Source organism: Arabidopsis lyrata (assembly GCF_000004255.2).
Source record: "Arabidopsis lyrata subsp. lyrata unplaced genomic scaffold ARALYscaffold_1, whole genome shotgun sequence".
NCBI classification, from domain to species: Eukaryota; Viridiplantae; Streptophyta; class Magnoliopsida; order Brassicales; family Brassicaceae; genus Arabidopsis; species Arabidopsis lyrata.
Genome location: NW_003302555.1, coordinates 17,604,637 through 17,676,445, shown reverse-complemented (window position 1 = coordinate 17,676,445; position 71,809 = coordinate 17,604,637). Strand labels below are relative to the sequence as shown.

Below are 71,809 nucleotides of genomic sequence, written 5' to 3'. Positions count from 1 at the left end.
TAACACGGATACCAATATTAATGGTATAGACGAAGTCACTAGGGATGATGTTATCGACCGTGGTATTGGAATTTTCGCAAGTGGGACACTGAATGATAATCGGCTAGTTACCGCATCTGAGGCTTACGAAGTATATAATGGCTTTTCTTCATTACATGGTGGCGAGTTGGAGATTCTCGATAATTATGTTGCTCCAGTATTCGTTGATTTAGCCAATTTTCGAGCCGATGAGACAAAAGTTGAACTTAGTACGACAGGTGAGACTTTGTATGTGGGGAGTGTTTTTAAGAACAGAAAAGTCATACAACAAACAATGTCTTATCTCGCAATCAAACAATGCTTTTGCTACAAGTAACCTAGGTCATGTCCTACAAGATTGGGGATGGTTTGCGTTGATGATACTTGTCCATGGCCTTTGACAGCTCAAGTTGTCAAGAATTCAGAATGTTTCAAAATCATATCGTATGAATGGTAATTGTGTGCAATTTAGTATTGGAAGATCTGTTTTACCTAAATCAGAGTACGATTGTTGAAATAACCAATGTTGCAACTTAAGAATTTGTAAATATTACACGTACGTTGCCTCAACAATGGTACATACTCTGAAAGACGTACACGTCCATATACTCAAAGACATCATTTTAATTTTGTATTCATCTTTAACCTGGTTTCTTCTTCGGCAACTTTAATTTTGTGGCCATTGTTCACAATTTTCTTATAATATTTTGTTGTTTTACATTTAATTTATTTATTGATTTTGTAAATCTAGTTTATATTAGCGTATTTTGAAGTCGAAAAACTAAAATACAAACTCTATAAATATTACGTACACCGTCTCCACAATAGTACATAATCTAACAGAAGTACATATCCATTTTATAATCAATATTGTGTATACCGTAAACTACATACACGTAAATAGAAAAAAAAACTCAAATAAGAACATATTTCTACCAAAAATATCTTACCAATTTCATACAAGTTTCTTACGAACTCAATTAAAAAATATTAATAATTTGTTTTCAATAAATAAGTGAAACTAACTATGATCAACACACAAATTGACTCTAATGAGACTCACAAAACTCCTGCTCTGTTACGCAATTTACATAATCATATGTCAAATACGAGAAGCAGTAGAAACAAACCTCACAACTAAAGAAAAACATTGAGGAATACTACGTTTTAACGTCACACAGAGCCGTGTGTGGTTTGAAAATCTTAAACACTTGTCAGTAGATGATTCGCTTTTCCATTTTATAAATATTTATTATTTTATACTTTTAGTTAAAATTCCTTCTTTTCTATCGTTAAGACCCATTTTCATATTTTTATTTCTATTTTAAATAATATTTTATTTATTATCCTCGAAGACTATTCACAATTAGCAATATCATATACACATATGTGCGTAATGGTAATAATATATACGTACACGGTAGTAATGTGTACGTACACGGTAGTAATATGTGTGTATATATATATACGTAAATATCTAAATAATTTGTATATTTACGTTTCAAATATTTTTTGACCATAAAACAAAACATTCAAATCATGTATGAACAACACATGAAAAAATACAGTCATACAAATAACTGACATAATAACTTAATTTTGATGTCAAAAAATCAAATTAATGTTGTACCATGTACGTTCCAATAAATATTTTTGTGTACGTACGTAGTATAAGACATGTGATTTAGGCATTTTTAGGATGTAACTGTCTGGAGAGGTGGTACATGTGTACGTGTATCTCAATATTATCGTGTACGTCTACGGGTTTAGTTTAAAATCTTATCTATTCTCAACAAATAATATCGTATAACATAACGCTTACTAAAAAATTTCATAATAACAATTAAATAGAAATAACAACATCAAAACAAAAAACTATCATATATATCGTACTAAATACATAACATTTGGCTAACTCGCCGTATGCACCATCGTAGATACTAAACATTACAGAAATTCCTAAAAGGACCATAATTTCTCTTCAACAGAACCACATATAATTTTATTGTAATATATCAAGTACTTGATCCTCTTGTGTTGATAGGGTCTCATCTAAACAACACCAATGCGAAACATTTTTTTTTAATTCATAGTAGCGATCTAAGTGTAAACATTTTTGTGTCATTTTGTCCAATCCGATAAGCAAAGTGTGAATATTATGTACATGATGTGGGACCTTGTTGATGAAACTAACCTTGGGTTAGAGATGAAAACACAACAAAAACCACATTTGAGGTACCAAATGTAGATGAAAACAATGAGGAAGTAGATGAGGAAGAAGAAGTCGAGGACGATAAAGAGGATGAACAGAAAGAGATTGGGGATGACGAAGAGGGCGTTGAAAATGACGATTAAAAACGATAGTAAAGATAGTAGCAAAGATTACATTACAATAGATGGACTGAGTTTTTGTTGAGAAATATGGGATATGACATGTCAGAGATGTTGGTGACACTCTACTTACCGTGGAGCTAATATGAAAATTCAGTTAATTAAAAGAATCGTGTACATATACAAATGAATGTGTACGAGATTGTAAAATCATCGATAATTTTGGAGAGAATTATGACATTCAACCATTTGTGAGTCATAACCAAAAGGGAAGACATCATTTTTTGAAGAATTCGATGATATAGTCAATGTCCGACTTGATGAAACAGAAGTATAAATTAGTATGACATGAGAGACATTGTAAGGTATGAGTATGTTTAGAAACACTTATTTTTTTTGCAAATAACAATGTCTTCATCTCTAGTAGGACTGTCGTAGAATATTGGTTTATTATTATATCAATAAATATATCTCAACAATTTAAACTCATCAACAAAGATATACGTACATTATTATACATGTACGTACATAACATTTATAAAGTATGAGGAACAACTATACATTGACCATATACTTTTAGTTAATTATTATATATGCATAGATTTTATGGGGATAACCCCAAAAAATATCTCATCTAAACGAAATAATCAAAGATTTCTAATGTACAAACTCAATAAATAATTGTGTATGCCTCTTTTACAATAAAACATAATATAACATATTTACATGTTCACATGTACGTACACTGTAAATTATAAATACGTACACATAAGAAATTTAATGAAGTGTATAATTGTAATTTTGCAATCGTCTTCAACCTCTGTAACCCTAATTTTGCAGCCGCTTGTTAACAGTTATCTCAGAAATCTTAATTTTTTAGATTTACGTTTTGAATGCTTAATACATCTAAATATTATACATCTAGCATATTTTAAGTTCAAAAAGATAAAGAGTTTGAGTTTTGTTTAATTATCCAGTGGTTAAGTCAATTTCCGAACTCGTATTGAGACACAACCAGAAATTCCGCCACTTAAATACGAACTCGAACTCGAACAGAGACTCAATCAAAAATTCCGGCACTTAAACAACAACTCAAACTCGAACAGAGCCTCAATCGGAATTCTAATAAATGTTCAACACGATCTGGGTTTCAGTTTTTTCGTTTATTCTGTAATAATATTTTTGGCTTTATTTTATTTTTTAAAAACCAAAACGTAACCAGTAAAACAAACTCAACGAAACTGAACAGTCCCCTTACAATTGTCGTTAGGGGCATTTTGGTCCTAAAAACCCTTAACATTCAATCCATGAAAAAGAAATCTCACTTTACCAAACGGTGAGAGTAAATGTTTTTTTCAACATAAACGTGAAAATTTCTTTTTAATTTATATATTTGTCCAAATGTACATATATCCAATACCTAATAGAAATCATTAATAACCCTCAAATAACGTATCAAAATCACTGAACTCAAGTTTCAAAATTTTTTTATAACTTACATTTTTTAAGACCAAAAAAAAAAAGAAAAAAAACTTTCTTCATTTCTCAAAGCCTAACCTCCGGGAGCTTCCACTTTTCATGGGCCAGACAGACACCGACACTTGTTACTGCGGGCCGTCGCCTAATGAATCATAGTCCACACTCCACAGTCCAACATACTTTCTACATATATGGGTTCATTATCATTTATATTTGGCCCAAATTTTAATTGGATTTCAAACGCTTTTGGCCTCTCAACAATGAAAAATTGTGGAGCCGTATCGTGTTACTGCAAGGTGAACTGGAAAACGTAAATATAGAAAACGCTAACCATATTTTAGTTCAAGATGATTCTCACGTACTCATTATTTTTGGTCTCTAAGTAATTTTAAAACCGCAGTAAAAGATTACAAAAGCAGGAAAAAACAACTAGAGTCAAAGCATGCAAATCCCGACTAACATAGACCGGAATTTCAAGAGACATGCAATAATTTGGTACCATATATAGTGAACTTAATTTTGTTAATTTGATGCCAAATTTCTTACTCCTTCCGTTTCGTTTTAGTTGTCGTTTAAAATTTTCTCACACAACTTAAGAAAAGCATTAAATTTTCTGTTATACCCTTTATTAATATATTTTATAAAAAAATTCATTGGCCGAAACATTAAAACAGTAGAGATAAAACTGAAATTTTTACCAAACATTTGCATCGAAAACCTAAAACGACAACCATTATGAAACAAAATTTTAACTCTAAAACGAAAGTAAAACGAAACGGATGGAGTATTATAAATACAATATACAAAATTGTGGTATGATGTGTTGTAGGAAATTAGCAAATGTATTGTTTCAGAAATTCACGTAAACGATATAGACTAAACAAAGTGATTGTAATGGCATATTATATAATAAAATACAAATTAAATTTTTTTTTTCTTAAAAATTAGCCTTTTATTACCAAGTGACTTTTAGTCCAATGTCTTTTATGAAAGAGAACAAAAACACTACAAGGAGGTTATGAGTTCGAGTCCACTTGGAAGTAGCGGTATTTCCAAAGTAAATAGTTTAAAAACCGGCAGAAATCAGGAGGTCTTGATCTGAAGTTCGCGGTTATTTTTTAAAAAAGACTAGTTGCAATTATTATTATATAGCATACTCCCTCCGTTTCACAAAGAGTGTCGTTTTAAGGTTTTATTTTTGTTTCACAAAGAGTGTCGTTTTAGGTTTTCAATGCAAAATTTAATGATTTTTTATGTTTTATGACTATTAGTATTCTGCAGATTGTTTTACTATTGGGCAGATTGTTTTAAGTATATAGGTAATGATGTTTTTGTTTAGAAAAAACAAAAAATTTAATGTTTTCTTAATCTGTGTGTAAAACTCTAAAACAACACTCTTTGTGAAACAGAGGGAGTAATATGCGTGAATGCGATGAGTTGATGACCAAAATTATCTTTAATTACCCTTGCCGACAAATTAAATTGACCCAACAAATTTTCTTTATGGTGGAGTCTATTTGATTCTGATAATTAGCTATGATTTTGATGTTCTTCTTATAAAGTTTACCCACCAAAATATTTAATCATTTTCTAAACCCAAACGTGTTCGTTTCTTGTTTGCTTATGTCTCTATATCTTTTTGCCCCTCAAGTCTCAACTCTTCTGTCTTTCTTTTTCCCTCACCTTAATCTTTGATTTACCATCCAAAGTAATGGGGAGAGTAAAATCTAGGATTCTAACTTATTCTTAACGTCTCCGTTGAATATGTATTGATCATAATTAAGTACTTTTAAATGCTAAAGTTAAAATCTTATTGATTCGTATTAAAAGGGAAAGAAAAAAAAGTATTTATTTATGTTACCTTTTAGTTCTCCAATCGTATATATGTATGCATATGGATTAAAAAAAAAGAAATATATTATGGGAAAGTATCATCAAAGTAACCAGTTTAGCTAGTTGTGGCCATTCTAAAGCAACGTCAAAGACTCAAAGTAAATATGTAGTCATGTAGATATATTTCTTCATTTATATCTTTAGAAGGAATGACATTCTTACGATTTTAAATGCTACTCTCTCGGTTTCAAAATACGTGTCGTTTAAGGTTTTTGCACACATATTAAGAAAACAATTAAATTTTCTTTTTTACCGATTATCTATATATTTTATTAGTTTTTATTGGTCAATACATTAAATTAGTAGTGACAAAACTGGAAATTTTACCAAACAACTGCATTGAAAACACAAAACGACACTTCTTTTGAAATAAAATTCAAAGGCTAAAACGACAATTAATATGAAATGGAGAGAGTTATTAAGTTTGAGTTTATTGGTGAAGTAGCATAAATTAGACAAGTAGCACTATAATTTCATAATTAGAGGTATATGACCATATTGGAATTTGGAGTATGGGTGCCTTTGAGCAGATATTTTTGTTACTAACAGAGTGACAAAAAAATCTTTTTGGTATAAAGCAAATTAATTCGCTCTAATATAACTTTTTTCTACGTCAGCTTTTTTCTATTTAATAAGATAACTTCATTTTCTAAATATTTTTCACAAAAAAATCCCTAAATTAAAATTCATAACTAAGGTACCTTTGAAGTGACTTGTTAACTACGGACCAATTATGGAAATTCATGGTTGAGACCTTATTTTACTTTAAAAGGAAATGTGATGTTAAACATTATGACCTTATAGTAGTGTTTAGGAACACAAAATAAGGCCTTGATAATATTTGTATTGAACATTATGACCTTATAGTAGTGTTTAGGAACACAAATAACAAAACCGAGTGTTTCCCAATATTTGTAAAAAAGAGAACCAATCTTTCCTTAAGAAAAATATTGCAATTTTAGGGGAACCGTTGTTGTCACATGTTACAGGCCCGATTGATGCGTTGGATATGGAGGCACGAGTAGAGGAGTATTGGTCGGAGGGCTCGGGCTGGGACATGGCGCGGTTGGGGCAGGTATTACCGGTTAATGTGCTTTACCGTTTGAATGCAGTGGTTATCAAGGGAGTGCTGGGTTTGGAAGATAAGATTTCGTGGCAAGGAAACCCGAATGGGGAGTTTACTGTCAGTTCTGCTTACGAGTTGTTGAGGCGGGAGACAGAACCTACACCATGTATGGAGCGGTTTTTTAAGAGGATATGGGCAGTGGTGATTCCAGAGAGGATACGGGTCTTCCTTTGGCTGGTAAGTCACCAAGTGATAATGACAAATGTGGAGAGAGTGAGACGCCATATTGGAGATAGTGCGGTGTGTCAAGTATGTAAAGGTGACTTTGAGTCTATCATACATATTTTGAGAGACTGTCCGGCGATGGCAGGCATTTGGTCACGGTTAGTACCGCCGCGGGAGAGACAAGCCTTCTTTGAAAAATCTTTACTAGAATGGTTGTTCGATAATTTGGGGGATAGACCGGGCTCTAGCCCGGGGGATTGGTCGACTCTGTTTAGTATTGCGGTTTGGTGGGGATGGAAGTGGAGGTGCGGGTATGTGTTTGGAGAGGTTGGTAAGTGTCGTCATCGGGTGCGTTTTCTCAAGGACTTAGCTACGGAGGTCTTGGAAGCGCATAAGTTGGTGACGGTCTCTTCACAAGCCACAGGGAGAGTGGAGAGAATGATCTCATGGAAGAAGCCGGGGGAAGGTTGGGTTAAAGTGTCTACGGATGGTGCTAGTCGGGGTAATCCGGGACCGGCATCGGCTGGAGGAGTTATTAGAGACGAGGCAGGGCGCTGGTTAGGTGGATTTGCGCTCCACATTGGCATATGTTCAGCTCCGTTGGCGGAGTTGTGGGGAGTCAACTATGGCATGTTGATCGCTTGGGAGCGGGGTTTTAGGCGAGTGGAGTTGGAGGTGGATTCTGAGTTGGTGGTGGGATTTCTAAAGTCAGGGATAAGTGATGCTCATCCGCTGGCATTCCTGGTACGCTTGTGCCATGGCTCTTTCTCAAGGGACTGGATAGTCCGGGTTACTCATGTGTATAGGGAGGCTAATCGTCTTGCAGACGGATTAGCGAACTATGCGTTCTCGTTGCAGTTAGGTTTTCATTCATTTGATTCTTGTCCTAGTGTAGTTCATCCTATTATGCTAGTAGATTCGGTTGGGACAGAAAGTCCACGTCATGTTCGGTTGTAATTCTTTTTTAATTAGTTCATAATAAAATGTGGGAGACAATTGTCTCCCCCTCTCTTACCAAAAAAAAAAAGAAAAATATTGGAATTTCGAGTTAAATCCCATATTAATTTTTGTAGTTTTTTATAGCAAAAGACTCCGTATATTTGTTAATTCTGATTTTTTTTTTTCATCTGTTATCTTATCATTCGAAAATATTTTCATTTATTTTTATCTTCTTACAAAGAAAAAATTATTAAAATAGAGGTCAAGGTGGAAGTACACGTCAGCAGAGGACGATTTTTAGTGCGATTCCAGGGTTTTGAAGCAGCTCCTGCTCGCTAGGTTTTAGGCGGCGGCCACCACAGGTGGTTCCAATGTCTGACCCGGAAAACTCCGTGTCTCCTCTGGGAGATTCATCCTCTTCTCAAATCAAGCAACAGTCCTACGCAACAGTGGTAAACAAGCGTCCAGCCCTCAAGAAACATGATTTTGAAGTAAGCTTCGTTGATGGAGTTCCTACGATTGAAGTTCCGTCTGAAGTAATCAGTGATTCTGTTCCTCTATGGGAAGATTTCCTGGTTGGTCGATTCCCTTCTACTGCTCCACATGTTGCAAAAATCCATGTCATTGTTAATAAGATTTGGCCTCTAGGTGACAAAACAGTGAGAATTGATGTTTTCGAGCATAATTCTACATCGGTACGATTCCGTATCAGAGACTCCTCGACTAGGTTGAGGGTTCTGCGAAGAGGCATGTGGAATATTGCAGGTCTACAAATGATTCTTGCTAAGTGGTCTCCAATCCCGGAAGAAGCTCAGCCTGAAATCACATCCATGCCACTTTGGGTTACGTTGAGGAATGCCCTCATTCTTTGTATTCATGGGAGGGTCTTGGGTTCCTAACTATCCCAATAGGTCTTCCCATTCGGCTCCATCCAGAAACAGAGTTATGTAGTAATTTTGAAGAAGCTAAAGTATTTGTGGAAGTAAATCTGACAAAGTCTCTCCCAAGCACTTTCCGTTTTAAACTGAATCAAACAGAAGATGTCACTATGGAGTTTTCTTACCCGTGGTTACCTCCCCGTTGTTCTCGTTGTGAAAAATGGGGTCATTTGGAGGATGTTTGTGTTACAAAAAAGAGATTTCCAAGCAAAGTTAAAGTGGTGGAAATTGAAGAAGGTGAGGTTGTGGAGGAAAATGGTCTGGCAAGAGCAGAGTCCCCTGTTTCAGTTTCAGGGGCTGTACGGTTTGATTCTAATGGAAAATCTAAAGAAGTCCCGCAGGATAAAACTTCTGAAAAAACTACAGAACAAGAATCTCCTTTGAAAATAAATGATACCGAAGGTTGGTCCCTGGTTTCCCCAGAAAAGGGTCGTAAGAGCAGTGAGGAAAAAAAAAACTCACTTGAAGTTGGTCAAGTTACAATTCTTTCAGCATCTCGATTCTCTGTTCTCAATGATCAGTTGGATGAGTTACCTGCTAAGGAGGATGAATCAACGCTCATGACTAGCAAGGATCAGTCTGAACCAATTAGAAACAAAGCTGACATCACTGCAACTATCGAAACTGAGAAGAAGTCGATCCTAGTAGAGAAACAGAGCTCTTTAAGAGCAACAAGGAACACGAAAAAATCACAGAAAGCAACCTCGGAGTCTCTCCCTCAACAAGCTATGGTTCCCCCTAGCACCTCGAGTAGAAGAAACTCCAAGAAACAACATTAATGTCAAGTTTTTTCTGGAATGTGCGTGGCTTCAATAAAACAAAAAAACATTCCATCGTCCGAAATTGGTTACAATCAGATTCTTTAACATTGGGTTGCTTATTGGAAACTAGGGTTCAGGAAAGAAAGGCTTATAGAATCATTTCTTCGGTGTTTAGAGATTGGTCTTCAATGTCAAATTATGAATTTAATCCTTTGGGAAGAATTTGGGTGGTGTGGAGTAACAATGTTAGAGTCACTCCGGTTTTTTAAAGTGGACAGATTATAACATGTTCAGTTCTGGTGGATGGTGCAAGTCATTTGCCTATGCTTCAAATCTTGCAGAAGAGAGAACAGAGCTATGGGACGATTTGAAGCATCAATACAGCTCACCACTGATGAAAGATAAGCCTTGGTCAATTATTGGTGACTTTAACAAAATTCTGGATGGAGAAGAACACTCAAAGTATGTCAACTCCCCATCGACCCCAGGTGGTATGCGGGACTTCCAAGATGTGGTTAGATATTGCTCTCTAGTTGACATGAGTTCACATGGACCTTTGTTTACTTGGTGAAATAAACGTGACGAAGATGGACTGATATGCAAAAAGCTTGATCGGGTATTGGTAAATGAGGAATGGAATAGAAGGTTCCCGATTCTTATAGTGTCTTTGAATCGGGAGGATGCTCAGACCATCCTCAAATATACTCACAACTTTCCCAGAATTTTTACTCACAACTTTCCCAGAATTTTTACCATCTGTACAAAATTTCTGGGACACCACTCCGGTTCTGCACCATTCTACATCGGCAATGTTCAGGTTTGCAAAAAAACTTAAAGCACTTAAGCCTATTCTTCGCGAGTTAGGTCGTAGTAAGCTTCACACATTGTCGTTGAGAGTTGATGAAGCTTTCAAGTCCCTTTGTGAAAAGCAAAATGAAAATCTGAATGCTCCTTCCACGGTTGCAATGGAGGAGGAAGATCACGCTTACAAAATCTGGGATCATGTATCTGATTTGGAAGAGGGGTATTTGAAGCAGAAGTCTAAGTTACATTGGCTTGATGTGGGTGACAAAAACAACAAGTACTTTCACAATGCTGTGAAAACCAGACTAGCTTAAAATGCAATAAGGGAGATTCATTGTTCAGACGGCTCCATCGCAACGAAACAAGAAGACATTAAAACAGAGGCTGTGAGGTTTTTTGAAGATTTCTTAACGTATAAACCTGTTGATTATGAGGGCGTATCAGTTGAACATTTACAACAGCTCTTGGAGTTCCGTTGTTCAGAGTCAGACCGTAACGGCTTAACACAGGCTGTAACAGAGAATGAGATCCATGAGGTACTATTCAAAATACCGGGGAACAAAGCCCCAAGTCCGGACGGTTACACAGTTGAGTTTTTCAAACAGACTTGGGCTATTGTGGGCAGTGACTTTGTTACAGCCATTCAATCTTTTTTCTTGAAAGGTTTTCTACCAAAAGGAGTAAACACAACGATACTTACCCTCATACCAAAGAAGAATGAAGCTCAAGAAATGAAAGACTACAGGCCCATCTCTTGCTGCAATGTCTTGTATAAGGTTCTATCCAAAATACTCGCTAATAGGCTAAAGAGGATTCTACCATCGTCAATCACTCCGAACCAGTCTGCTTTCATTAAGGATAGGCTTATGTTGGAAAATCAATTACTAGCTTCTGAAATAGTCAAGGATTATCACAAAGATTCAATCTCGGCTCGTTGTGCTATTAAGATCGACGTTTCAAAAGCTTTTGACTCTGTTCAGTGGCCGTTTCTGGTTAACATTCTCAAGGCGATCAACCTTCCTGATACATTTATTCACTTGATTGAACTATGTATTGGAACTGCATCATTCTCTGTTCAGGTTAATGGAGAGCTTGCTGTTTTTTTCCGTAGTAATAGGGGACTCCGACAAGGTTGTTCTTTGTCTCCCTATCTCTTTGTAATTTGCATGAATGTCCTCTCTCGGATGCTTGACAAGGCGGTGGTTGATAGAAAAATAGGATATCACCCTCGATGTAAAAACATGAGTCTCACTCACTTGTGTTTTGCTGATGATATCCTTGTTTTCTCCAATGGGAGCTCTCGGTCTATAGCGGGCATTTTAAGGGTTTTTGATCAGTTTGAGGCGATATCGGGTTTAAAAATAAGCTTGGAGAAATCCACCTTGTTCATGGCTGGAGTTACTCCTCAACAACGCGATAGTATCCTGCGTCAGTTTCCTTTTGAAGAGGGAACACTCCCAGTTCGATATCTTGGTCTTCCTTTGCTCACCAAAAGCATGACGAGAGCTGATTACTTACCTCTGTTAGAGAGAATTAGATATCGCATCACTTCTTGGACTGGATGGTTTTTATCATTTGCAGGTCGCCACCAACTGATTAAATTTGTCCTCTCAAGTCTTACCAACTTCTGGCAAGTGCATAAAAGAGATAGAAAGTATGTTGGTTGCATTCTTATGGTCTGGTCCCGATTTAAACCCACGAAAGGCAAAGATTACTTGGAAGGAAGTGTGTAAACCATACAAAGAAGGAGGTTTGGGTTTACGTTTAATTTCGGAAGTAAATACTGTGAGCATCTTAAAGCTTATATGGAGAGGCATTGATTTGGGAATAGCTTCTCACTCTTCTGTTGCCGAGGCCCTAGCCAATCATCGTCGGAGAAGACATCGTCTTGAAATCTTAAACAAGATTGAAGATGAGCTTGACACTCTCCGAAACAGAACGTCTCAAAACAGTAAAGATCTCTCTCTTTGGAAAAGGAAAAATGGCTCCTACAAGTGTAAGTTCTCTTCCCAGGAAACTTGGCACTTGATTCGGGAGCAAAACTCAGTGTGTGAATGGTACAAGGCAGTTTGGTTTCCCTACTCAACTCCCAAGTATGCTCCTACTTTAAACTCTTTCAATCCCTCAAACTTTCAATTTCGATGTCGCATTTATTGTAAAACAGTTTTTTTTTGTGACTATAATTTTACATTCATACCAAAAAAAAAAAAAATTATTAAAATAAGAAATTCTAAAAACGTTATATAGTTGTTTAAAAAATATATTTTAAATTTTATTTAAAAAAAAAATAACTTAGATGTTATTATAGCTGAAAAACTAATCATAAAATCGACAACCACATGACTGCTTGTTTGAAGTTAAAAAAACGGCAAAATAAATAATCGTATATAGATGACTTAAAATACAGCTCATACCTAGCTTATGTTTCTTTTTAACTCAGATGCTACTTAGAATTCCGACGTCGATATTTGCGATATTGGATAGATCGTAAGAGACTCATAAGAGGTCATACGATGATATTGTCGATGAATTGTTTTAGTAGGGGTCGTTTCAAGAGTTAATTATTTCAAGAGTTCATTATGTTGTGAAGTTAGTCAAGGCTACTTTTTTTTTTTTTGTCAATCAGTCCAGGCTACTTATAAGATTCATAACCCACTTGTTTAGCTGAACATCACTAACTACAATGGAAACAATTTGAGCAAATAAAAAGGGTACATACCTTAAGCCAATCTTTTACTTGCAAACAAGACATGCCAATCATTATGTGTTAAATAGCTAGTATGCTTTTTCTTATCATAGTTATCACGCAAACATATATAATTGTATCAATTGTTGAGCCAAATTAGTGTTTCAGTTGTACTCACTTATCCCCTATATATTAATTGAGAAACATTTTTAAAAAATAAACTTTACTTTCACATGTGATTAACGAAAATGACATGCTGACATGTCACGTTTACAGAGCTTCTCAACCCATTTAATTAATTGTCCATCCTTTACTAAAATTTTTACTTCAATTTGCCATTAGTATTACAAACACTTATTTTACTCATTAATTAATCCAAAATTTAATTTAAAAAATGCTCTTAACGTAGAAAGACACTTAACATGTTCTTATTTCAATCAATTAATTAAAATAAATTATATTTAACATATGCAATTAAGAGTTACTAATCTTCACAAGATGAAACACCTAACATTTTGTGTATCAATTAACATTATAACTATACATGTTTTTATTATATATACGTTACAATTATCTCTTATCTTATAGAATCCATTATGACTTTCAGTTCATATATAATCAAAGGCATTCCGTTTAACATAAAATAATTGTCAATGCATATTCCACTATATCATACGAAATTAATGTTTTAATCTTATTTAATGTTACAAATTTTTCCAATATTAACTTTTTAATAATCTTTATCTTTATATGAATCAAAATTTTGTGTAAAAATATACATGTTATACCACAATCTACTACTCTTTCCGCCCACCCAAAATTTGAAATCTATATCATATACATGAAATTAAATATGAATTATCATTAAGATCCTTTAAACCAATTGTATATGTAAATTCTTAATTAAGTTTTGTAGTTTTTAATATTCCTCCATTTATGGAAAATCTAAACAAAGTTACTAACTGAAATGAATTTAATGGTATACAATAAAAATTTTCTATAGGCGATAATCTAAGAAGTATAATCTCGACATATGTGCACATTTATTAGAATTTTTATGAGTATATCCTGTAAGAATATCCTCATTAATTTAACAACCAAAATATATTTAAAAAGATGAATATTGAATATCTCTTTTAAATTTGTAATCGATTTAAAAAGATGAAATCCACTATACTATATTCAAAATTTGGAATCTAACAATATTTGATAATTGATCGGTAATTTAAATTCTTCCACTGATTATGGTATTTGCTAATTATAACTAAGTTAATAACCGAATTTGTAATTACCTCAAAACGTGTATATGGACTTATATAATTTTACCATGTTCTATTATATAAATTTTACCTCACAAAAACATATTGAGATATATAAATTGACTTATCCAAAAAAAATCCTAACAAAAGATACATAACCATTAAAAAAATTTAATTTAGAAATATACATGTAAAAGAATAAATTTTGAATACTTAATATGAAATATCGATTATAATGAAGCATTTTATGATTGAGGTCACGAAACGTAAAATATATAAATTTAATTATTAAAAACATAAAAGACATATTTGCCATAAATAATAATATTTCATCAATACTTTGTCCACCGCATAAAATGTTTTTCCCACGCTTAAGTATTTTACGGGTGAAAAGACATAGTCATAAACAAAATATTTACAAATTTAAATAGAACAACTTATTTTTTAACTTTATGTTCTGTTTTATACAAACGGATCTTGGATTTCAAATAATAATTTTACCTAAAATAATTTTACTTGATTCGTTTCATCCCGCACATAGTGCGGGTTTTTATCTAGTAAATATATAAATGGTATGTTTAACTATAGAGTAAACAATAAAAAAAAACTCATGAGATCGTGACACGTGTTAGATTTTTCGATATGAAATTTTGACATGTGTCAAATAAAATTTTCCTTTAAAAAAAAAAGAAAGTAAAAAGATAATTATAAATTTAAACAGTTTTAAAATGTAAAAAGCTAATAATAAGAAATTGTACATATATTTCCATAAGAGTTTTTGCCATCTAGCAAACAAAAATTTTGTTTTTAAGAGATAATTATAACAAAATTATAAAGGTAAACAGTTTAAAAAATATAAAAAGATTATAATAAGAAAACTATACATATATATAAGAAATTTATATGTATATTTCCATAAAATTAAAATTAGAAAATTATGCTAAACGTTTTATTTATAAGTTACTAACTGTACAAGAAAAAGATTTAAAATTAGAAAAAAATTAAGAAAATTGCACAATCAGTTATTAATCCTATAAGAAAAAGATAGTAAATAGTCACATTTATATATACAAATAGATTGTCTCATATGTTCTCATCAGGCAAACTAATTTCTTAACGATGTTATATCATATCAATTATAAAAAAATATTTCGAATCACGATGTTTTTCTAAAAATAGCATGTGATATTCAGATCTAATGAATATATGGTAATTGAGGCAAATTAATAATTATGAACGGCGATAGACATAAACTAGAGTTATTGTCAGAGAGACTTGGTCTAATGTCGGAGGAGATAAAGAAGGTGGAGTAATAAGAGAAGTTGGAAAAAGAGGATAAGAGGTGGTAATAGTGGTGTTGATGCTGGTGGTGGCGGCGGTAAATATTGATAAAAGTGGTGACTCGTAATTAGCGAGATTCAGTATTGATGGTGCTGGTGATTGTGATAGTAGTGAGATTCAATTGTGGTGGTAGGTCAGAGTAGTGAGTTTTGATAGTGATGCCCGACGAATCCGAGAAATAGAGATACGGGAAAAAATAAATAAATATATGGTGGTGAAGAAATCCGACAGAGGGAGAGAAGAAGAAATAAAGAGGAGTTCGAGCAAAAAGAAGAGAAATCTAATGAGAGATATATAGAGATTTGAGAATTAAAAAGAATAAGAAATGAAGAAATTGGTAATATAGGCCTAAAATGACAGAAGCCATGTAGCAAATAGATGATGTTTAGTCTGATATTGTATATTTTCTAATGTTTTATATTGTGTATTATGCTAATAAATCTATATTTAGAAATAATTATGCTGTATTTTCTAAATATATATGTTTATAAAATTTTAGTTAAGCTTATAAAAATAAAATAAAAATATTAAGAATGATAATTGCGATCGGCAACCCGTGCAATGCACAGGTCCATATCTAGTATATATATATATATATATATATATATTTCCTTTAATAAACATCCTATAACGTTACAAGACGATTTATCCATAAGGAACTTGCAAAACTAAAAAAAAACATATAAAAAAGAAAAATATTTTAAAAATTACATTTTAGATTTTCTTATTTATTTTCTCTATACCAAGATCCTATGAACTAGGCCTGGGCATTCGGGTCCGCGTGTCGGGTTCGGGTAAAACCCGATCGGGTTCGGGTATGTCGGGTATGGTAATATAGGACCCAATAGGGTAAACTCGAAACATCGGTTCGGTTTCGGTTCGGGTATGGTCGGGTTCGGGTCGGTTTGGGTATCAGATTTGAGAACCGGTAAAAACCCGAAAATATCGGTTCTTGCTTGTTTCGGGTCGGGTTCGGGTATTTTCTACCCGTTTACACTGTGGAATACATTTTTTACACTGTGGTTCTGTTACACTGTAATTGAATAGAATAAAACCTAAAACATTCAAATACAAATGTCTTAAACATCCAATTCCAATCATCCAAATATAAAGAGTTAAAGTCTTAAAGACATAAAATGCATAGAACATATCCATGAAACACATGATTCAAATCCAAGAAAAAAAAGACAAGTTGACAAGCCTAAAACCCGAAGTAGAAAACTGGAGATGGAAACACATTACACATTCATGAAAACTAGAAGTAGATAATCTCACTTTCCTTGACCAACCCGCATGAACCTATACAAGTAAAACAAATGTCAGAAATCAGAATGCAATCTCACTCTTACATAATCTATGTATCTCACTTAGTTCGGGTATGACTAACCTTTGTAGACCTACTCAAATTCACCAACTCAAATTCAACTTTGCCACTTAAATTAAAAGAAAAAAAAGAAGAAGAAAGATCATGAACATAAAGAAAAAATACCATCACATCTTCACGGTCTCTGTTTTATCATCAACACAAGTAAGAGAAATTCATCATGTACCATAAGAGATACTTGCTTGAACTTGACAGGAGATCTCTTGTACAAAACAAAGCAAAGAAATTCAACAAAGAAGTGGCTTTCTCAACTGTAACCTAGAGACAGAGCTACCAAGTTTCAGGTTTCAATGAAACGGATCATAAGGGCATAAAGGCCGACGGTGGAGAAGTGACCAGAGACGGTGTCGACCATGTGGGGGTCTTCGTTTGAGTTTCCAGGTTTGAATCGGAAATGAAAATTGTGGTAAATTATGATTGATAAAGGAGAGAGTAGAGATCTAGGGTTCTAGAATCGAGCAAAGGGAAGAAGCTAAATAGTCAAAAGGTTAATCGGGTTAGAGACTAAACCTAAGGGCATTTAAGCGGATCGGGTTTTCGGTTTACACTATCGGGTATCGGGTAAAACCCGAACCCGACCCGATACCCACGGGTAAGCAATTATAGAACCCAACAGTGTAAAACTCACATACCCGTACCCGCCCCGAACCGGTTTTTTCGGGTCGGGTCCGGTTCGGGTACTCGGGTACGGGTTTTTTGCCCAGGCCTACTATGAACATTACAAGATAATTTACGTACACACAACAAACCCACAAAGTTAAAACTTTAATTATATTTTTAAAATCAACATTTTAGAAATTCTTTACGCTTGGAATTGAGGTTGTTACATAATCCAAGATTCCAAGTAATTAATAAAAGAAAAAAAAAAAAACGTCAACGTATCTTTATCTTAAAGGGTAATTTGTTGAAGAATATCCCATGTGTACAAAACAACCATATATTTGAAAACAAATCAAAATAAGTAAAACCGGCTACAGTAAGTAATCCTCCAACTAAAACCGCCACCTGTCCAATCCGATCACATGCCAATAGAATAATATAAAGTATTTTTATTTTCAAAAAGTATCCAATAAGATCAAAGGCGGTACTTGATTCAAATATTCCACCAGTAAGAATACAGAGACAGAGCGATAATCCTCTGTGTCACAGTCTATATTAATAATAAAAAATATATATACACAGAGAATTAAAAATCCATTTTTTACAAAGTTTTTTGAAATAGAAGAAGAGTAGCTACCACTCCACTCTTTTCTTCTCTCTCTCTCTATATACATCGCCATTGTTATTGCATTCGAAGCTTTTATAGAAGAAGTAATCTCTCTTTTTTCTCTATTTCTCTGTATTACTTTCTTTTTTTTGGAGGTTTTGTTGATTTTTTTTTGGTGGAGAAAAAGATGGAGAAAAACACACCGGTGAGGAAACCACACATGTCGACGGCGGATCTATTGACTTGGCCGGAGAATCAACCGTTTGAGTCTCCCGCCGCCGTAGCTTCTCGCTCCGCCGCTAGATCGCACCAGGTAACGTACTAATTAATTTCGCGATCTACGGATATTATTAATTTTGTTAATTTGAAATTGGGAGAAACAATCTCAGCCGTTGAATAAAATGTTTAAATTAATTTCGTTTTTGTAAATTTGATTCTTTCTGATTATTCATTTTTGAAATTTGGGGAAATGACCTCAGCCGTTTGATTGATTAATCTAAACTAATTTTTTTTAATTTTGCGATCTACGAATTTGAAATTGGTGGAATTAATCTCAGCCGTCGGATGGAATCAGCAAAGTTGTATTTGGAGGACAAGTTACTGATGAAGAAGTTGAGAGCTTGAACAAGAGGTGAGTCAGAGATCTGACGATTTTATTTTTTATTTACGAATTTTAGAAAATATTAATCAGGTAAAAAAACAAAACGGTACGATAATTAATAAATGCGAAACAACAAATAAAGTACGAAGAATCTGTCAATTTGTTACCAGATGATCCTGTCGTTAGTTTGGACCGACCCTATAGAATGTTTTTTTTTTTTTGTTTGGTAGGAAAGAGTTTAATTGCCATAATTAATGTCCTTAATTATGAAGCATATTTGGTATCTCTTCAATTTAATTTCCCTTTTTGATGATCTTCGTATCGTTCACGCTTCTCTAATTTTGTCTTTTTATTCCTTTTTTGGTAATAATACAGTCTAATTGTGATTTAAAACCCAAAATTTGTTTTCTTTGCCATTTAATTGTTACTTTGATACAGTTTGGGTCAAATTTTGTTGTTAATGTTTTGGTCATGACTTTGATCGTAGGAAGCCTTGTTAATTGATTCAATCTCCAATAAATCTCTGGTTATTTCTGGTTTAGATTGGTTATTGTACTCGGTTTAAGTTCTATCTAGTACACATTTTTACATTTAATGATACCCTTGAGAGAATCTGAAAGTTACTATGACATGTATAAGATAGATTTGGGTAAGTTTTGTTGTTAATGTTTTGGTTATGTAACCCAAAATCCTGTTTTGTAGGAAGCCTTGTTCAAATTACAAGATGAAAGAGATCACAGGGAGTGGAATTTTCTCAGTTTATGAAGAAAATGATGATTCTGAGTTAGGAAGTGCTAATCCGGCGACTAATGGCAAATCAAGAACATTCCAGGTTTGTTTATTTTGTCTATGCTTCTTCTTGAGAGAATTGAATACATTTTGTAGTTTGTTTTGATCACTTTGTGTGTTTGGATTGTTTTAGCAACCACCAGCAGCAATTGTGAGTCACATTTCATTTGGGGAAGAAGAGATTGTTACACCGAAGAAGCCAGCAACGGTGCCAGAAGTGGCGAAGCAACGTGAGCTCAGTGGTACATTGGAGTATCAGTCTGATGCTAAGCTTAATAAGCAATTCTCAGATGCTAAGTGTAAGGAACTAAGTGGTCATAACATCTTTGCACCACCACCTGAGATAAAAGCTCGTCCTACTGTTCGTGCTTTGGCTTATAAAGACAACTTCGACTTGGGAGAATCCGATACCAAACCCGTAAAACGCCTCTCTAAACTTCTACTTACTCATATTAGAATGTCTCTACTCATTATTGTCAATCACACCAATGTACTAATTCTTGCAGGATGGGGAACTGAAGACGGCCAAAAAGATTCCGGATAGGAAATTCATGGATTTGTCGGGAAACAACGTATTCAAAGGCGATGCTACGTCTCCCTCTTCAGCCACGGCTGAGAAGCTTCTAAGCACAGCGAAGTTGAAGGAGATAAGTGGCAATGACATATTTGCAGATGCAAAGGCTCAGTCTCGTGACTACTTTGGCGGCGTTCGTAAACCACCGGGCGGAGAAAGCAGCATTGCATTGGTCTAAACCCACTCTACCAATAATAATTATATAGCCCAAGATTAAAATTCTCTACAAAAACTTAGAAGGTTCTAACTATTTATCTTCATTAATAGATAATGTACTTTTGGATGTTTTTTTATTTCTATGTTTCCGGATTTGTGTGATTGAATGGTTATGAAATGATCGAGATAGGCAAAATCGATGGGAGATTGTTACCGGAAAGCTAATCTGGTCTCTTTGGACTTTGTGGAGTTTATTTGTTTTTGTGAGTTCAGACTTTAATTATGACTCATTGTTTGGGTCTGTCTCTGCATTTGTTGGGTACTTGATTGATTCTATTGATTATTTTGGGGCTAATCTGTTATTTAAGAAAAAAGATTGTAGACCGTTTCTGCAAAAGCTGTCTTACACGTTTGGTGCAGTGGGTAGGACTGAGAGCAGATACATAAGATTGGGAAGTCTGTTTCTTTTTTGGAAAGGAACCTTTGGCCCTGGTCTGTCCCAAATGAGAAATATATGTATATAATGACATTTTGAAAAATTTTGTTGCTTTAATAATTCTGTATTTTATGAAAATTACTTTGTTGTATCTTTTTAGTATGGAGTAGTATTTCATAGGGAGTCAAACTTAAACTGCACAAAATTAAAACTGGGTATGGAAAGCAAAACTTTGGAAATGCGGGTAAATATTTCAAAAGTGTAATTTTTTTTTTTTTGAAATGTTAAATTTGTTAATCAACAAAAGAAAAAAAATACAAAGACTTTGGGATATCTTGGTTTGATTTGGAACTAGTTAGGGAACCAAAATCAAAACCTTACAAAAAAGATTAAAAGGGTGGCTGAAAATCAAAAGAGAAAGAGAGAGAGTAGTGGTTACTAAACTCTGTTTTCGACAATACATATCTAGTACTACTTATTAAATAGTTCAACTAAAAATAATTTATATCACTCTTCAAATTTCTTAGGGTTAAGTGAATAAAATTTTGAGAAATTTTGGTAAATGGCAAGATTTTAAACATTAAATAGTTATACACTAAACTATTTCCATGTGAATTACTATACAAGTTAATCTAAATTTAAATTTATTACATGAACGTTAAAAATACGGTCGAAATCATGCATATGATGTTTTTTTTTTTTTGTCAACCACACATTAATTAATAAATAGCTCCTTGATTGGTTGCCCAATTAGGAGGAGAAGTGTTTACAAAAGAAACTTCAGAAAGTAAAAGTCTAGAAGAACGGGCTAAACAGTCCGCTTTAACTTTACATAAACGAGAAATAAGAGAAAGCGAGAACAAGGGAAAGTAGACATGGAGCAAACCAAACTCATCTAGCAGGTTGGAGAAAACGGGCCAATCTTCAGGTGACTGTATCATCGAGACTAACTCCGAACAATCTGTTTCAAACACCTGACAATCTATCCTTCTTGAAAGGATATTCTTCATAGCCCAAATTAAAGCTTCCATCTCCGAATGAAGGGGGGAGGGACATCTCCGAAGGCACTTTGCACCGAGCAGAATTGTTTGGTCGATTCCTTGAAAACACCACCATCCTATACCCATAGTTGGATCCGAATATTTCCAAGAACCATCAATTCGACATCTTATTGATTGAACTGGGTTTTCCAGAACTTTCGTAGTAGAGATAGTTTCGACCGTTTCCAATTGAGCTTCTTCCCACATTAATTTAACGACATTAGTGAACCGTTAACAACATGTTGATTAGGATTTCTTCCTCCACATCAAAATTTATGATTGATTGATTGATTCAGGTAAAAACAGTTCAATAAATTTGTCAAAAGTTTGTGTAAACTTGAAGTTTTAAAAATACTTATAAAAATCGATTCTTATTATTTTATAAGGTTTGAAGAAGTTTTTTCAAATTTTATAAGAATTTATAAAGATGTTTAAAAAAATCTCAAATCATATCTTTTCCTCTAAACAAAGTCTTCTCAAACTCATAAAAACTTATACTAGAACTGCAAAATTTCAAATATCATGAAGCAAAACAAATTTGATTGATTGAATCACGTCAAAAAATAACTTCAATAAATTTGGTGAAGATTTTTGTAAATTTAATAATTTGAGTATATCAATGATATTGATTTATTGTTATGTGAGCATTATAATGATGCTTAGGTTGCTGAGATTTGCAACCTAGATTACTTTATGGCTACTATTCCACATTTGCGTAGAAATATATGAGAGTGTGATTAATTTTATCTTGACTATTGTTTCATAACAGCCATATGCATTATTATTGTAAACATTAATTTCCTATAAAGTAAAATCTTAAGTTAAAAGTTTATTTTGCTTGTTTCATACTTGGATTTCCTATATTACATTGTTGTTGCATGATGACATAACTCGAACTCCTTTAAATGTTCTTCGAAGTGCATCTATTTCAAATTTTGTAAATTATAAAATTTAGTGGGTATTTAAACGGATATTAGAAAACTTAATAATTTTTAAGGTTTTATAAGTGTGCTTATAAATATTAAAACTGTATTTTAATAAGATTTGATAAATGGGCATTATAGTTTTGTTTTACAAAGTTTTCGAAAGACTTGTAAAACTCAATTTTTTTTTAATTTCATAAGGTTTGAAAAAGTTTTATAAAATTTATAAAGTTGTTTATAAAAATCTCAAACCATATCCTCTTTCTCTAAATGAAATAGTCTTCTCAACTCTCAAATTCTTACACTAAAACTGCAAAAATTTAAAGAACGTAAAGCAAAAAAAATTTAATTGATTGAATCATGTAAAAAAATCAGTTCAACAAATTTGTTGAAGATTTGTGTAAATTTGAATCTTTTATATTGATAATGTTACTTATGTAGTATATCAATGGTATCGCGTTGATGTTATGTGAGCATTACGAGGATGCTTTAGAAAAATGATAATTCAAATTTTACTTGTTTGATGGATAACCACATGAGAAATATGGGCAAAGATAAGATTTTTCCTAAAGAACCTATCAACGTATATGAATTAAATCTTTGTTAGTGTTACTAATGCAATATATCAATGATATTTCTTTGCTCTTATATGAGCATTACGATGATGCTTAGAAAAAATGATAATTCAAACTTTACTTGTTTGATGATAATCACATGAGAAATATGGGTAGAGATATGATTTTTCCTAAAGAACTTATCAACAGTGTCGCTCACACTATATAAAAAGGACATACTGCAAACCAATATATCGAACTGACATGACAAAGGTTTGGAAAAGATATGGACAATTTTTTTCAAAGAGATAAATAGTGTATGTTATATTCTATGAACATATGGCTAAAACTTTTCTATTCTATGAACATATCACTAATACTTTTCTATTCTATGAACGTATGGCTGCTACTATTCTATTCTATGAATGTATGGTTGATACTGTTATATTCTTTGAACGTATGCATAATACTGTTCTATTCTATGAACATATGGTTGATATTGTTCTATTTTATGAACGTATGGATGTCTGAGAACGTTCTAGTGAGGGTATTTTGGGTATTTTTAGTCTATGTTTGTTTGTCCTAGGTTTTTTTTTGTTATTGTATGTATTTGTTGTAGTCGCTTCTCTGAATTATCGAACATGGAGAGGTAGAGCGAGACATTGAGAGAACGTGTAACTCCTGAATTTCTTTGATCTTAGTGAAATCTAGAGCAGCAGAAAGTGGATGTAGCTCTCACATTGAAGGTGAACGACTATAAATGTTGTCTGCACTTTACTTTTTGCTTTAATTTGTGTTCTTGAAGACGAATTTGATCCGTAATTCTTAACAAATACTAGTAAAAATCTTCTAAAGAGTCATCACTAAAAATTTTCATATTCAGTTCAATAAAAAAAGTTTCAGTAGGAACCATTACCAAGTGAAGAAGACAACAGAAAAATATAGTCAAAGTATATATCGATAGAAAGTGAATCTATACCTTACAAAGAAATCAAAAGGAGCTAGTATCTATAAGATCTTTAGTTTTTTGTAAGGAGGAAAGAAAAAAAGAAAATCCAAAAAGATTATATAAAAGAAAAAAATTACTAGCTACCAAAGTCATAATTATGGAGAAGACCAATAATTGTATCACGTTTTCTAATTTAGAGTCTTTTCTTTGAAAAATAAATTATTGATATGATAGATGAAAGAAGTGACTAAATTGATAAAACAAATACAACAGAAAAATATAATATTATGTGTTTAACCTATTTTAAAAAACCCCCAAAAATGATCGAAAAAAGAAGTGACAAAAATAAAGATTATGGTTTCGAATGGTAAAAGCAGTTCAAGCATTGTAGATCATGTAGAAAATGCCGGACATGTGCAGATCATGTAGGACAAGTGCAGATCATGCAGATCAAGCAGTTCAAATATGATTTCGAATTGTGAAAGCGGTTCAACATGTGCTGATCAAATTATTAAATAATACAAAGTATTTTAGTTTATTGTTGATTTTATTCTATATAATTTTATAATATATTATAGTATGTATAAATAAAATTATATAAAACTAAAATATATTAATCTATTAAATAATAATAAAATATTAAACATAAAATATCCAAATACAATACATAAGAGTAAAAAAAGAAGACAATACATAAGCAAAAACAAATTAAATTTAATGAAAAATATTTTGATTTGCCCATAACATATCAACAATATTTTTTCTTATATTTACCATATGATTTCCATGAGGTATACCACCTCTCTCCATGTCATCTAGATCATTCTCAGAATTTACGTTGCTGGTAAGCACACTGTCATATAAGAAATATCTTTGGAGATTAACAGTTTTACATTTTGTTTATTAATACACAAACAATTAAAATTATAAGAATTATTTTATATATTTAAATAAAATTTAAAAATTTATTTATAATAAAATAACATACATAAAGTTGATTTACTAATTTGTTTAGTTTCTATATAAAATCTTGAAGAAAAAATTTGGATATAAATATAAACTACACAATCATAAAAAATTATAAAAGATAACTTTATACTACACAAAAATAAATAAATGCTATAATATTTACATTATATTACATTGTAAACAAAAAAAACAAGCAACGTAAAAAGCAAGAGGGAGAGCAAAATAGTCATCTTTTTTGTAGTGTGAGTGTAATGTATGAACAAAAGAGTTTTTGTTCTTTTATAGAAGAAAAAGGATACTATTTAATTTTTTTATATATAAAAATATATGGACTACCGTTGAACCACTTCCACTAGCGTATGAGAGAGAACTGTCTCATTTGGCTTGCATTCATCACAAAAAGACAAAAAAGTTATATGTATGCAGTCAGCCCACTTTTTAACCTTTTTTTTGCTGATTAGTAAGTCAAAGACAGTTTATCTGTCCCACAACTTGAACTGCCAAATATCTGAAGCAACATTCAAAGTCTATGGCTTCGAATGGTAAAAGCAGTTCAAGCGTTGCAGATCATGCAGATCTTGCAGAAGATGCAGGATAAGTGCAAAACATGCAGAACATGTAGGACAAGTGTATTAACACTTAAGAATGAAGTGTAGAATTCTCATTAATTGTAAAGTTCAGTACATCAGAGTATTTATATGTACAACAGAGTAAAGAATAGATTTAAGCTAAAGGAAACTTAATATCTATTTTGACTATACTCTATATATCTCAATATACCCCCTCAAGCCGAATCATCTGAAGGTGTGAAGAGGCTTGAAACCGATAATCGGCTGAGAAGAGAGTAGAAAGGTCCTGGATGTAATGGCTTCGTCAAAATGTCTGCAAGTTGATTCCCTGTGTTGACATGTAAAACTTTCATGAAGCCATTTTTGACCTGATCCCGCGTAGTATGACAATCATGTTCCACATGTTTGGTTCTTTCATGGAAAACGGGATTGTTAGCAATGTATGTTGCGGATTTGTTATCACAGAAGAGCTTCGGAGAGGATTCAACTGTAATGTGTAGATCCTTCAACATTTTACTCAACCATAGCAATTCCTTTGTAGTCAGTGCCATGCTTCTATACTCTGCTTCAGTGCTACTACCACTACTAACATCCTGTTTCTTGGATTTCCAAGAGATCAAAGAAGTACCAAGAAACACACACATACCAGAAGTAGACCGTCTTGTATCTAGGCAAGTACCCCAGTCTGCATCTGCGAATCCATTCAAGCAAATTTCTGTGTTGACAGAGTAAAAGAGGCCTTGACCTGGATTGTTCTTGAGATACTTCAAAATTTGATATGCTGCTTGGAGATGAACATCAGTGGGACAAGATAAGAATTGGCTGAGGCGATGGACAGCATATGTTATGTCAGGCCTAGTGATGCACAAGTATAACAATCTCCCAATAAGTTCTCTGTAAGGTGTACCATTCTCCAGCAGTGTACCAGTGTCCTTTGTGTATGGTATCTTTGGATCCATAGGAACAGACTTGGGTTTACACCCTAACAAGCCAAAGTCAGCTAACAAATCCAAGCAATACTTCCTTTGACTAACTGATATTCCCTCTGAACTTCTAGCAATCTCAAGTCCTAAGAAAATTTTTTCTTCTCCTAAATCCTTTGTCTTAAACTGCTTTGCAAGAGTAATCTTGACATTCTTGACAGCCTCATCACTATTACTGACGATTAATATATCATCAACATAGACTAGGAGAGCAATAAGGGACATACCAGTAACCTTGACAAACATCGTGTCATCAGCATGAGATTGGATAAAACCATCATCAAATAGAGCCTTCGAAAGACACTTATACCATTGGCGTGAGGCTTGTTTCAAGCCATAGATCGATTTATGTAGCCTGTAGACAGCATTAGGAGGTAAGTAACCATTAGCAGGAGTATAACCCTGTGGTAAACTCATGTATATTTCCTCTTCCAAGTCACTGTGTAGAAAAGCAGTAGTGATATCCATTTGTGACAAGCTCCATCCCTTTCTAGCTGCCAAACCAAGTAGAAGTTTAACACTTGCCAACTTTGCTACTGGGGAGAATGTTTCAAAATAATCCACTCCTTCTTGTTGTGTGAATCCTTTGGCAACCAATCTCGCTTTATATCTCTCTATAGAGCCATCTGCATTGTATTTAATGGTATACACCCATTTACAGCCAACCACATTCTTTCCTGCAGGTAAAGATACTATACTCCATGTTTTGTTAACTTCCATAGAATCAAGTTCCACATCCATTGCCTTTGTCCATTTAAGAGAAGCTATAGCTTGTTTAAAAGTTTTTGGTTCTGTCTCTATTGAAATGGATAATATGAAATCTTGGTATGAAGGAGTAAATTTTGAGTAAGATAAGAAAGAAGAAAGAGGATAAGGAGTAGTAATGACCTTTTGTGGTGGAAGAGAAGAAGAATTTGTTTGAAGAAGAGCACAATGGTAGTCGGATAAGTAAGTAGGAGCTCTAGTCTGTCGTTTTGACCTGACAGGAGCTAATGAAACAGTGGTGGTCTCTGTTGTCACAGCTTCTGTAGAAATATTTGTGCTACTAGAGTGTGTTGGTGGAGTGATATGAGATGATGATGCATGTGCAGGTAGAGACAATGCAGAATCAATGACAGGTGGTGTTGAAACAGGGAGAATGCAATTACCAAAGATATCATTTGATGGTATAGAATGCATTTCAGTTTTAAAGGGAAACTCAGTTTCATGAAATATCACATTCCTAGATACAGAAACTTGATTAGTATCTAAATGCAACACCTTATAGCCTTTGTAACCTTAAGAGTATCCTAAAAACACACACTTGTCTGCTCTAGGACTAAATTTATGACGATCTTTCTGTAAAGTAGCAACATAACAAAGACAGCCAAATGATTTTAAAAAAGAATACTGAGGACTTTTCTTTGTTAACATTTCATATGGTGTTGAATTTTCTAGAATGAGAGAAGGTGTTCTGTTTATTAAGAAAACTGATGTTAAAATGCAGTCACTCCAATATGCTAATGGAACATTAGACTGAAACAATAATGCTCTTGCCACATTAAGTAAATGTTGATGTTTCCGTTCCACAACAGAATTCTGTTGTGGAGTATAAGGACAAGAGTACTGATGAACCATACCATGCTTACTAATGATTTCATTAAAAGCTAATTCAGGAGCATTATCAGTTCTTATAGCTTTAACATCTGCATTATATTGAGTTTTAACATGCTGTAAAAACGCTTGAAAATACTTTAAAACTTCACTTTTATTTCTTAGCATATAGATCCACGTTACACGGGTGTGATCATCAACAACAGTAAGAAAATACTTATAGCCTTCTACAGATTCAACAGAAAAAGGACCCCATCAAGATGAACAAGTTCAAAAGCGTTTTTAGATCTATTATTATGTGACTCAAAAGATAACCTTTTTTGTTTAGCTAATGGACAAATAGGACAGTGAGACTCTAAAATGACACTAGTTTTAGGCAAAGACAAAGTACCAGATAACACTTTTAACTTGTCAGAGGATGGGTGTCCAAGGCGTTGGTGCCAAAGATGTCCATCAACCGCCAAGGATCCAGAGAAATGAGACGCAGGAGATGGAGATGGAGAATCAAGCTTTAAAATGTAAAGATTATGCAGTAAGAATCCTCTACCAAGCATCAAGCCCTGAATAGACTCCTGGATAAAACAAAATTCAGGAAAGAAATGAGTTGATGCATTAGAATGTTTGAGAAGAGTACTGACAGAAATAAGGTTGAATTTGAATGATGGAACATGCAAGACATCATGTAAAACAAGCATATGTGATAGATGAATAGTGCCAGAGTGTGTGATAGGAACTCTAGCAGCATTTGGCAAAGAAACTGTAACATCAGAGACAGTAACAGTTTCATTAAAAAGTGTCAAGTCAGAGCAGACGTGACTGGTAGCTCTAGTATCAATTATCCAACTACCCTGTGGAAGATTAGAATAAAGGGTAGACAAACACTGATGTTGAAATGTGAGTTTATTGTTTTCAAATCTTAAAGAAGTGGATGGGAAGGGGTCATTACCAGAGAAAGAGACATTACCAGAACTTGATTGAGGATCCATAGCACCATTCTCTGTAATAGACGCAATTAATGGGGAAGGGACTTGATTCTCTGAAACTTGAGCATGAGTATTGAATTGTTGTATTAGTGATTGCATCTGTTCTTGATTCATCTGAGTAACATCCATATTTGCTGCATTCATTACAGATGGTACACAAGAAGAAGAACTAGATGAACCAGACACCACATTGGCAATAGCATGTGACTGAGGTCTGGTATTAGAGAACTGCGCTCTAGGCTGAAATGAGTTGAAAGACTGCATTTGTGGTCTTGATCCAAATTGAGACTGAGACTGAGACTGATATCCACCAGAACTTTTAAATCCTGGAATGTAACCTGGTGGATATCCATGTTTCTTGAAGCATTTCTGAATAACATGGCCAGTCTGACCACAATATGTACACACCGGTCTTGGAGCCCTTGGTCTGAAACCAGTCTGCATTGCAGCATAGACACTGTTATCAAGAGGACCCTGATAAACATTTGAGTTCTGATTCTGATTCTGACCAGTGTATACACTTCCATCATAACTTGGATAGTAGAATTGATTCTGAGTCACTGGAGATTCACCACCAATCATAGACTGACTGTGTGAAGCAGTATGAAAAACCACATTATCATTCTTATGCACTGGCTTGATATTCTTCTGACGTTCATCTTGAGTTACCATATTGAAAGCATCCTCAATAGTTGGAATAGGCTTTAACATCAATATATGTCTTCTTGTAGCCTCATAAGAATCATTTAAACCCATCAAAAACTTAGTTACCCTGCTTCTTTGTTGCAACTTTTCGCAAAGAGCAGCTGCATTACATTCACACTTACCACAAGTGCATAAAGGAATCTCAACATAATTTCTATATTCTTCCCATAGAGTAACCAACTCTGTATAATAAGCACTGACATCTAAAGCACCTTGTTGTATCACACTTAAGCGTTGCTCAATCTCATACACACGAGGGGCATCATCTTGTTTAAATCTTGATATTAGATTCTGCCATATGCCTTCAGCAGTAGATATGAACAATAAACTTTGACCAATTTTCTTTGAAACAGAGTTCATAAGCCATGTGGCTACCATATCATTGCAACGAGACCATGAATCATAATCACTATCATTTTCAGAAGGTTTGAGTATCGTACCATCGATGAATCCCAATTTGTTTCGAACATTAAGCGCCATACGTACTGATCGACGCCAAGAGTGAAAATCAGCACCCGTCGTAAGCCGATCTAAAACCAGAACCAACCCCGCATGATCGGAGGTATGAAGGAAGTAAGGATTAGCATATCGATCTATCAATTGATCATTCGCCATGATGTAACCAAGATTCTGAGTAAAATATAGAACAAGATCAATCGGATTCGATGTAATCCGATGCAAGAAACGAAGATATGAAAAAGAATCAAAGCGCGGAAGTAAGAATCTCCGGAAAAGTGAATTAGATGATCGCGAGAAAGAAAACGATGTGTTGATTATGTGATATACACATCGAGCTGAAAATGGAAGGAGATGATCGATGTGAACATAAGATGGATTGAAGAAGATGAAGATTAGACGATGAAGAAGATGATGAAAAAGATGGAAGATGATGGGAAATTTTCCAGTTATTCACTTTCCGGGAAAATCAACGAGAAAATCAATGAGAAAATGTTTAGTTGCTCTGATACCATATTAACACTTAAGAATGAAGTGTAGAATTCTCATTAATTGTAAAGTTCAGTACATCAGAGTATTTATATGTACAACAGAGTAAAGAATAGATTTAAGCTAAAGGAAACTTAATATCTATTTTGACTATACTCTATATATCTTAATAAATTGCAGATCATGCAGATCAAGCAGTTCAAATATGAGTTCTAATGGTGAAAGTTGTTCAACATGTGCAGATCAAATTATTAAATAATAAATAGTACACAATATAACTAAAAATTTATTAAGAACTACATATTGTTATAAACTTTACTAAAAAGGGGTTTTTGCAAAAATGGGAAAACGGCCATTTTCAACCCCAACTATTTGGGGGCGGGTTTTTCCAACCCAAACTAAGGCCCCCCGTCAATTTCTACCCAAACTCAAAACTAATTCAAATTCAAAACCTAAACTAATGAAATTTAGCCGATTTCAACACGACAGAAGACGGTGTTAGTTCGGGATTTAACGGCTGCTGAGTCAGCGATATCATGGCATTGACGTGGCGGAAAAGCGGCCATTTTCAACCCCAACTATTTGGGGGTGGGTTTTTCCAACCCAAACTATTTGGGGGCAGGAAAAAATAAAACGTCGTCGTTTTCACTGACGTGGCTTCTGGTCAATGAAAACGACGACGTTTTATTTTTTTCCCCTTCAAACAACGAAACGACGTCGTTTTAATTTTGGGGAAAAATTAAAATTAGGGTTCTTCATTTTCTCTCGAAACAGAAAAATGTTCGTCGATTTTATGAATTCACAGGCACTGTAAACGGAATCTGAAAGAAATGTAGCAATAGCAAGAAAAAGCAAAATTTGTTCCTGAATAGTTTGGTCTAGCAATTGTGTTCTGTTGGTGTCGGATCCCGCACCAATAGTCCGGGATGAACCAAAGATTGCCATGTAATCAAGGTAACGGCCCACGAAGGATAAAGCCCATTAGACCCGTGAGTCGGAGGAACAGTCGAAGTGGTTATCACCACAAGGAGAGTCCGAAGTGACTGCACCTCGACATAAGTCCGGAGTCGAAGTCACAGTTAAAGATTTTGTCTTTCTTCCTGCAGTGGAATCATTGTACAGACATTCTATCTGGAAACTTGTCTGAAATCAATTGTGTTTATAGTCTCGTGACCTGAATCATCATCACTACAATTCACAAAAATTTCAATCCGCATAACAATTCATGAACTCTAAAGCTATGGTACCACACTGCCATTCATTAAAATTTCAACTCGACACAAATGGAGACAATACCATATTGTTTTAGAAATCATACAACCCCAAGATCCATCACATGGTAAGTAATACACAGTCGGACTATCGAATGATAGATCACCTTCGATATATAAATAGTTTTTCTCTCACGACCCAACTACGTACAAGATTACATGAATATAGCAGCGGCTTGGGTTTTGAATTTAAATTAGTTTTGAGTTTGGGTAGAAATTGACGGGGGGTCTTAGTTTGGGTTGGAAAAACCCGCCCCCAAATAGTTGGAGTTGAAAATGGCCGTTTTTCCGCCACGTCAATGCCACGATATCGCTGACTCAGCAGCCATTAAATCTCGAGCTAACACTGTCTTCTGTCGTGTTGAAATCGGCTAATTTTCATTAGTTTAGGTTTTGAATTTGAATTAGTTTTGAGTTTGGGTAGAAATTGACGGGGGGTCTTAGTTTGGGTTGGAAAAACCCGCCCCCAAATAGTTGGGGTTGAAAATGGCCGTTTTCCCTTGCAAAAATGCCCCTTTTTCAATGCCACTTTTCAAAAATGCCCATTCTTTATAACTTTATAAAAAATGATCTTAAAAATATAAGATTTACCCAAATATGTATGTAACATTATTAAAACATACACAAACTACATTTTTATGTATCTAAAATCTTATAAATACTTTATAAATACTTTATAAATACCTTATAAATGCATTTTAAATACCTTTAAAAAGCTTTAAAATATCTTGTAAAACCTTTGAAAAACCTTAAAAATCCTTTAAAATAACTTGTAAAACCTTTAAAAACACTTTATAAAACCTTATAAATACTTGGATCGAGTCTTCAAGTAGTAGTTACAATCCATAAGTACCTTATAAACCTAATAAAACTTTATAAAAATTTCAGATTTAAAAAGGGGCATTTTTGAAAATGGACATCTAAAAGGGGCATTTTTGAAAAGGGGCACACCAAAAGGAGTATTTTTAACAATTTCCCTATTAAGGATACATATATAAAATACAGTTTTATTTTTAGTTTATTTTTTATTTTATTTTATATAATGTTATAATATATTATGCTATGTATAAATAAAATCATATAAAACTAAAATATATTAATCTATTAAATAATTTTAAATATTAAACATAAAATATCCAAATACAACACATAAGAGTGAAAAAAAGAAGACAATACATAAGCAAAAACAAATTAAATTTAATGGAAAGTATTTTGATTTGCCCATAACATATCAGCAATATTTTCTCTTATATTTGCCATATGATTTCCGTCAGGTATACTACCTCTCTCCATGTCATCAAGATCATTCTCAGAATTTACGTTGTTGATATTTGTATCTCCCATCACTTCAACAAAATCCTCATCAAAATAATTCGAAATTCTGATAAAATTATGTAATCCCATTGTAGCCGTTACCACTCTTTTTTGAACATCAATATCATATCTAAAAAATTCACAAAGAATCCTCTATTTTTTTTTCCAAACCCCAAATGTCCTCTCAATAACAGAACGTAGAGATGCATGACATCGATTAAACAACTCCTGTTTATTCCTAGGAGGAGGACCATTGTAAAACTGTGACATGTGATACCTAACAACTCCGTTCCGCGAAGATCTATAAGGTGCCAAAAAGCCTTGTTTATTTGGATACCCAGAATCAACTACATAATACTTGTCTCTTGGAGGCAAAGGAAATTCAGAATCATTATCTTGTGCCATCGTTAGAACTGCTGTATCGTGACACGATCCAGGTACTCCATTCCAAACATATGTAAACAACATATTTATATCACATATTGCCATGATATTAAACGATGTTCTATCGTGTCGATTCCAATATATTCTTTGTAGTTCAAGCTTCACCTTAACACATACATGAACTTCATCTATAGCTCCAACAAATCCACTGAAATATGGCCAATATCTTCTATCCATTTATAGTTTTTCAGGAATTCGACGTAGTTCTTGTCTTGTTGGAGTCTTGATATAATCACAAGCGAGTAACTCTGTCGCTCTAAGGACTTCAAAAAAATTCCGATTCAGTGTTTCTTGCGTTCGTCCAAATCGTAACCCAACATCTCTTTGAACTTCATTGTGTCCACATATCCGTAAAAACATGGCAACACTCTCTTCAATGCTAACATTCAATGTAGGTTGTAATCCATAACGTGTTTCCATTATGTCACATAATGATCTAAAACAATCAAGAGACATTCGTAGTAACTGAAGACAAGCATCACTATCTTCTTGTATTCGACGCCAAATATTTCTCCATCCCAACCCGCCATCTGTTTGAATTGGTCCTCTTTCAAAATTTCGATTGTAGTAACTCAATGACGGTTGAATTATTAACTCTTCAAATTGCTCATTTTTCAAATTCCATAATTCAATTCTCTCTTCATAATTTAGATTGTGTACACCTTGTGATCGCAATTGGCATATACGAAAAGCCTGAAATTTTTAAACACGAAACAAAAATAAACTAATGAGAAATAAAGTAAATCAACAGTACTAGTATGTTCTGACATTACAAAAATATAATGCAAAATAAAACATAAAGGAAACTAAAACACAAGCGTTATTGAACTAGTTCTCAGATGCTGAATCACTTTGATGAGTTTTATTTAAATTTAGTCCTCCTTCAGATCCCCAAATGTTGAATAATCCTCCTCGTCTTCGTGGTTTTGATGTCCTCGTCAAATGATTGTTTTCTACGACTTCCTCGTGAACAACTCCTGGTAGAAATTTGGGAGTTTCCTGCACCTCTTTGCGAACTACTTCCACGCCTTACTCCACCTCGTTGTTGAATTTGGATGGAGGAATCTGAAAAGGAGCAGCAGGTGACGAATTCTGATGCAAATTTTCACGGATGAACGCATTTAACTGACGTGTTTCATCATCAATGTTAACACGATACACCTCTTCATTTTCTTGTGTCTCAGGAACTTGACTGTCTTGCATATCACCATCATATGTTTCAAAGTATACATGACCTTCATCATTATCCAGACCATCATTGCTCAGCTGTTCTCTTCTTTGGTTCACAGAGAATTGAGGCTGCGAGTGTACGTCATATAATATGAAACATCGTTGCATCACATCCCAAAGCTCTGGCGGCTTTCGTTTAAATGATTTGACAATTTTACATACATGTTAATAAGATGATAAATTTTTTAGCTTATAAATCTTTTTTAAATTTTACTAAATTATATTTTGGTTATGAGAGACATTATAAATACTTACTTCACGCTCTTGCCACCATGAGTTAGATGCCGATATCACAGATGTAGTAGTATCAACCGAGATGCCCGTGGAATCTTTCATAAGATGCTTGTATTTCTTTTTAGTTGATCAAGTTTTTCTTTGAAGAACCGATAATTTGTATTAAGATTAAACTCGTTAAACTTGTCAACTATAAATTATATACCAAGGGGTGTAGGATAATTTAACTTGTTAAACCTGTCAACGATAAATTATATACCGATAATTTATAATTGCCCATGGCAATTGCTTGATCGTACAACTCAAGAAATATTATTTCTCGGTTAGGAGTCCACTTAAAATTATCTTCACTCTACAAATTATGAAAAATTTTAATTACTTTTTTATTTAAATTCTAATTACTTGAAAATTCAGAAAAAAATTATTTCTAACAAACATACCCGTGCTGATGTTTCTGTGGGAAGATTTAGATCTTCTTCTTCTGAAAAATTTGTGTTTTGTCGTCTATTCGACGCCATATCTACAATTAAAAAAATAATATAAGTAACACTAAAACAAATAATAATATACTAAATAATATGTTGTGTGACAATAAAAAAAAATATTATGTAAATATTACACATTTATGAAATATAAACAATGAAAGATAGAAATTTAGAGTTATCTACAATCAAACATAATTTACAAATTAATATGTATGAAATTATTATGCATATCTACATCATAAAAAGCATATCATTTTAAATATCATAATTTTGAATTATTCTATTTGTAAGCATATATAAAAATAAAAGTATCTATTAAAAATATATTAAAACTAAGTATATATTAAAAAAATAAGTATATTTTAAAGTATATACTAAAAATAAAATATTTATTAAACTAATACTAAATCAACTTATAAGAAGCAATATAAATTTAATTACTTTAAACTAACAAACTTCTTTTACTAGAATATTACAAACTAAAGATGTAGTAGTAAATTAGAAAGTTAAAAATAAATATTTGAAAAAAATAGATTGATGCATGAATCTATAAATGATTAAAAAAACATATATTTATGTTGTTTGGCTAATATTGTTCCCTACGATTCTACATCATATAAACGAAATTTTAATCTACATTATTGCATGAAAAAATAATAAATATTCATAACTAATGACATCAATAAATTTAACATAAACATCAAAACAAAATTAGGATAAAAAAATTAATGTATACCTGTAGATAAGGCTCCCTTTGATTTTCAACGTTGCTATTTCCACTTGAACCACTTCTTATAACACAGTCATGTAAGACATATGTTTTTAGATTAATATTTTTTACCAATTTTATTATTAATATGCAAATATTTAAAATTATAGGCATTATTTTTTTACAAGAAAACTCATCTATCTATTTAAATAAAATTTAAAAATTGATTTATACTAAAATAACATACATAAAGTTGATTTACTAATTTGTTTAATCTCTATATTTTAAAACCTTGAAGAAAAAATTAGGATAGAGATATAAACTACACAATTATAACAATTTATAAAATATATTTATACTATACATATATAAATAAATACTATAATATTTATTTTTAGTTTTGTAAAAAAAAAAAGTTACATTTTACAAAAAAAAAAGCAACGTAGAAGAAAGAAAGAGAGAAAGCAAGACACTCACCTTTTTGTAATGTGATGTAATGTGTGAAGTACAATAGAGTGTTTGTGTTTTTATAGAAGAAAGAGACTAATATTTATTTTGATTTTCGTTTTTTATTTATTAAAAATTGATGATCTGCTGTTGGACTACTTCAATTAACGTATGAGAGAGAATTCTCTAATTTGACATGCTTTTATCACAAAAAGACAAAAAAACATTTTTCTGCATGCAGACAGCCCACTTTTCTACTTTTTTTCCTGATTGTTAAATTAAATACAGTTCACCTGTCCCACAAGTTGGACTACCAAATTTCTGTCCTAACATTCAAAGCCTATATTAACAAAAGTCATCATTATGGAGAAGACCAATAGTTGAATCACGTTTTCCAATTCTCAATCTTTTTTAGAAAATAAATGATTGATATGATACATGAAAGAAGTGACTAAAAAAAAAGATAAAAATGTAATATTAATATGTTTAAATTATTACGAGACAAACAAATATAATTAATGTGAATAATAAAAAGTTAGATTTATAATTGATGTGATTGATAAGAAAAGACTTATAATTTCTCACAAAAAAATGATTGATTTGATAGTAGAAAGAAGTGACTAAAACATTACACACAAAAAATACAAGAAGAAAAAGAAAACACTAAAGTGTTCAATCTATAATAAAAAGAAACTTTATTTTTCGAGTTTTCATTTTCTTATAATCATTTGAAATTATATTAAAAATTAAATTCTATTAGAAAAAATCTTTTTTTTTATCGACCAAATCCATTAATATGGAAAGCCATAAAAAAACATAACAAGTAGTTTTGTTGATACCCAACAATCTGGACTTTACATACGAAAATTAATGATTAAAAAAATAGAGAAGATAGTTTTTTAATAAAGCCCAGATTTCGACAGGTGTGGAACGCATGTTTAGACAGAAAACAACAAAGATTGAAACTTCACTGTTCACCGTCTTCCGTCACAAGTTCCGTTCAATGCATAGTTATGATACATGACTAAGTTCAATAATAAGGAACAAAAAATAATAAAAGTTAAATAAAGGACATATGATTTCAAAAAAGTTTAATAATAAAATTTAAAAATAAATGAAGAAATGGATGAAACACTTGGACCACTACAAAAATGAGGGCTCCGAATGGAGAAAGCGTATCAGGCAGAGCGGATAAAGCGGATCAAGCGTATCAAGAGTATCAAAAGCGGATCAAACGTATCTGGCTGTACAAATGAGGATATAGTTCGAGCGCTTTAAATATGGACTTGAGTGGAAGGTTAAAAAAAAGAGATGCCACATTGGTTCGGGTGAACCGTACATGTATCCCCCATTCATTATTTTGATTATGTCATTGTGCGTTCTTTTTTTTTTAATGATTAAAAATGAATGAACCACTAGTGGTTCATAATATTGAAGAAAACTTGAGATCCGTTAGAAACAGTAGAAACACATCAGTTATCAAGCGTTTTTCTTATTCAAAAACAATTTTCTTGTTTTTTATAACTTTTTAGTATTAATATTAACTAATTATGCAATTTGAGTTATAACATATTATTTTAGATAGAAAAGTTTAGTCTTACCATTAATCTCTAACATCATTATGGGAATGATTAACTTTATTTTTTCTATCTAATATTAAATCTTTTTTCATTTTTAATTATAAATATAAAATAAAATTGTGTGACTTTATTGATGATTTTTTTTGGAATTGTAGACTATAATTAAGATGTTACAATATTTACATTTCATGTTATCATTTGTATTTTTTTTTGCAATGTTAGTACTTTTTTCTAAATCATTTTTTTATTTTTTAGTATTCAAATATTTTTTCTGGTATACTTGTTATCCGCTTTTACCATTCAAACAGATATATTAAAGCGTTCGAACCGCTAGAACCGTTTGATCCACACTTGTACCGCTAAAATCGCTTGATCCACACTTGTTCTGCTTGATCTGCTTGATCTGCTTGGTCCGCTCCGCTTGAAACGCTTTCTCCATTCGGAGTCTATGTGTTGAATGGTGAAAGTGGAGGTGGTGCACGTGAAGTAATTATATTATAAAAAATAGTAATTTTCAATAAAATATTTTTACATAAACAATACATACTAAAAACAATTATATTAAAATAAATTTGCAATGTTGGTTTAACATATTTTTGAACATGTGTTTAAAAAATACTATATATATATATATATATTTTAAACTAAGAGACGATTGGCGCAGAGACAAAAACGGGATAAAAAATTAAGCAAGAGATAATCAAATTTTTTTTTTTTGTCAAGGAAATCTGTTACAAATTTTTGATAAGAAAGCCTGCAATACAAAAGTATTACGAAAAAACCATGCACTGCGCGTAAGATAATGGGTTGACTTCGAGCACAAAAACATTTAATGCGTCTTTGGTGCAATGACATACAAAATTGACATGTATATACTCCCTCCGTTTCGTTTTAGTTGTCGCTTAAGGTTTTTTCACATAAATTAAAAAAAAGCATTAAATTTTCTGTTTTACCCTTTATTAATATATTTTATAAAAAATTTCATTGGCCAAAACATTAAAACAATAGGGATAAAACTGGAATTTTCACCAAACATTTGCATTAAAAACCTAAAACGACAACTATTATGAAACAAAATTTAAATCCTAAAACGACAACTAAACTGAAACGGAGGGAGTATTTATTAACGGTTACACCAACATTAATTGTTTCGTCCATAAATTTGGTACATATAATTGTATATTAACATCTAATAATGTAGTTATTACGTTGAGTCGATAGTTAGATCTTTGTTTTTTTTTTTAGTGTGTTAAATAAACAGTTTGATGACAATCAGAGGTGATCAAAATTTAAGTTAGAGAAATTTTAACACGGTACAAAAATATAAATTCAAAATTTTAACATTTATATACATGTGTATATATATATATACATACAGTGCGTTGAAAGTAATTAAAGTGTTAAGTCTTGGAGTCTATTTATACAAATAGAGTTCATTATTAACATTTGTATACATATAAACACGTATATAGAGTTTTATTAACATTTGTATACAAATAATCACGTTTATATACATATTATATAGTAAACAATATATAGAGCGTTATTACATATATGCATAAAAATGTATACATAAAGCGTTATTAACATATGAGAAAACATGCAACAAGAAAATGCAGATCCATAACTATATTTGGATAACAAATAAGATGGATGAATTTTAAAATACAGATCTAATAACAAAAGTAGATCTACATATCGAAAGTTAGAAGCTTCATTATTAACATTTGTATATATATAAACACATAGATAGATTTTTATTAACATTTATATAAATATAATCATATTTGTATACATATTACATAAATATAGTATACAATATATAGATGGTTATTTGTACATTTATGTGCATAAGAATATATACATAAAGCGTTATTAACATATGAAAAAATATGCAACAACAAAATGCAGATCCATAACTATATTTGGATAACAAAGAAGACGGATGAATTTTAAAATACAGAGCTAACAACAAAAATAGATCTACATATCGAAAGTTAGAGGGTTTGTGGAATATTAAGTAATTTTAAGTTGAAAGGGAAAAACTTAAACAAACTTAAAAACCAACGTTCATGCATGAGGCGAGACGGATCTGGGAAATCAAAAGAAAAAAAAATAGCAAACTCGACTGGAACAAATCAATAGATAATTCTGGCCATTATTTTTAATCGAAGAAAAACGGATTGGTGAACAGTTTCACAACATGAATCGCGAAGAATAATAAAACTGATAAAGGAAAGAGACTTCGCTGGCACGGATAAGCGTTTATAGTTAAGAACTGAAGGGAAGGCGATGATGGTTTCTTTAAAAATTGAATAGCTTGGATGAGAGATAGATGATGATAGGCCTGGGCATAAAACCCGAAATTCGAAAACCGATCCGAAACCGATCCGAAAAAATCCGGAACCGAATCCGAACCGAATAGTCACAAAATCCGAACGGATAATGAATTCTCCTATCCGAATTACCCGAACCGAACCCGATCCGAACAGAAAACCGAAAGGATATCCGAAAACCGGAAATAAAAATTATATATCCAAAAATATTAGTTATATTTAGTTGTAATTTTATAGCAAATAACAAAAATATCCTAAATATCCTAGATTTCGGAAAAATTTTAGTTATATTTGTTAAAATTATATATATTTTTGCAAAATTTAACCAAATTTTTGTAAGATTAAACCAATTTTTATTAAGATTGAACTATTTTTAAGTTTTTTTTCCCGAAAACCGATCCGAATCCGACACCTATCCGAACCGAAACCGAACCGATGACTCATAAAATCCGAACGGATAATAAATTCTCCTACCCAAATTATCCGAATCCGAATATATCCGAACCGAAACCGAACCGAAAAATCATAAAATCCGAACGGATAATAAACTCTCATACCCGAATTATCCGAATCTGAATATATCCAATCCGAATCCGATTTGAAATCCGAATGCCCAGGCCTAGATGATGATAACTCATAAATGCGTCTGACACGTATTGTGGCCAAAATATCGCATGAGGTTATTTCAGGAAAGATCGTGGACAAAATATATATGTTGTTTGAGTTTTAAAATAAATTGCAAGAAATTATATTTGGACCAAATCTTCTATTTTACACCTAATTATCTCTTAAACTAATCAAAAATAATGTTTAAATTTTCATAGATAACATAAAAGAAAAGAATTACATAATTTTTATTAACATTATTTAGTATGTTAGATACCAAATAATAGCATAAACGGTTAATAAGTATGACAAATTATTATCTAAGAACATTTAAACATTATTTTTATTATTTTAATATATATATATATATATATATATTGGATTTTTAAAGTAATTTAAAATCACTATACAAAATTATTTAATATTTTAGATAAAAAATAATAACATAAATTTTTAAATATTGAAAACAGATAATTTATATATATTACTCAAATATTTGGATTATTTAAAATACTGTAGAAATATAGCAATAAATATGAGATGGAAATGTAAAACAAATTATTTGGTTAATTGATTGGATTTGGATTATTTATACAAATAATATTGGATTTTAGAATAATAATAAATAAAATAGACGAACCATATTTGAACCTAGAATTGTTGTGTAATTGATGCAGTTTTACTGTTTGTAGCGGTTCTAAAGTTTTGTTCATAAATTTGGACTGCTTGTCTTCCATTAATTTTTTATTAATATAAATAAAAACGTATTTTATGAAAGTAAAAGTTGTGAATGGGAGATATGAAAGTGGACGAAGCCGTCCGGTGCTCGATCGGTCTTTTTTGAGTTTTCCATTCATAGAAGTCCAAGAACCGCAAGTGGTTGTCACTCTTTTCTTCACAAATTTGCACCCCCCACAATATAATTCACTTTTTCTTTTAAAATATTAGCAGATTATATTTTAGTTGAATGGTGTTATATATACAGATAATATGCTTTGGTAGACGAACCACTTTAATTCCATCTTTCCATTTAAGGCCTTAATCTCAAAGATAGATGCTCTGTCTTTTGACATATCATGAAGTCAACTTCGTATAACTAACGAAGAAATTTCAACGAAAAAATTACTCTAATCATTTGAGAAGAACCAAGTCGCGGTTAAAAAAAGAAACTAATCTATAACTACCCGATTTGGATTTAGTTCCCGTAAAAAGATGAACAAAAAAAACATACTTGAATGGAAAACAATCCAAACTAAGTTGGTAATAGAGACTAATATACTTTGAAAAAACGAAAATTAGATATCCGACCAAAATCGGAAGATATGTATATATACAAAAGAACCAGAAAAAATTTCGGTTAATCGGAAATAGTTTTTTTCTCTCTAAAAGATAAGGATGTGTTAAAATAGAAAAAGCTTTGTGCTGTTAGAAAAAAAATAACTTGAATTCCTTACAATGGAAATCAGATTTCATTTTACTTTATAGGAATTTCCCACGAGCAAGGGAGTGACGTAATTGTGTTGTCGTTACTCGTTAGTCTTGTAACAAATAAAACAAAATAATAAAGCAAGAAAAAAAAAACATCTCTACAATAATTAATTGAGAAGTAGAAACGCACCATATTGAAAGTTAAGGCATTGGAGACCTATGGTTAAAAGTTAGAATGATTTGTCCTAAACACCCTTAATGAATTGTTCTTCTCGAAATTTCTCCTTCTTCGTAATTAGGGGTATATAAGTCTAATCGTGTGTTGATCTCTATAATAATGTCCTAAACACCCTCAATTCAAAAATTTTTGTTCTTAGTTGTTAAGGGTATATAAGTCTAATCGTGTTTTGTGATGATTAGTCTTAATCACCCTTAATTTTTTTTATTTTATAGTATGATCGTTGGGGATATGGAGGTCATAATATCTCGACTTTAATGATTATGGAATCTTAGCTTAAATTTATTTGTTAATTTTTTGGATAATTCTATAACTTAGTAGTTAAAATTCGTTTTTGTTAGTTTTCTGATTTTGTTTCTAATTAAAAAGTTAAATTTCTTAAGATAATGATTGATGTTTGCCCTAATCTTAAAGCTATATATATTGTTGATCGGCCAGAGGATTAGGTATTATTTTTCTGTGGCCATTAGATAGTTTTCACCGTTATGGTTTTTTTATATAGCTACTACAATTCTGATGAATCGAGTTGTTTGTCATGCAAATATTGTTTTCATGGACCTTTAAAGGTCGTGTGCATATTGTTTGTGTTGTTTGTTTTATTTTTTTGCATTATTCGATGATTTATTGTTTTGCTAATTTGGTGTTTTTGGTGTGTGTTTCAGTTTTGTATAACGTGGGAGGTTCCATCGACAAAGCTCTCTGACGAAGGTGGTGTTGACGAGCAAAGAGCGAGGTTTGGGGAGGTACTTCTATAGTTTTAATTTGTATATTTTTATATTTATTTACCCATATACATTTATGTGTTTCTTCCTGTTATCGTATATACTTTTATATGCGATTTTATTGCGTTTTATTTTTTAGTATTGATTTATAATTAAATTGTCAAATAGTTTTGAGTTTATGTGCAAGGTTTGACATGTTATTGTTTGATTTTCATCTTACCGTGATTTTGAAGGTACTCGATGAACTCATATCTCGGTTTGTGTCGGTTTATTGGAAACAGGTATTTCTCTTATTTGTATCTAATATGTTGGTTATTGTGGATCGGTTTTAGTTTGATATTAATTTTCTAACCTTTAAATGATGATTTGGCTTTTGTTTTTTGTATATATATTTCGCGATAATCAAATGTTACGGGTTATTCTTATTTCGTACCGTTGGCTTAGGTAACCGCTGGTGTTTCCTTCTCCCGAAGATGCACGAATGATATGTTTTATTTTAATAAGGTATTTTGTTGAATATTGTGTATTTATTATGTAACGTAATAATCGTTTTATGTTTAATTTATATATTTGTTTCTCTGATGTTTTAGACCACACGGAATTGGCGTAGAAGATTTGTTGCTCCGTCGTGTTTTACGGATCGCGTGGGCTTTTGTAAGCATGTATGTTTATTCTCTTATTGTCTTATGTGTCATGACTTGTATATATAGACATCAGAATATCTTACCATTCTATAAGGTATGATTTTAATTGTTTCGTTTGTTTGTAAAGGTTTTGAGTGGGCTGAAGTATTCACTACGACCGAATATTTTGAAAGAGGTATGTTGTGTGTAGTTTACGTATTTGTTAGATCCTATGTCCTATTATTATAGATGTCTTCGTGTTTTCTAAATTATTTGTTTGTTTTCTATTGTCTACTTATTTTTGGGTTCTTTTTTTTTTTTTTTTTTTGATGTAGAGGACTGAGATTGGAAGCAAAGCTAGGAGTTACAGCAGTATCTATTTGTTGTTTAGTTATATTGCTAAGGGTAGTGATGTATCTGTTGATAAATACGGATCATACCCTTTGGTGTTTGGTATTGATCAAACCGTACCAAATTTTGGATCGGGGCCTATATTTGAAGACTCTGATGATGAGTAATTATTTTATTTGAATTTGTTGCTATTTATCTTGGCTTCTATATATTTTATTTAGTTAATGATTAATATTCTGTTTTAAAAATTTATGTCGATCTAACTCATTATATAATATTAGCGATGGTTCGAATTATTCTTATTGGCGTTATCTATCTTAATATGGTGTGAGTTTTGTTTTGTGTATAATCTAGAGATTCACATAGTTATTAATATTATTTTGTTGCTATTCTTATGTTTTAAATAGTTATTAGGAAAAAGATATTTTTAAAATTTAAAAATTTGTGGCTATGACTGCTTAGTTCAATTTCCACCGTGTATGTGCACTGTAAACAATTGGTTCATTTATTTCGAGGTTTTCTACCTCTCTCTGATTCCTAAAAGAAAACTGAGGGTCTTGGGCGGTGGTTTCGTTCAAAGATGTCCGAGCAAATCTACCTTTCTAATCTTGCTCGAGGTAGGACGGTTAAGTACGTTCGGGTGAAGATTCTGAGTCTTTGGAGGGTTCGCATCTACGGATTTAGGTGTAAAACAGAAATGCTTCTTGCCGACGAGCAGGTGCGTGTGTCTTTGTCGTTTTTTCTTTTGATCGGTTAGTTTGTTGATTTTGGGTGGATCTACTAGATTATTTTTATAGTTTTGCTTATTTTATTATAAATCTTTAAGGATTATTTGTCTTTGGTTTGTGATTTGTTGTTTAGTTGTGTTAAGAAATATTTGATTTTTGTTGTTTTGCATGTACCTAGGGGACAAAAATTGAGGGTACAATCGGTTGTGGTCCTTTCCATAACGTTGATATGAGGGAGTTAAGGGAAGATGCGTGGTATACTATTTCTGACTTTGTTGTTTCTGTTCCGATCCGGAGGACCCCGAACACACTTCACCCTTTCCATATCAAGTTCCACAGTGATACAAAGATGACATTGATTTATAATCTATACTCGCTCAATTTTTTTGTGTTTGCAAAATATTCTGTCATTAAGAGGAGGCTTTTGGAGGCAAATCGTCCATTTGGTGTGTCACATTCTTTTTATTAGCTAATCTCATTTTTGGTTTCTATTATTGTTTGAAGTATCTTTAGTTTTTTATTTGTTAGATGTTCTGTGTTGTTAGAAACCTCTTATGTCTCTATTGGTATGATTTGTAGTGATATGTGTTCTTTTTGTGAGTTTGCTAGATTTATGTGGAGTTGTGGTCTATGTGTCCGAAATTAAAAGGATGACTTATGTTCCCGGAGAGTATGATGCAAGTACTGCATGCAATAATCTATATTTCCGTCTCATGGATCAGAAGTAAGTCTATGAATTTGATTTTGTTTTGGTGCTATATTTAGTCCATGGTTATTCTTGGTTTTTTTGTGATTATGTAGAGTTTATTTAAAGACTGTCACTGATCTTAGGTGTTTTTGAAATGGTGATTAATAAAACAGAGGTAGGGAGCTGCCATGTTTTGCGCTTGGTCATTATGCTGCTGATTTTATGAATGTGTGGACAAGCCGAGGCTACCAGGCTTCATTCCGTTATCAACCTGTTTTCTGTGTGTTGCGTTTCTGGAAAGTCGATGAGTTCATGGGTATGCATTTGGTGTATTGATGTCGAATCTATTATAGATAATATATATAAAGGGCTTATTCAAATTGTGTTGATGTGGCTATAGGTGAACCTTCTATCTCCACCAGAATTGGTTGTTCTAAGATATATCTTGAGCCAACATTACCGGAGATCAAGGACTTGAGGATGATGTAAATGATTATTGTGATTTTTTAGTGTTTATATATGTAGTTTGATTTTGTTATGGATTCAAATTTATTATTTTGTTTAATTTAATAAATTTAATTCTCAGGTCTGTTTTCATAGCTAGGGTAACATGGGCTATTGAAGAAGGTGAGGATTGTGATGACGCCGGTGAAGTTGTTGATCAGAATTTTTAATGTTCTTGGTGTAAATCAAGAATTGTATCCCTATTTCCGTAGTGTGCATAAACATGGATACCCTCTTCTGTTGGTTTAATTTCTTTTTGTAAAAATCTCTTATTCTTGTGTTATGTTATTATGTCATGTTGAGATTCGTTGAAGTTATCTAAACTACTTTATAGATTTTCTAATTATTTTATATTGTAGATTAGCTTGTGGTAGAGATTATGTCAGATTTTTGATGTATGACTTGTGTTGTCATATCTTGCATGGTTTGTAATAATTTATGTCAGATTTTTGATGTATGACTTGTGTTGTCATATCTTGCATGGTTTGAAAACATTTTTATTTAATTATTGATTATTCAGTAATCGATGTTACGTTAGATTAATTTCTATATTAGTTGTAATATACTTCCAATTCCACTCATTAATTCACGCTGCTACTTAGATTGATTTCTATATTAGTTGTAATATACTTCCAATTCCACTCATTAATTCACGCTGCTACTTCTAAAAAAAAAAAACAGAGAAAAAAAAACTCTTCGGTTTCTTGCTTCGTCTTTTCGGATTATCGAGATTTCTTATTGAAGTATCTATAACCAGTTATCAATTTTAGTTGTTTCCTTCAACATGGCTTACTTCCATGATGTTTCGATTTTGCGCCCTTGTATTACGGGTTGGCACATACGAGTGAAGGTTCTGCGCATGATTAATGTTTGCATAAATCCTCGGAATGCTCTCCGTTTTGTTCTGGTGGATGATAAGGTACTTTGGTTTTGTTCTGTATAGATATGATTTTAAAATGCTAATTCGTGTTAGTTACTAAACAGACTATGTCGTGTGTCTAGGGTTTTAAGATCGATTGTTGGATTAATAGTGAATATGCGAAACATTATGCTGAGTTTTTGAAGGAAGATCGATGGTTTTCTTTTACAGAGTTTCGTGTTCTTGAGAACTCTGATAGGGTCAGGCTTACCAATCATCATTTCAGAATGTCTGTCTTTGGAACGACTGTCGTTCTTCCCGCCGATCCACCGTCGACTGAACCCCGTGACTCCTTTACTCCGTTTAGTTCGATAATTGACGGAACGGTTGACGAGAGTGTCTTGATTGGTAAGTTATATATAATGCTCATTTTGTTTGTTGTGTTTGGAAATACCTGTCTGAATTATAGTTGTGTCTGTTTCTTAACTAGATTTGATCGGGGTTTTGTCTGATGTTGGTGAATTGGTGAATGTCGGGACAAATCCATCAGATCTCACTGGCTTCAGACTGAGCTTTCGGATTCGTGGGCCTTGGTTAGTAAATAGATATTTTCTCCCTTTGTGAATTTTTTCTGGGTATTGTCCTGTTTGGTGTTAAATGTTAATTATATCATTTTTATTTTTGTTGTTTTGTTTGTGTTTTCTTGAATAAATATAAAGCGGGAATGCTATCGATGGTTTGGTGTCGGGACGCTCAGCGATGGAGTTCCGAAAGCACTATGACTTGTGTGTTTCGAAGCCTTTGGTCTGTATTATGCGTCTGTGGAAGGTAGACAGATATTTCGATGGACCAAAGAATGTTAGGATTGTTAACAAGGGGCTGATTTCTAAGGTTTTGCCATATCCTGATGTTCCTGAGGCTGCTGAATTTTGCACTATGTCGGTAGTCATTTCCTATATTCATTATTATTTTATTTTTTATTTTTTTGTTTTTATATCTGATTTTTTGTTTGGCTGCTTTGTCTTAGGTCTTAATGTGTTGGTGAGACAAGTGATTCGAACTAGGACATTAACGGTGGATGTGTAGTGTGATTCATCTGGACGTTGCCCGTGTGACTCTTTTGTGAATATCGGAAATGTTAACTGTTTGTTTTTGGTTTTGTACTCCGATCATCTTGGTTTGTATGAATATGAACTTAGAATAATATTCTCCTTTATGCGGTATTGATATATTATCGTATTGACATATGATAATCTTCTGTTTTTATGAATGATGGTATTTTTTGTAATTAGTTTCAACCATGGTCGCTAGATTTAAACGGTCATATATATATAGATAGATTACATATATATATATATATATATATATATATATATATATATATATATTTTTTTTTTTAAAAAATATATATAGATAAAAGGTTGAATTTATTTTCGATAATATTTGATAGATTTCCGTTTTAGTGAAGATTTTATTTATGATAGATTCTGTTTTAGTGGAGATTTATCTTATCATAAGTAAATTGTTTTGATAAAAAAAAAGTTAATTGTTTTATTTAGTATGTTGATATTGTTCAATTTCTATATTTTATATTTGTGAATCTTCCTAAACTAAATACTCGCGTATATATATTATACTTGATATATATATATATATATATATGTATAATAAATAATATTCTCGCACTTTTCTTTATTCCGCAAAATTTGTTTCTATTATGGCTCATCTTCTCTCTAATGCCATCAGGAACTCGATTCGTAAAAGAGAATGTTTTTTTAGTGTTTCTGATTTGAATCCCTTTGTTCATGAGTGGAAGATTAAAGTTAAAATACTAAGAAAGTTTTATTTGTATGAGACGTTGGAACTAATATTGGTGGATGAAAAGGTAAACTAATGTATATTGGGCTTTGTCTCGATCTGTATCCAATCTAATGTTTCTTCGTAATTTTCTGGTAATCTATTATTTATCGATTGACATGCCTTTTTTCATTTTTCGTCTTAGGGTCAAAAGATTCATGCTGTAATAAACAAGGAGTATGAGGATCGGCGCACCTCGAAAATTGTTGAGGGCAATTGGATAAGTATAACTAATTTTGATTTGGTTCCTGTTACAGAAGCTTTTAGACCGGTTCCCCATCGTTTTAAGATTGTATGGAACTCAGGCACAACGATTAAGGACATTCGAACATTGTGTTCCGCTGATTTCTTTTCGTTTGTCGCTTTCGAGGATATCAAAAGTGGTTCTTTGGACCCTACTTTATGTGTTGGTAATATCAAATTTTCTTATTATTAATGTGTTTAGTGTAATTAATAATATTTTATCATGTGTTGATGTAGGAGATTGTTTTGCTTTCCGTTTTAATATTATCGTGTGCAATTTGATATGTAGATCTAATTGGACGTGTCGTGAGGGTTGGTAATGGAAGAGAGTCCGCCACCTGCTTCTGATTGGAACGAGTTATTTTTGGAACTGGAAAACGAAGAGTGAGTTTCTTTGTTGTTAAATGTTTTTTTTTTACTGTTATTGTGTGTTTTGTTGTGGATATATTTATTTATATATATTAATATATAAATATTTATATCACTCTGGTCTCAAGGGGAGAGCGTTTGCAGTGTCGTTTACCAAAAGAATACTCGAATGCGTTCTTTAAGGAATGGAGGAATTGTCTTGATAACATCATCATATGTGTATTGAGGTTCGCGAGGCTAGAAGTTACTCGAGGTAATTCGATTGACATTTCCTGCATGTGATTTTTATTTTTCTGTCGTGTGTTGGATTTAAATATATTATTTATTTGTGTTCAATTTATTTAATGTGTTATTGTTTTTTTTGTTTATTCTTTGTTTGGTTATTAGATTTCTGGAGAGCTACCACTGTATACACATGTACCAGGATTTTGCTAAATTATCGATGTGTTGAAGTTACAAGAATGAGGGATGTGTTTTACGATAGAAGGGAAGCGGACGATTAGTTTTCAAAATGGATTTTGTATGCTTTTGGCTTCACATTTATTACTAATGATTTCTTATTCTGGCTTTGGCATTTTATTCGAACGATTTGGTTTAAGTTCTTAATGTTAGTAGTTGGTGTATTCTTTTATGCAAACGAATTAATCGTCATACTTTATCATAAAGTTAGTTAGTAAATTGATTTCTCTTTCTCTCTCTCTTTTCGGCCCGTTATCACGCATGTGGTCCTAATAAAATGGATTTGGAAGATGCAAATATATATGACTAATTCAAAATTTATATAGTGTTCGTGGTAAGATTTGTATATATATATTTTTTTTTTGGGTTAGTAATTGTGTACCACCTACTTTTTATTTGCTTACCTTCTTTTGTTCTTTTTATAGATGTTGTTGGTAAGGTCGAGAACGTGAGTGAATTATATTTTGTTCCTTTAGTCGGCTCCTCCGGAGGATGTTTTGAAATCTTATTTGATTTGCGTAATTCAGAGTATGGTGTATTGTTTCTATTCGCATTTTTTAAAAAATGGGATAGTAACAAATCAACGATTTCGATAAACCTTAACTTTATACGATTGACATTATAGTACAGCAGCAATATTGCCCAGTGATGATATTGGTTTGGAATCTAGCATTCCTACAGTAAGCAATATATTCTGATAACAGAAAAAGATAGAATATCGAATCTATTATATTCTGATTAATCCAATAAAGTAAGATTTCTATATTATAAGATACTGTTATGAGATTTTTAAAATAAAATATAAGATTGTTTAGGCCGATGAAAATATAAGATTAGGGATATTAACAATATCAATTTATGCAGAAAAATAAGTTGCCTTTTTAAAAATGTGATAGTAACAAATCAACTGTTTCGATAAACCTTAACTTTAAACGATTTACATAATGGTAAAAATAGCAGTTTTGTCCAGCGACAATATCGTGTGGCTATCTAGCATTTCCATGGTGAGCAATATATTCTGATAGCATAAAAGGATATTATATCGAATTTATTGTATTCGTTTGGATCTAATTAGGTAAAATTCCAACGTTATAAGATACTGTTATGGCATTTTTTAAATATAATGTTAATTTGCGTAGACCGTGAGACCAATGAATATCCCTGACATTATTTATTAATTATTAACCTCCTTATTTGGGTATAAATAAAGGTGCGCGTGTCCCCTAAACGATCACCTCTTGATCGATTAGATAGCATTCTCTCTGTTTCTTCAGTCGTAAAATGTCTCAAAATTCCTCACACGATATCACAAGTGACGTAGACCAACCGGATGTTTGTGTTGATTTTGCTGACTTAGGCCCCGGCATGGTTACTATGAGGGTTAAGGTGAGAATTATTAGGAGGTTCGTGTGTCCTGCGTATGGCGCTAGGTTCGTGGAATTCGTACTAGAAGATCCAAAGGTACATAATTATATACTATCATCAAAACGTTTATACTGTATGTATACTAATTAGTCCTTTATTTGTTTCATTAGGGTCAAAAGATACATGCTGTAATTGGTGGGGACGTCGCGCAACGGTTCTCATCTATCCTCATAGAAGGCAATTGCATAATTTTATCCGACTTTGTTGTACGAATGGCTCTCGGAAGGTTTAGACTGTCTTCGCATAGATTTCGACTTGGTTCAAACGCTCTCACTTCGGTCAATTTAATAAGGCCTTTCTCTCAAAGTGATAATTTCCATTTCGCGAAGTTTAGTGATATCAAAGAAGGACACCTAAATCCTTGCTTCTGTGTTGGTAAGTGTTGTGCGTTACATCGTTTAAAGTATTTTTAATTTGGATTGTTTATCACCCTCTGTATATTGAAACGCACAGATTTGATTGGGCGCCTTCTGGTTACTTTTGATTTTCGACGATCGGAGTCGAATCGTGTTAAACATCGCTTTTTTTCAGATGAAAGACCGAAGGTATGAATTAAATTCTTTATAATAATATTAAAACGGAACGGGTGTGACTCATTTTCTTTTTTCGTGCTTAAGTGGTGTACGTCTAATTTTTCGATTGCCGGATGTCTTTGTTGATTCGTTTATGAATGAACGGAAGAAATGGATTGGTGATTTCCAAATTCTCATCGTCAGATTCGCTAAATTGGAAGTCGTCAAAGGTCCTACCATTGCATTGTTACAAATAATATTTATATAGATTTCCCTGTTTGTGTTAAACTCGAGTTATTTTATTTTATAGGCAACGTCACTGCTACTACAGCTTGCACGTGCACTCAGTTCTTCTTCGATCATGAATGTCCTGAGTTTTTGGTGATGCGGAGGTTCTTTACCCGTAAGTGAGAACCGCTGATAGTATTGGTTACGGAGCTAATGTGCTGGTTTTATTTTTTATGCATTGATACTTGCATGTGTTTTAATTTTTGCTTGGTTTTTTATTATTATACAAGTTTTGTAGGCAGAAATGCCAAGATTTTAAATATTCCAGTGACGCAATTTATATAGTTTATGTTGCCATTTTATATCTAAACGTAAATGATTTATTTTAGTCAACCGTCCCGATGTGGGATTATATCGTACTATCGTTAGATATTTGAACGTCAACCTCATCTATCTTCGTTTTTGTTCACTCATGATAGACATAAATTATACATGATATTGATAAATATATGTGCATGCGTACAAGTATATGCATTAAAAATATTGATATATATACATATCGTAATTAATATAATGCTACTACTGTATACGTATTAAAACGTAAATACACTTGATAAATGAAAGTTATAACCATATAATGATGTCCTTAATATGATATTTATGATCAATATTATTGTTATAAATTTATTTTCAATATAAGTTTTGTATGATTATAGAGATATATGTAATATATTCCTTTTTAATTCGGATTTCGTTAAAATATGTTAAAAGTTGAATATATCTAAAATGTAAGCTTACTTTGTTTTGATCTTTCCAAAAAAGAGATTATCATTATAAAGTAGCCCTAATTACTATTTGCTTTCGAACTCAAAATAGTATAAATTGTTGCGTCGATAGAAATTACTCTTCACGGTGTCTATACAATGGCGAGGATAAACTTATTTCATGACATGTCGCGTTAAATTCTTGCAAGTATGACTGGACTCTCCGCATATAAACAAATACCAAAAAGGAAGTCCATAATTCATATAACATGTTTTATATATTATAATAATAAACTTTATATAGAGATACATAGATTCGTAATAATAATTGTTTCTTCACTCTTCTAATATCCCATGTGCCCGACAAGCTTCTTCGTATGTTGGGTAAACAATACCTCCGTGAGTCCTGACTTCTTCGTCACATGTAGGTCCTCTTAACATTCCTGCGAGCCTTTTCAAGTGACGATTGTTGTTAATCTTACGCGAAACATACATTACTCCTCCTCTGGGGGGTCCTCTTTTCCTTGGCCTAAATTGTTTTTTGGTCCTATCCCACGTGAAATGATTTGGTATTTCGTTGAATGTTAATTGTCTAGCCATCGAGTTGATTTTATTTAGATTCAACCATGCCTTGAACACTTGATCTTCGTCGTGATTATCACCCATGATTCGGTGCCTTATGATTTGATGTATAGATTTTGTTATATATATAAATATGCTATAGGTTTAGGTTAGATGTCACGCCGACGTGGTGTTATATATAGGGCTCCTTAAAATATAAAATCGATAACATTTAAATATAAAATATTTTAGATAATATTAAACTTTATATATATGGTTTCCATTGTGAATATAAATTTTATATTTTTCCATTTGGCAATTATCTATAAAATTAGTTGATCGGAATGTATATATATTCCTTTATGGTATTTTTTGATTAAATAGTTATATGTTAACATGCCTTCATTTTGATAAGTTTATATCTTATTGTATCTTTCCGATTGTCAACTACAAAAAATATAAAATATTCTTAAGGTAAGTTTAAATTTTGATCAAATATAATGTCGTTCTATTGTGGATGTAAATTTTCTGTTTTTCGTTTGGCAATGTTATAGAAAAGTTAATGGAAATATCTATTTTGTTTAATAAAAAAATATTTTATTCTATTGTTAAATGTTAATATTCCTTTGCTGTGATAAGTTCATATCTTATTGTATCTTTCCGAACAATATCTACCAAATTTAACGATGGGGATTCGTTTTGTTTTATATATATATATATATATATATATATATATATATATATATAGTTTTGCGGTTGGTTCTGTTATACTAAAGTGTTTCCTTGCCTTCAGATGGCTCGTCCCCGAAGTTCCATCTGTGTATCTGATCTAATTCCTTCTATGAATGAAAGAATGATGGGAAGATTCATAATAATTAGAAGATTTCGTTGCTCTTCACGTTTGGACACGTTGGAGCTAATACTAGCCGATGAAAAGGTACCTCGAGGTTATATATTAAAAGCATGCAAATCTATAAACGATTCTGATTCGTTACTACATGTTCTATCTGAGTTTTGATTTTTTAACCGTTCATTCGGTTGTTTCTAGGGTGACAGGATACAAGCTTCAATTGGTTTGGATTGTTTGGCTTATGATTCAAGTAGACTTGTCGAAGGAACGTGGATATTTATAAAAGATTTTGGCTTGGTCGACGCTGTTGGGTCTGTTAGGCCAACTAGGCATGCCTATAAAATTCTTTGGATTCCATCGACTTTTTTTAAGAGAACTGTGGTTACTGCTTCTGTTGACTATTTTAAGTTTGTACGTTTTGAAGATGTTCTTGCTGGTTTAGTCGATCCAAGTGTTTGTGTTGGTAAGTTTAACTCTTTTGTTTGGTATGTTCAGTAAATATTGCATGTGAACGTGATATTGTCGTCGTTTGTTTTGTGTAGATTTGATTGGTGTTCTCATGTGTGTTGGAAATTATGACGAGGATGAGGGAATGAATAGTACGTGGGAGCAGATATATTTGGAGTTAGAGAATGTTAGGTGAGTTCTAAACTTGGTTTATATATCTTGGCTGTGAGGGGATTTTGTGTAGTTGATTATAATGCTTTAAATATACCAGGGGTATTCGTATTCGCTGTCGCTTGCCGAAGGGGTATGCCACGAAATTTTTTTCTGGTCTGAAGACTTGTGCTGATAATATCATCCTGTGTGTGATGCGATTTGCTAGACTAGAGCTTTCTCGAGGTACTTATTTAAACACTAATACATTGTGTACGTGTTTATTCGTTTAGTCATGATTTGTCTATTGATATATTAGGTGATATGAGGGCTACTACTCTGTGTACCTGCACAGAACTTTTATTCAATCCTTCGTGTGATGAAGCTTCGAGGATGCGTCTTGCTTTTGCTTCCGTGGAGAGAAAACTATTTTGAACCCTTGATTTCTTATAATACTTAGTTGGTGTTTTGTTTTTTTTTTTTTTTTTTTTCTGATTCAAAGATATCTGTTATTCGACAATTGAGTTTTTTTAAAATATCACGGTTTGCATCTTATTCCTTGACTATTTAATCGATTTTATATATATGTGCTTATTGTCTAAATATCCAGTGAGCGTCAAATATACATACCAATTAATTGTTTTTATGTTGTGTCTTCGGAAAAATTTTGACATTCAAATTTACATCCGAATATTATCTTTTAGATAACGACAATATATACAAGATGCAATATTCGTGAAACGCGTATAATTTAAAAAATAGTGTATTTTTGTTTTGATCGGATTATACGGAATATATATTGACATATTTTTTTACTCATTACTTTGATATGAAATATTAATCTTCAAATCTATGGGATATTGCTATATCTTATTTTATATTATCTCCAATTTCCGACATTATTACACAAGGGAGAATATTATGGTCTAAATTATTAAAGCGAACAAAACAATGTGCCCCGTAGTGGTGGAATTGGTCTATGGGAAATTATTGTCTGATTCTTTGCAAGCTAAAAGATGCCCTGTTGGTTTGGATTTATGGTACTCGATAGGTCTTGTATTTCTATGCATGGTCAAAATCTATGCGTATCTCGATAATGTTTTTATCAGTTTTTGTGGTTTTTCCGATGCAATGCATTGTAACGATAAATAAACAATGTAATTGTGCTTGCGTTTTAATTTGAAAATATGTATTTTAAAAAAAAACGTTCTTGTCTTTATATAATTGGGAATTTTTTGGTTCATATTTGCAGCACATGAAAAAAATCTCAGTCACTAAAAAAAAAAATGGATGAGCATGTCGACGATTTAAAACCGATTAAGCTTTGTTGGTCTATCCAAGTTAAAGTTCTTAACAAATGGCGTGAGAGATCTGAAGCCGGTTATCGAGCTTTACGCATGATTTTGTGTGATAAAAGGGTAATAGCATTTGTTTAAGATTGTCGATGTTTATCGTATGTTGATGTTATGTTCTTATATACATTTGGCGTTCTGTTTTTATCATAGGGTTCTATGATTGAGGCTAAAATCAATTCCGAACTCATTACTGAGTATGATTCCGAGTTCAAAGATGGTGACTGGATATCTCTTCACCATTTTGAATTAGATTTGGTAACTGGGGATATGAGAACTACACGTCATGCTTATCGGATCAATTTTCTTCCTTCGACAATTTTGAATCTGATACCTGACAAAGACGATCTTCACTATACACTATATCCATCCTCTATCCTTGACGTTTTGGATGATAAACTCATAAGAACTTACCTGATAAGTAAGTATATATAATATTCTTTGATTTTGTTCATGTATTCTGCTTTTTAATTTTTATTTTTTTTCTCTCTTTTTACCACTAGATTTGATTGGATATGTGGTTGATATCGAAGACATAAAATACTCTGACCCAAGTAAACGAAGCGCTGGTTATGCGATGACGTCTTTCAAAATTAAGGACGCAAAGTGAGACTTAGTAATTCCACCTATATTCGTATCATTGCTACGTGTATAGACGGCCTAATGTTTACATTTGTTTGTTGTAGCAATTATGTACTGCCGTGTGTTGCTATCGGAGATCTTGCTGAGCATTTTCACGATGAGTGGAAAAGGACTAGGAGTTCGCGGGTTGTTTGTGTTTTGCGGTGGTGGGGAGTCTATAAAGTTTCCGGTTTGTATCTAATTTATGTTTTGTTTATTTATAACGGCCGTTTGTCTGTATAGCTCTCGTAAAATGTTTTAAGCTGTACAATTCTGATAATTTAATAAGCTCGATGTAACGTGTTAATAAAGGACATATGGTTATCCAATCGGTTGGTAGATGCAGCCGTTTGGATCTTGATCCTGATATGCCTGAGGTTGCTGATTTCCGAGTAAAGTAAGAAATTTGATGTTAATTTTAGGTAATTCAGCATTTGGAGTTGTTTAGGTATGGTAATTGATTTATTATTTCCGTTGTAGGTCGTCTGCTTCGACAGGCTCTTCGCGGTATAGAGCCTGAGAGGAAGTTCATGTGTTCTGGAGAAGTGCTTGAAGGGGATGAACTTTGGATCTCCTGTTTAACTTAAATGTTTGTTGTTTTTAATTTCTATCTTTGTTGTTTCTAATTTTCTAAAAACGATCGGATTTGGATAATGGAAATCTTGTATGAAAATTAGGCTTTATCACTATAGCGTCATTATTGACTCTGACTTTCTTGCTGTTCTGTTGTGTGTAGTGCAAAATTCACAAGCCAGTTTTAAAAAAAAAAAGCCTGGTTCGGAGAGTGAATATGAGATTGACTGGGGGATACCAATTCAGCGTAATTGGTAGATGTTTATCGAAACATCTTGTCATCCATCTGTGCTATTACTTGCGCTAATATAATTGTAATAATCTATGGAACTGCGAACTGGAAGGAAACTATGTGGTTTCATCTGTATGATTTACGAAATGAAATCGTACTGTTATCTTTTATATTTTGTTCTTGCTCTTTGTTGGATGTCGATCAGATAACTTTCCTCTTTGTTTTTTTTTTGGTGGGAGGTTTATTATTTTTCCTTTTTCTATTCGGTTTATTTTGCCACCAAATACGTTCGGATTGTTTAGACAAATGACAAACTGTTATTCCGTAATTGGGCTTTGGCCCATGAACGTAAAATTCAGTAAAATGTTAATTTTTCACATGTATAAAATCTATACATTATAATGCTGAGATATCAATTTTACAAATAAACCGGATATTTATCAACAATAAGTACATTAATATGTAGTGATATGGTCGTATTCTTATAGTAAACTAGCTCACATGTTGATTTCTGTACGCACATATTGATTTCCCTTTTTAGTAACTATAAAATGGTAACTACCTTAAACGGTTTTGTATATTTTCTATAATACTTTCGATTTGTCGTCGACGATATGGCAAATTATCATTTCGTTATTGGGCTCCGGCCCATGCATTTAGGGTTCTGTAAAATGTCAACTAATCACATATGTAAAAACAGATCTATATAACACCGTAGAGTTAGATTTCATCTTTCGGGATATTAGTTTATAAAATATTTAATAATCTGTAGCGATAAAGTCGTATTCCTTATTTCGTAAAAATACGAATGTTAATTCCCTTTTTTTTAGAACCCTAATATGATAACTACCTTTAACTTATTATATAGAGATAAAATCGAATAAGTTTTTAATAATATTTGTTAACATTTATTCACGGTTTGTGATATATATATGCATGTATTTCCGGGTGGAGATATCACGGAAAAAGTATATAAATACTGGCATCGTTTTCTTTTCTTTTATCATCCAAGTTATAATATATCTTCGCTCTGCTTCGAATTAGGGATTTTGTATTTTTACGGATGGAGCCGTATCCTCTTTCGAAGCTGAATCCTGATACCAGCGAGTGGCGTATTCGCGCAAAGGTTCTTGCTATTTGGCAAGAGTACTACGATCATTATTCGACGGTTGACGTCGTGTTGGTCGATGATAAGGTATAACTCATGTTCTGTGGATTATTGTTTTTAGTATAGTTTGCATGTATAAGTCGTAGTGTAATCATGTGTTGTGTATATCGTATCTCAGGGTGGGAAAATCCATGGTATCATACCTATGGAGCTTATGCCACAGTTTTCGTCGAGAATCGTTGAGAACCGATGGATAGTGATAACAGATTTTATTTTGAGACCTGTCGTGGATGCGTTGAAGCCTGTTGCTCATAGATTTGAGCTGGTATTTCATAAAAAAACATTATGCGATACTCTGCAGGAGAGATCGGGTGATGGTTTCTATGATTTCGTGGATTTTGGGAGAATCCTAAATGGGGCGCATGATACGTCCATTTGTGTTGGTATGGTTTTTATCAGTTGATTCTTTTTTTATATATAAATTAGTGTTACGCTTTTGTATTTCGACCGACGCTTTAATTCATGCAGATATCATCGGAAAGGCCATTAACGTTAGTAAAATAACCTCTTTTGGTTGTCACGTGTATGAGGATCAGGTGGAACATATAGTCTTTGATCTCCAGGATACAAGGTACATTATGCCACTTTGATACACAGAAGAAGTTGATCATTTATCGATCTGATTTATTTAAACTATATAACGCAGTGAAAGAGTTTTGAGATGTGTTTTAAGCATTACGGATGCTTTACCTCTTTATCGTTTGTGGATGACTGATCCGTCCGATGTTATCATATGTGTACTGCGATTTGTCCGTGTCGAGTTTAGGGAAGGTACGTAGCATAGAGGAAATAATTTATAAACATTGATTAATCATGGTTAACGTGTGGTTTCAATTTAATATGTAGGCATGTGGATATGCTCAGGGGTGCGCTGTTCGAAACTGCTGTTGAATCCTTCGATACCGGGTGTAAAAAAAATGAAATCAGTGTAAGTTATATATTTGTTTGAGGTTTACTCATTTGCTTAAGATGCTGATGGGCATCGCTTTTTTCCTGCTGATACATGTTTTATTCGATTGTTTGTTTGCTTTTTGTAGCTTCTCGATCAAGCACGGTCCGGTTGCGAAGAAACAGAAGATTAAAGACTGAACGTGACAATAGATCTATATTTTAGTTTATCTCCTTATAGATGTTTTTACGTTATGTTATCGTCTCGGTCTATCGGTCATACAAATTATTTTATTTTGGATATTTATCTTTAACGTTATTAAAATAAAACAGATTTAATTTATATATTGGATTACTCACGAACGAAAACTACATCGTATTAAAAAAAAAATGTATAGTGTCGCTAAAATTATACTGTGTCTGTTGTTTATTCTTGGGATATTGAGATTAGAATTGCTTTTGCAATGAACAATCTTAATGAGGTATATATATATAATCATTAAATTAATAACGATATGCGTTGTTAGCAATATTTATTTAGTTAAATTTATACCTAAATAGAAAATCCCCGGAAATCTTATCGAGTTATTTATAAAATTCATATATAAGTATATATTCGAGTTATTCGTGGATTAGGTATTTTTGGTTTCATTCATAGCATATAAATATATAGTCCCTTACGCGTCTATTCGTGTTATAATCGTCGTCATGTTTACCTCCAAAACATATGATAGTGTTTGGCGATTGAATCCTTCCAAGTACGAGTGGGTTGTCGAAACCAAGGTTCTTTGTTCGTGGACACGGCGTCTAGAAAACAGTGGCAGGCGTTTAGTGTTTGTTCTCGCGGATCGTGAGGTTTGTTTATATTATACTGTTTTGTTTTTTTATAAGATAATGCTCTTGGATCTTATTTTTATGGATTTGTTCGTTGTAGGGTAACAAGATACAGTGTTCTCTATGGGGAGAGGTTTACGATAAATTTGTGTCTGTAATAGTTAGCTGTAGTTGGTTTCGGATTAAGGACTTTAAAGTTGTTCATCAGACTGGGGATTGCAGAGCAACCTTGCACCGCTATAAGATGATTCTTTTGAAAAACACTACGATTGTCAAGATACCTGGTATCGATAACAATCAGTTTTTTGATTTTGTTGATTTTGGAAGTATCTTGGACTGAAGATATTCTGACAACTTTTTGGTTGGTAAGATTTGTGGTTCTAATTGTATCTAAACATGTTATCTGTTATATTCACTGTTTTATTGACGTTTCATATTTCCGTTGTGCAAGACTTGATTGGAGAGGTTGTTGATGTCCAAACTTCTAATATCGAAGCTGAAACCAATGGAACGAAATTACATGAGGGTTCCGTTGTTTTTAATGATAAGGGCGTCCCTTTATCTGATGAAGTTATACCAGACTGATTATTTACTAGATAGGTCGAAGAGATACAACGAGGGTAGATTAGTCGTGGAAAACAAGGAACCTACTCGCTCCTTGAAGCATAGTAACGAGGATGTGTATGGATTTTCATCCACAAAACGTTTTCGTCCTCTTACTGGTGGTTATAAAGAATTACTTGAAGAAGTAGGAGGAATAAACGATCAAGGCCATGGAAGACTAGGATCCGAATTTGGTGAAGATGACGAAGAGGACGATGATGAAGAAGAAGAAGAAGACACCGAAGGAGACGAAGAAGTTGAAGAAGATGTAGATGCCGATGAAGGAGAAGGAGAATACGAAGAGGAAGAGACGTATGGGGAATTTGATTATGATGGGGATGATAGCATATATCGCACAGTTTCTTTCTATCTACGTGACAGACGGTACATTCATTATGTTTATAATAGTTAGGGGATAAATACTAATTAATATCCTTACACATGTACTGTTTTACGTGTGAAGGAATGCTATGTTGAGATGTCGCCTGTTTGGTAAAGTCGCTTTGACTTTCTACGATACATTTAAAGAGCAAGCTGATGGTGCTGTTATTTGTGTTATAAGATGGGGACTTATTCGTTGTTATGGAGGTTTGTTTTGCCTGCTTAGTATATAAGATGGTCGGGTTTGTTATAGATGTATGCATGTTAAATAGTTAGTTTGATCGAGTGCAGGTGATGTGGCCATACATGCTACAGATTGTACGCGTATTGAGATTAATCCAGATATCCGTGGAGTGGAATGCTTTGATGAATTGTAAGTTTAGTTTTCCGTATAATTAGATTTATGATGTTGGGTGTCTGGACTATAATATTGTTAATTCCTACGCTTCGGTGTTATTGTGAAGGGTCAAAAAAAACATGTAGTTGGGTATCTTTAAGAAGAAGGAAGGATTTATAGTCTCCGGTGGTGGATGTTAAAGTTATTATGTTTCAATTTCCGTTACGTTTTAACAGAGTTGTTTCAGCGATACCTCTATTATGCGGATCACTATTATCCCTTAGTTTTGTTTATTTTTTATTCTATAGTTACGTTCTTATTATGGATCATATATTTACGGTGATACGTTCGTCAGCGAGAACATTTAAATTTACATCGAATTTGTTATTTCGTTGGGGCTTAAAATAATATTTTATATATATGTTAAATTGATCATTTCGTTGAGGCTGCGAACAATATTGAAGGATTCTTTTCTTTAGTCATAGGCTTCAAAGTGTATGCGTTATATAAAACTGGAAAGTGAAGGAGGACTTACACCTTCGTTCGTTTAAATTAATAACATAATACATAAATATTTTTGTAATTGGATTCCATTGAAAGTTTACTCTTATCGACTTTGTTTACAAAAAATAAAAATATGGATTTGTCACAAAAATGTAAACATGCTTAATCTATGATTTAGCGAGACGATAAAAGTAAATATTGCGGTTTTTATCTACGCATTCGATTCGAAAATATCTATAATAACTATTTGGTAAAGCTATAATATTTCCAGAAAATTTTATATGCTAATATCGAAGATTTACATTTATCTCTTAATTCGATTTTGTTAATATCCATAATTATTAAATTTTATTCTATATTAGTCGAAAAGGTCGGTTAAACCCTAAACATTTTATGGCTATATATAGGATCTACTACTCGCTTTCAACATTAACGAAATCTATTAAGATATTATACTTTTGTGCGTTAAAAAATGTCGTCAAGCAGAGAAAGCAAAAATTCACTAACTTCCATCGATGATATCAATCCTATTCACGATCAGAATAAGATTAAGGTGTTAATCTTGAGGCTGTGGAAGGCGTATCAGAGAGATGCGGGCAATACAATCGAGATGGTTTTGGTGGATGAAAAGGTTATGATTTGATTATTATTTGAGATTATGTCTTCTATATCATGTGTTTGCTTTGTTTTTGTATCGTATAAGTATGCTAAGCATATTCTCTTTTTGGTTTTAAGTAGGGTTCAAGAATCCATGCAACTGTTGAAGACAAAAATATCAAAAAGTTCGACAGTGTCCTGAAAGAAGGTGATGTCGTTACCTTGAATCCTTTCAAGCTCATCAAGTACTCTGGCGATTATAAGAGCAACAGTCTTTCTTTCAAGATTTTGTTTTACCGAACAACCCAGGTCAAACCATGTGATGATTTTCCAAAGGAAGTCCCTGAGAAGTATTTTGTGGAATTTGGTGATGTTTTAAATGGTTCACGAGACACGCGTGTTTTCGTTGGTAGGTCTGGTTTAAACAAAATATCTTAATTAGTTTGATATTTGTTTATCTTTATCGCTGTCAAACTAAATAACGATACGTATTGTTGTAGATGTTATTGGTCAGATTGTCAACGTTGGACCGATAGAGGATATAAAAATCAGAGGAAAGAGTACTCCAAAGCTCGACGTCGAGTTGCGTGATCGTGGGTATGTTAATTATGATTAGTCATTATAAGAGTTTGGTTTTCTGTATGCTTCGTTTTTTTGACGTGTTTATCACGTAAATAGGAACGTACGGTTGATATGTACTCTATTGGCGGATTTTGCTAAGCAAGTTAAGGTTTATACTGAAGCAAATCCAGCGGCTGTTGTTTGTGTGATTAGGTGTGCTCAGGTTAAGGAGTGGAAAGGTATATATGTTGGTCGAATAAACTTCAAATATTCCGATGACTGTTCTAATTTTAATTGTTAACTTATTTAGGTAATTGGACTATATCTAATGCTATGGGCGCAACACGTGTATTACTCGATCCTCCAGGCGTTTTTGTTGATGAGTTCAGATCAGGGTAATAGACATAATATTGTTTATTTATTATGTTTTGTATTATTGTATATGTCTGTATAGATATTAATATAGAATTTTTTTTGTAGGCTACCAACCGATGGCGTGGTCTTGACTAATCATGATAATAGTGAATTGTTTGCTGGATCAACTGTATCGATACGTGATCAATTCTTGGTGAAGAATCATAAACGAACTGTCCGAGATATAGTCGAGGCGTTAGAGGTAGACACCATAAATTTATGCGTTGTTCTTTATATTCATGCGTTTTAAAGGGTAAAAAAAAAATTTGTTTGTTAATTAGAACTGGTTGGTATTTTAAGTCTGACCTCTGAAATCTATAGGAGGGTATGTGTGTGACCATGGTCACTGTTGGATCCGTCGAGCGAACGTCGAAATGGTATTACGTTTCGTGTAAGATGTGTAATAAGAGTGTCGAGCCTTATCCAGAAAATTCTGGTGATGATGGAAACCCACCTCTTTACTATTGCGGCATTTGTGACAAGGATGTATCTGCGGTAGTGTTCAGGTGATCGTGTCTTTTGAATGCATTGTTTATGTCGTCTTGTGCATGTTATGCCGTCATACTATGTTGGTGTGTGTAGTTTTAGAGCTCGGTTGTTCATTATTTGTTCTGGAATAACTGTTTGTTTTAGGTACCGATTGGTTCTGGAGGTTTCTGATGCAACTAACTACAAGGCAAGGTTTTTGTTGTTTGATGCAATGGGTAGTACCCTCCTTCGTAGAACTGCACAGGAGCTCTATAATGCAGTTTCTGAGGTAATGGATTCGCTTTTGCTATTGTTTGTTATGTTGTTTATTCTATTTTTAACGATTATTTGTTCGTATGTTTAATCTATTTGCATGGTTTAATGATAGAATGACCCCTCTATACTTCCCTTGGAGATTGGGGCATTGGTCGGGAGGCGGTTTCTTTTTAAAGTGAGTATAGGTGGCGATAATCTGAAATCGGATCGGTCGCATTACGTGGTACAGTTATTTTCTGATGATGATGAGCTGATTAAAGAATATTCTGATGGTCTAGACTCCGAGGTTCGTGTTTTGTAGCTTGGGTTGTTCTGTTTATATGAAACTGTATATATGTGTTAAGTTTACTAAATATTCGGTGTTTTGCTTTATATATACTTAATATTGGTGTTTCTAAGGTTTTGGTGCCTTTGCCCGTAACACCTATTACAAAGGAGGCCAGTGTTCGCCGTGGCGGTGTATCCGTCGAGAATCCGAAACCTCCTGCGAAGAAAATCAAAATCGAGGGCATGAAAGAAGAGAGTTTTGCCACAACTTAAAGAAGAATTTGGTTTTTTTTTTATATATCTAGATTTAGCGGTTTTATTTATATTTAAATATCATAGCAGACTTTACAATACATTGTGCGACTTTATGTTCGTTTTTTGTTGTGACTGAATCTGGATGTTATTTGGTGTTTTCGTTATTTGTTTTTTTGTTTTTTTATACCTTCCCGAGTGTCATATTTAGATATTGTTCGTTTTTTGTTTTCTATGATCGGTCTGATGTTGTTTGGCAAACGACAAACGCGACGTTTCTGCTTATACACGTGCAAGTGTTTTCGCTAGGTCTGAATATATTCTATACGCAACTAATACATGCATTTTTTATTATACTAATGATATGTGTTAGGTGTTATTGTTTGACGCCAATGTATTCACTTAGAAATATTGTTATAGATTAAGAGTCGCATGTAGGTAACATGTGTTTAGCAAGACGTGGATATTATTATATATGTATTATTATAAAATATTGGATTTCGTTTTATGTCGTATATAACAGTTTCACGTTATTTGTGATATATTTGGTATCTGATTTAGCATGCTGATTTATAATTAGTTAGGGTTATGTGAGCATTCATGAACTCTATATATTTGCACGTTTTATATTATGCTTATATGGTCTACTAACGTAGGTTGATATCCCAGCCGTTTCTCTGAGCAACGTATAAATTGGTAGGTCTGTTGTATTGAGATATGTAACATTAACAATTCTAAAATATTAAATATTCGACGGAATTAGAATGTTTCTTTTTAATTTGACATGCGACATACGCATATATAAAAACATATATACGGATAAATATTGTTTGTGTAACAATATGTTAGAGTTAACATTTTAGGTATTGATAGATTTGATCATATCTCCTATTAATATAGTGGTATGTTTGTTATTATCCATAATAGAAAATATTATTTTCCTTGGTTTTAAGTCGCTCAATATTTTACGTTAAAATATAGGTCTTATTGGGTACCTTAATACCTAGCTTATATATACGTCTATAAATAATACATGCATTCTTGTGTTAATCATTGCGAACGCTCGTGTTGAAAAGATGGAGGTAGTCGTTAGTATTTTTACTTGATGTTGGTCTGATATAGTTTATTGGTTCTGCGTTAAGTTGGCTTTCTCTTTCCAAAAATAACAATGGTGTTTATTGATTATTAATACGTGAATGTTTTGATCGGACAGGTTAACAAGCAAAACACTAACTCAACCCATATTAGCCAGACGGATGAATGCATCGTAGCTATCCAACAAGCGGCTTCGTGGGTGTTGTCGATCGATAGATTGCGTGGTTTATTTGTTATGCTGATGGATGTTTTCTGCGAGGCAGATCCGTTGTCGGTCTGGGATGCTACCTGGGATGTATTGTTTAAAGATGTGTTGTTTCCACAACAAATTATTTTTAACGATCATGGTAAATGTACACCGTTAGTTTTTGCCAATATTTACAAATATCTTCAGATGGCTAATGTTTTATTATTTTGTTCTAGAGCCGGAGTATGCCTACAATGAAATCCAAAACTTTGAGACATTTATGCGTAAGGAAAACTCTACGTTCAATGTCTATGCGGAATTACGGAAGAGAGTCGCTTTAGCTGGTGGTCCTACATGTGATCCTTCGTTGGAATATAAGATGCGTGATCAGTTTAACAATCTTAAGATAGATTAGATTGTTTGAATCGTTTTGATTTATTTCTGTTTATTTTAGGGTTTTATAAACTATGTTTCTGCTTGGTTCTCTCTATACTATTATATTTGTTTCGGCAAAATAATAGAATATTTTTTTATAGACGGTGTTTTGATCTATTAACGCTGCAATGAAGATTTTATTTTATTATTCCTGTATTGCGTTCTCTTAACTTTTTTTTTTTATTGACGGTGTATCTTTATAATTACGCAATGAGTTTTAACCACCATAAAACGCGATAGTTAAAACACATGGTTTCTTCTTCGTTGACCGTCAAACAACTTATGCTAGATGAAACAACGTCCTATAATGTGAGATGCATGATAGCTGCTGTATGTTGAGTAGCTTCTTTCATTTGCTATATGGTTTCTTATGATTTTATACAGATCTCACGGTTATGTTATCTATTCATTTTATCTCCAAGTGATATTTTATGACCATAATTATGAGGTTTAACAAGCTATGGAAATTAAATTTCTGTCATTATAACTTGTATTTATGAGTTGAGATTAATTTAAAAAGTAAAATTCGTTGTGCTCGAATCACATATATGATTAATACTATATAACATATCATTAAAATATAATATTTCCAGTTTTCAGTTTACTTTTTATATTTATTTCCGTGAGATTTTCATCTTCTCTCAAAGTTATGTATGGGTATTACCAAATGCGTTTGCTGTTAAAGTAAATATTTTATAAAATTCCTTCTTTTTTTGGATACAATCAGAATAAAAAGTAAAATTTGAGTATATCTAGAAAATATATTGATTAGTAATATATATCGCAATATTAAAATATAATATTTCCAGTTGTTCTATTAAAGAATACCATAGTAGATTATTGTTATATACAATTTTCCGTTGGTTTCCTCTGTGTTCACGATCTTCTAGGTTTTGGAGACAATGAAACGTGGTAGAGGTCAGAAATAAGATCTCAAAGCTTGCATACGTTATATATTTTATATTGTCGTATAACCATAATCCTTTTTTATAAAACATTCTTGTCTATCACTCTGATTTGTTTTCATTATGCCCGTCCAAAGGTGATCATCGACGTATACATCGCCGTGTTTATAATAACAACTTCGACTATTTGCTCGATGTACCCAAGGATGGTGCGAAAAAGGCAAGAAATTATCGTATGGAGAAACTCAGAGCACGAAGGACTGCCTTCCGTAATAGATTATCGGGTTAAGTCTATTATCTTTAAAAAATTTATTAATTTAATTAATAAAAACGCCCACACACGCGTAATTAAGTTGTAGTGACATATTATATTTTCCGTTGTGATTAATATATATTCATAATTTCTAGGCATGGAGTCGATTAATCGAACACGTGTTATCGCGGCATATGAAAACATGATATCTGATGAATTACGTGCGTTATTGAATTCACGACCTCCTAAGGATGTTTGTTGTCGTGCGAGAGCGCGCCGTGTAGCAATACTTAAATCAAGACGGATAAAAGCGAGGACAAGACCACCAGAAACCGATACGATAGCCTTTTATATTAAGTTTTTATTCTCGAAATTGTACGTGTGATTAACAAATAAAAAAATGTTATATATAAGGGTTGGTGTTGCCGATTTACGAAGATGATTACGTGCATTTCCTCGCAACCGATTCGGATTCTGATCATGGTGATAGGGAGGACCAAACAGACGACGATAATGCAATGGATTATGATTTTGTTGAACATCTCGATAACGCCGATGAGTGTATTATGGAACAGGAAGGGTTTGGATCCATACCGATCATAAATGTGAAACCTGGATTAACAGAAAACGGTACTTACTATGGTTGTTTTTTTTTATAATTTTTTAAAAAATATAATTGATATTATTGTGTACATGAGTGCTTCTTGTGTCAGGTTATTTTGATGATGGAGATCCGTTTTATACCTGTCAAAATTGCGGTGCCTATATGTGGTTTGGCGAGCGTATTAACAAACGTGGAGCTAAAAATAGGCCTATATTTTCTACGTGTTGCATGAAGGGTAAAGTGGAGCTGCCTAAACTAAAAAATCCTCCACCGGTGCTTATGTCGATGTTGTATGGCAAGGATGAGACAAGCAAAAATTTCCGTGCTTTAATTAGAGCATACAATATGATGTTCTCATTCACGTCGCTTGGTGGTCAAATTGATAATTCCGTGAACCATGGGAATGCACCGTATGTGTTTCGCATGCATGGTCAAAATTATCATCGCATCGGTGAACTTTTGCCTGGCCCTTCCAAAAGTCCTGCTTTCTCGCAGCTCTATATTCATGATACCGTAAACGAAGTCTCGAATAGGATGGGTGTTATGGGGTGAGTTGTTTATTGTAATATATTTTTTATATTATGTCCACGAATTAATTTCCGTTTTTTGTTGTTTTTAATTGTTTTAGCGAGAAAGGACCGGGTAAGCAAATAAAGAAGAGTATCGTTAAGACTTTGAAGGATATGTTAGATGCTAACAACCCACACGTCATCGCGTTTAGATCAGCTAGAGATAGATTAGCACAATGTGAAGATACCAGCGGCTTTAAGTTGATTTTGAAAAATCATCGAGATAGTGACGGTAGAGTCCAAAATATACCTACGACTGACGAGGTTGCTGGGCTTATCGTGGGAGATATAAACCCTAAACCGCGTGATGTAGTGCTTCAGGCTAATTCTGGGGGGTTTCAGCGTATAAGTGAGCTGCACCCATCCTACCTCCCTCTACAGTATCCTTTGCTTTTTCCTTACGGCGAGGATGGATTTAGGTTAGGTATCGACATTGGATTCATCGATAAAGGCGGTCTAAAAAGAACAAAAGTGACGATGAGAGAATTCTTTGCGTATCGCATTCAATCGAGACGAGGTGAATCTCCTACTATTGTTATGTCCAGGAGATTATATCAGCAGTTCCTGGTTGATGCGTATACGATGATCGAAAGCAACAGGCTTCGTTATTTATTTTTTAACCAGAAAAATCTCCGCTGTGAAAGCTATTCGCAGATTCTTAAAGTTTCTAAGAAAGGAAATAAAAATCTTTCCAGAGAAGGTAATAAAGTTATGATACCATCTTCTTTCACCGGAGGGCCTAGGTACAAGACGCAGCATTATCTTGATGCGATGGCTACTTGCAAGTATTATGGCTTTCCTGATCTATTTATCACTATAACTTGTAATCCTGCGTGGCCCGAGATTACTAGGTATCTGGAAAAATACAACTTAAAACCCGAGGATAGGCCCGACATCTGTTGTAGGCTTTTTAAGCTGAAACTCGATAATCTCATTCATGATCTTACCCATAATAAGAAGCTGGGAACTGTCTCTTCTGGTAAGATTGACCAATCTTTTATAGCGATATTTGTGTCTCGCATAAATTATGTGTTATTATTATATATATAGAATTTTAGAATCTTAAATTTTTAACCTCTTATTCTGTAATTTCTTGTATATTTTACAGTTTTATACACGATTGAGTTCCAGAAAAGGGGTCTACCACACGCACATATGGTCCTGTTCCTAGCTCCAGGATCAAAACTTCCAACTACTGATGATATTGATAAACATATTAGTGCAGAAATTCCTGATCCAGAGTTAGAGCCGTTTTTGTATGAAGTTGTAGCAGATATGATGGTGCATGGTCCGTGCGGAGTTGTTAATCCCAGCTGTCCGTGTATGCAAAAAGGCAGATGCACCAAATACTACCCTAGGCCTTACAGTGATCAGACTAAGGTTGATGACGAGGGGTATCCTATTTATAGACGGCGAGCGGATGGCAAATTCATCGTGAAGCAAAAATTTAATGTCGATAATAGGTACATCGTTCCATATAAAGCTTATTTATCGAAAAGGTATCGTGCTCATATTAATGTCGAGTGGTGCAATCAATTACGATCTATCAAATATCTCTTCAAGTATATCCACAAAGGACCCGATTATATCAGAGCAAAAATACAAAAGGATGGTCAAGAAAAGGAAGTCCATGACGAAATAAAGCAGTATTATACATGCAGGTGCCAAATG

The 71,809-nt window shown here is 32.9% G+C and overlaps 6 protein-coding genes, 3 long non-coding RNA genes and 1 pseudogene across 10 annotated transcripts; 7 read left to right on the top strand and 3 right to left on the bottom strand.

The window, feature by feature from the left end:
- Positions 1-1,486: 1,486 nt before the first annotated feature.
- Positions 1,487-1,966, bottom strand: LOC110224702 (annotated as a pseudogene).
- A 16,363-nt stretch (positions 1,967-18,329) lies between these two features.
- Positions 18,330-20,741, top strand: LOC9327269. Of its 2 annotated transcripts, none has more exons than XM_021014634.1 (6): positions 18,330-18,435; positions 18,519-18,644; positions 18,889-18,962; positions 19,635-19,764; positions 19,855-20,139; positions 20,228-20,741. In XM_021014634.1, the coding sequence occupies exons 2-6, from the start codon at positions 18,519-18,521 to the stop codon at positions 20,471-20,473; spliced, it is 861 nt and encodes a 286-aa protein (XP_020870293.1). In that variant the 5' UTR covers positions 18,330-18,435; the 3' UTR covers positions 20,474-20,741. The 2 variants fall into 2 exon arrangements, with proteins under 2 accessions (XP_020870293.1, XP_020870292.1); XM_021014633.1 differs by having other exon boundaries at positions 18,337-18,435; positions 18,516-18,644.
- A 12,762-nt stretch (positions 20,742-33,503) lies between these two features.
- LOC110224618 lies at positions 33,504-34,274 on the bottom strand. Its single transcript, XM_021010940.1, has one exon. It carries the CDS (start codon positions 34,172-34,174, stop codon positions 33,839-33,841), a length of 336 nt encoding a protein of 111 aa, XP_020866599.1. The 5' UTR covers positions 34,175-34,274; the 3' UTR covers positions 33,504-33,838.
- A 1,335-nt stretch (positions 34,275-35,609) lies between these two features.
- LOC110224690 lies at positions 35,610-36,879 on the bottom strand. The gene is made up of 3 exons (XR_002329187.1): positions 36,815-36,879; positions 36,034-36,113; positions 35,610-35,945 (listed from the first exon to the last, which is right to left on the bottom strand). It is a non-coding gene; the product is annotated as an uncharacterized LOC110224690 (long non-coding RNA).
- A 6,875-nt stretch (positions 36,880-43,754) lies between these two features.
- LOC110224661 lies at positions 43,755-44,648 on the top strand. The gene is made up of 3 exons (XR_002329163.1): positions 43,755-44,165; positions 44,378-44,425; positions 44,589-44,648. It is a non-coding gene; the product is annotated as an uncharacterized LOC110224661 (long non-coding RNA).
- Positions 44,649-44,671: 23 nt separating this feature from the next.
- Positions 44,672-45,309, top strand: LOC110224660. The gene is made up of 3 exons (XR_002329162.1): positions 44,672-44,806; positions 44,916-44,963; positions 45,103-45,309. It is a non-coding gene; the product is annotated as an uncharacterized LOC110224660 (long non-coding RNA).
- A 29-nt stretch (positions 45,310-45,338) lies between these two features.
- LOC9329964 lies at positions 45,339-47,375 on the top strand. The gene is made up of 6 exons (XM_021011157.1): positions 45,339-45,836; positions 46,025-46,292; positions 46,456-46,570; positions 46,708-46,850; positions 46,935-47,019; positions 47,121-47,375. The coding sequence occupies exons 1-6, from the start codon at positions 45,699-45,701 to the stop codon at positions 47,206-47,208; spliced, it is 837 nt and encodes a 278-aa protein (XP_020866816.1). The 5' UTR covers positions 45,339-45,698; the 3' UTR covers positions 47,209-47,375.
- Positions 47,376-55,108: 7,733 nt separating this feature from the next.
- On the top strand, positions 55,109-56,197 carry LOC9329961. The gene is made up of 5 exons (XM_002893854.2): positions 55,109-55,252; positions 55,364-55,628; positions 55,708-55,804; positions 55,884-56,008; positions 56,082-56,197. Exons 1-5 carry the CDS (start codon positions 55,109-55,111, stop codon positions 56,195-56,197), a joined length of 747 nt encoding a protein of 248 aa, XP_002893900.1.
- An 851-nt stretch (positions 56,198-57,048) lies between these two features.
- Positions 57,049-58,255, top strand: LOC9329960. Its single transcript, XM_002893853.1, has 6 exons — positions 57,049-57,180; positions 57,268-57,535; positions 57,618-57,720; positions 57,801-57,925; positions 58,048-58,132; positions 58,216-58,255. The coding sequence occupies exons 1-6, from the start codon at positions 57,049-57,051 to the stop codon at positions 58,253-58,255; spliced, it is 753 nt and encodes a 250-aa protein (XP_002893899.1).
- Positions 58,256-63,727: 5,472 nt separating this feature from the next.
- Positions 63,728-66,111, top strand: LOC9329958. The gene is made up of 10 exons (XM_021010478.1): positions 63,728-63,886; positions 63,994-64,261; positions 64,353-64,449; positions 64,531-64,652; positions 64,724-64,808; positions 64,894-65,029; positions 65,149-65,333; positions 65,461-65,584; positions 65,684-65,857; positions 65,971-66,111. The coding sequence occupies exons 1-10, from the start codon at positions 63,728-63,730 to the stop codon at positions 66,109-66,111; spliced, it is 1,491 nt and encodes a 496-aa protein (XP_020866137.1).
- Positions 66,112-71,809: the final 5,698 nt, after the last annotated feature.

What these genes read in the sequence shown, in the direction of transcription:
- LOC110224618 (XM_021010940.1), bottom strand. Translation starts at nt 34,174, where the DNA reads ATGGCAATATGTGATATAAATATGTTGTTTACATATGTTTGGAATGGA.
- LOC9329964 (XM_021011157.1), top strand. Translation starts at nt 45,699, where the DNA reads ATGTCCGAGCAAATCTACCTTTCTAATCTTGCTCGAGGTAGGACGGTT. An exon ending in TGCTTCTTGCCGACGAGCAG is followed by an intron (nt 45,837 to 46,024) that starts GTGCGTGTGTCT and finishes GCATGTACCTAG; the next exon opens with GGGACAAAAATTGAGGGTAC. An exon ending in GAAAGTCGATGAGTTCATGG is followed by an intron (nt 46,851 to 46,934) that starts GTATGCATTTGG and finishes ATGTGGCTATAG; the next exon opens with GTGAACCTTCTATCTCCACC.
- LOC9329960 (XM_002893853.1), top strand. Translation starts at nt 57,049, where the DNA reads ATGGATGAGCATGTCGACGATTTAAAACCGATTAAGCTTTGTTGGTCT. An exon ending in GGGAGTCTATAAAGTTTCCG is followed by an intron (nt 57,926 to 58,047) that starts GTTTGTATCTAA and finishes GTGTTAATAAAG; the next exon opens with GACATATGGTTATCCAATCG. An exon ending in GTTGCTGATTTCCGAGTAAA is followed by an intron (nt 58,133 to 58,215) that starts GTAAGAAATTTG and finishes TTTCCGTTGTAG; the next exon opens with GTCGTCTGCTTCGACAGGCT.
- LOC9329958 (XM_021010478.1), top strand. Translation starts at nt 63,728, where the DNA reads ATGTCGTCAAGCAGAGAAAGCAAAAATTCACTAACTTCCATCGATGAT. An exon ending in GTATCTGCGGTAGTGTTCAG is followed by an intron (nt 65,334 to 65,460) that starts GTGATCGTGTCT and finishes TGTTTGTTTTAG; the next exon opens with GTACCGATTGGTTCTGGAGG. An exon ending in CTGATGGTCTAGACTCCGAG is followed by an intron (nt 65,858 to 65,970) that starts GTTCGTGTTTTG and finishes GGTGTTTCTAAG; the next exon opens with GTTTTGGTGCCTTTGCCCGT.
- LOC9327269 (XM_021014634.1), top strand. Translation starts at nt 18,519, where the DNA reads ATGGAGAAAAACACACCGGTGAGGAAACCACACATGTCGACGGCGGAT. An exon ending in CCGCCGCTAGATCGCACCAG is followed by an intron (nt 18,645 to 18,888) that starts GTAACGTACTAA and finishes AATTAATCTCAG; the next exon opens with CCGTCGGATGGAATCAGCAA. An exon ending in GAGAATCCGATACCAAACCC is followed by an intron (nt 20,140 to 20,227) that starts GTAAAACGCCTC and finishes TAATTCTTGCAG; the next exon opens with GATGGGGAACTGAAGACGGC.
- LOC9329961 (XM_002893854.2), top strand. Translation starts at nt 55,109, where the DNA reads ATGGCTCGTCCCCGAAGTTCCATCTGTGTATCTGATCTAATTCCTTCT. An exon ending in CGATCCAAGTGTTTGTGTTG is followed by an intron (nt 55,629 to 55,707) that starts GTAAGTTTAACT and finishes TGTTTTGTGTAG; the next exon opens with ATTTGATTGGTGTTCTCATG. An exon ending in TAGACTAGAGCTTTCTCGAG is followed by an intron (nt 56,009 to 56,081) that starts GTACTTATTTAA and finishes TTGATATATTAG; the next exon opens with GTGATATGAGGGCTACTACT.